Source organism: Orbicella franksi, chromosome 5 (assembly GCF_964199315.1).
Source record: "Orbicella franksi chromosome 5, jaOrbFran1.1, whole genome shotgun sequence".
In the NCBI taxonomy this organism is placed as follows: Eukaryota; Metazoa; Cnidaria; class Anthozoa; order Scleractinia; family Merulinidae; genus Orbicella; species Orbicella franksi.
The window spans coordinates 28,651,708-28,712,655 of NC_138149.1; the positions used below are offsets into that span (position 1 = coordinate 28,651,708).

At 39.2% G+C, this 60,948-nt stretch overlaps 3 protein-coding genes across 5 annotated transcripts; 1 reads left to right on the forward strand and 2 right to left on the reverse strand.

The window, feature by feature from the left end:
• Positions 1 to 19,721: 19,721 nt before the first annotated feature.
• LOC145487991 (uncharacterized) lies at positions 19,722 to 30,869 on the reverse strand. 2 transcript variants are annotated; one of them, XM_081466755.1, is made up of 5 exons: positions 29,729 to 30,869; positions 26,237 to 26,293; positions 26,068 to 26,085; positions 24,900 to 24,950; positions 19,722 to 23,441 (listed from the first exon to the last, which is right to left on the reverse strand). In XM_081466755.1, exons 1-5 carry the CDS (start codon positions 29,856 to 29,858, stop codon positions 22,981 to 22,983), a joined length of 717 nt encoding a protein of 238 aa, XP_081322881.1. In that variant the 5' UTR covers positions 29,859 to 30,869; the 3' UTR covers positions 19,722 to 22,980. The 2 variants fall into 2 exon arrangements, with proteins under 2 accessions (XP_081322881.1, XP_081322880.1); XM_081466754.1 differs by lacking the exons at positions 26,068 to 26,085; positions 29,729 to 30,869 and adding exons at positions 27,228 to 27,286; positions 29,599 to 29,725.
• A 1,382-nt stretch (positions 30,870 to 32,251) lies between these two features.
• LOC145487708 (uncharacterized) lies at positions 32,252 to 44,235 on the reverse strand. Of its 2 annotated transcripts, none has more exons than XM_081466531.1 (4): positions 42,849 to 44,235; positions 37,941 to 38,136; positions 35,607 to 35,716; positions 32,252 to 35,093 (listed from the first exon to the last, which is right to left on the reverse strand). In XM_081466531.1, the coding sequence occupies exons 1-4, from the start codon at positions 42,864 to 42,866 to the stop codon at positions 34,815 to 34,817; spliced, it is 603 nt and encodes a 200-aa protein (XP_081322657.1). In that variant the 5' UTR covers positions 42,867 to 44,235; the 3' UTR covers positions 32,252 to 34,814. The 2 variants fall into 2 exon arrangements, with proteins under 2 accessions (XP_081322657.1, XP_081322656.1); XM_081466530.1 differs by lacking the exon at positions 42,849 to 44,235 and adding an exon at positions 40,287 to 40,834.
• A 3-nt stretch (positions 44,236 to 44,238) lies between these two features.
• LOC145487707 (galanin receptor type 1-like) lies at positions 44,239 to 46,243 on the forward strand. Its single transcript, XM_081466528.1, has one exon. The coding sequence runs from the start codon at positions 44,313 to 44,315 to the stop codon at positions 45,255 to 45,257; it is 945 nt and encodes a 314-aa protein (XP_081322654.1). The 5' UTR covers positions 44,239 to 44,312; the 3' UTR covers positions 45,258 to 46,243.
• The last annotated feature ends 14,705 nt before the right edge of the window (positions 46,244 to 60,948 follow it).

A 60,948-nucleotide genomic window follows, 5' to 3' on the forward strand; every position in this document is an offset into this window, starting at 1 on the left:
CATAAAAAGAAAAAGACACCGACAAAAATATACACACAGACCTACACCTAAACGAGGACATCTGTACAGACAAAGACAGAAAGACACAGACTGAAGTATACCTATAGACGGAGATGGGGATTGGGAGATCGAACAGGACAGAGTTATAAACTTGACAGAGAGACACAGAGACAGAGAGACAGAAAGAGACAGAGAGACAGAGGGACAGACAGAAAGACAGGCCGGCAGACATAAATACAGACGGACAGACAGATAGACAGAAGGACAAACAGTTTAGTGACCGCAACAGCGGGAAATACGCAGGAAAGCAAAGGAGGAAGCGTTTTTCCTCCTTCTTTTATATCTCCCTGAAAAGGCTTTCACGTGCTGACACTCTAGAACCAGAACTAACATTCTGTTATGTTAACAATGGTCTTGTATAGGCCAGACTCTACGAGAGCGAACCACTGACACGACTAAGCAAGGCAAAAGAAAGGTGAATATGATTTGTAAAAAATACTAGAGACAGTGTTTCACGGGGATGTCCCAACACCGAGAAGAGAGTTGAAAACACGACGCGTAGCGGAGTATTTTTGACGATATTCGAGGTGTTTGAATAGCCGATGAAACACTGTCTCGAGTGTTTGATATATCTTCTCAATCGAAACAAAAACTAAGGAGTAAACGGAGAAGTAAAATCGTCAAAATCTAAGCTAATAAAGATTGGGTATTCAACCGTCCTTCAAGGTTGTTCCTGATTTTCTTTCTTTTAACTTGAGGAATTTTTAACGAGTTGGAGAAAACTTGTTAAGACATAGAGAGGGTCGACTGAAGAAGAGATGAAAATGGCCCACGTCATCTGGATCACATCTGAGAAGAAAGCACCAAACAGAGTCCGGAGGCGGAGCATTGTTGCATGACGCCCTTTGCTCCACTAGGAGCCTAAAGGATTAAGTCAGTAAGTGAACAGATTACTCACTTGTGCCAAGGTCTGTTTTAAATCCAGTAAACGAAAGGTTGAAGGCTTCCTTGTGTTCGTCCCACTCAACTTTCAGGAATCTATCCTCTTCATTCAATCTCTTAAACGATTCGAGTCTGTATGTATTTTCCTTTGCACTACACCGGAGCAAGGCGCACTGTAAGATGAGCATACGGGCCTGAAGCAAGAAAGGTGAATCAGTGTTTAAAGAATACGCAGGCGATTCTTTTTGGGACAAGCCAATCTTTAATATTCAACAAAATGTCGATTGTATAACCTATCTGACAACTTGCGAAAACTGAGAAAAAATAGGTTTATGCTTCAAATACTTCAACATGATTGTGCAACAGCTCGGGAGCAAAGGTATTTGATCACATTATGAGTCTGAGTGGAGCATGATTTTTGACAAAGTTACGCATAGTCCGTTGTGAAAAATAATATTCCTGTTTGCCTTTTTGCTGCATTTCCAAGCAAATTTTGGAACAATACAAAGTAAACTATCAATTAACACGTCTCCAGCTCTATCACTAAACAGTAAATGGCTGATCCGTCATTGAGAAAAGTAGTAAGTGTTTCTTCATTTCACGTTTTTCTCTGCTTGCCACGCGATAAGTTTTGTGACGAAACATACTCACGTTATTTCATCGTTTTTCTATCGTTTTAAACTATTACACTGTACTTTACTGAAATATTTGATTCAATCTGAAAGGAAAGAGCAGCGTCACCGATAGCGCAGCGCATCTCGAAAAAGTGTAGGTTGTATTTCTTTGTCTTTATTTTGCGATCCGATACTTCATTCTCAGACTGAGATCTAAGAGTCGTCGTAATCCGTCTCAATCCTCCTCTATGTTAACCATCCGCAATTCGTTTTGGCTGAATACTGCCTGTCTGCTGTTTTTATATTCATTTAAGTTGATATTTTTGAATATGTTTTTTCCTCCTGAAAAGGCCTTCAAATAGTGTGCCGACAGCCAAGGTTCTTACAAGAAAACTCCTGCAGTTGTAGTTCAGTTGTAGAACCACTTAAAAGCCGGCGACTGAATCCGTTAAGAAACAAAAATACTGCAAAGTTCACTTTGAGACGACTATCCATAACTGTCATTTGGTGGGTACAGAATTTAAAACAACTTAATTCCTCAACAGACTTACCAATATTGATAGTCTAGCCATAATCCTCGTCGATTGCTAAGTTGAGCCACACAACTTGATTTGATGTCTTTATAGCCAAATAAAAGTGCTGAGCATTTCGAAACTGTTCAAAGGGACTTTCCCTGTTCTGAATACAGCCATTAGGCGTAATCTTTCAGTCCTCAGTAAGTTTCCAATCAGCCGGGGTTTAAGGCTGCCTCGCCTTGTAAGAAGACTGATTTTGAAATGAAGCTTCCTCACAAAGTTCTATACTTTATTTAAAATTACTCAAAAGCCGGGGTGTGCCATGATATTCGTTAAGCGCAATTTTATGTTGACAATTTCTATTTAGAGAGTAAATCAATTTGAAGTAAATTCACAGGTGATTTACCTTTTGGCTAGTAGGGGCTTTAAAAGTCGATTTTTAAGCACTACACACAAATTTGATTGACCCATTCGAGCCCATAATTCACCGTTTGGCGTCATTGCGCGCTCTATTTCGGGTCAGAGTATTTTGGAAATTATCCTTTTTGTTAAGATCGAAAGCGTAGATCATTGAACTCAAACCTAAGTGGACTCCTACGTAAGAATCAATTTTCAACCACAACAAACAAATTAAATTTGTCCATAAGAGCCCAACACGATTGACGTCATTGTTTGAAGATGTACCAAAGATTTTTGCAAATTGTCAGTTAAATATCTTGAGTCAATGCCAAAGAGAATCTTTCAAAGTTATTTTAAATAGGCTCTAGTAACTAAAACTTGAAGAAAATAAAATGTTTATATTGCGTGACTGAGAACTGGGCCACGAACGAACTAACTTTAAGATACTCAGCTGTGAATGACCCGAATAATTGATAACCAGCCAAGCAATACTGAGAGTAAATCGAGCTCAGTCAAAAGCGACGGAAATCGGTTGTAAAACGGTCATTATCGCCGTTTAGGCTAGGATTAATATGACCGTTTAACGTTTTCAAGCGACGACAATGATATTAGTAGACCGTTTCTATTATATTACTACGAATTGGCTTATGCATTATCAAATTCTTAGTGCAATAATTACGTTGTCGAAAGTCAAACCGGAAGTTTCCGGAGAGATTTTCTATGACTCTTTTACTTAGTTTCAGAAATACCGAAAAACATCTGATATCAGCTTCTCTTATTAAACTATTGTAATAAAACTGGCTCGTTTCAGTTCTAGGTTTTGTGGCTTGTAGCAACAACATAGTGTGCATTATTTATAGTGCATTTGTCTCAGTTGACTAATGATCCGGAGAAAGAGCGCTAAGTTATTCGGTCACAGCTTTTGAAATATATGCAAGTCGATAAAATTATTTAGCGGCTGTCGTGGTGAAGCAGTGTTTACCAGAGAACTTCCTGTCTCTTTCCTCCTGGCGGTGAAGTATATTTAAGTGAACAAACATGCGATCTTTCGGTAAAGGCTCCGTTACCAGTTCACGTAACACTGATACTTAAGCATGTAAAAAGGTTTTGGATCATATCTTTTTAATAGGCCCTTTGCAGCTGGGGTCACGTGACCAAATTTTTCCTAAAAAATTTTTGTATTATGGGCTATAACTAAAAGAATGCCAGAAATGGAAAGAGCGCATCGAAAATACCAAAATGGCCAAGTTTGAGGCCCCAGGAAAAAACGAGTAAGTTTATACCATAGTTTGAACTTTCGGAAAATTTAGAGGATTCGTATGGAAAATGTTGCTGGAGAGCAAGGTCTTGCTCTCCAGCAACATGTTTCCATACAAATCTTCTTATTCTTTCAAAAATTCAGACCATCATAAAATCTCATTCTCTGATGATGGGGGCCTCAAACTTGGCCATTTTGATATTTTCGACATGCTTTTTCCATTTCTGGCATTCGTTAAGTTATAGGCCATAATTTTATGAAAAGTAGGTCACGTGATGGCTTAGCTGCAAAGGGCCTATTCAAACATCACGGCCAAGCCGCAAAGAGGGTTCTTCCGCATCCGGTGTCAAGCCGGATAAAGCAATCGGCTGTGCATACTTTGTGTGTACACTATTTGTGTATACTGCTAATTAATCGCCCTCCAAGATACTACGGTATGTATGCCTATGATTTTGAGAGTTTGTTCAATTTCTAAGCGGGACATGATGACTGAACGTGCAATAAGCAAGCAACCTGTCAGTATCCTCCATCAGTTCTATTTTGAATAGGCAATGAACCTAGTATGAGATGCCTCACCTCATGGCAAGGAAACAGCTAAGAAAAACACTCAGTTTGAGTTGACTTAGAAGTCGGGCTGGGTGTTAAACGAATGCGCTGCCTTCTCGTGTCTGCGAAATGTTTTTTCATCTTTTTTTGTTTAAATGCTTTTTTACTCCTTGCGGGCTTTTACGAATTCACGGACAATCTGAGACATTTTGCTGAGTTGCACTTTTAGCCCTCTCGGGGATAACCCGGTTGTCAGTGATATAACATCCTGTCCCGTCACTCAGCTAATAAAGGCAGGGGTTTTCACCGCGGAAAACGCCGATCTTATGTAAAAAAACGTTTGACAAAATTCCGGCACGCTCAATTTATCGGCGAGAATAGTGTTAAGAGCATGTCCACCAGAGGACCAGGCAGAGGTGATACATGCCATCTCACCGATTTCAGTGAAACTTGGCCAGATTGAAGGGCATACCCAATAACTCAAAAAGCCAAAACGGTTTCAAAATTACAATTTTCCGGGGGGAGTTACACCACCCCCCTACTTTTTTCACATAAATTTCTTTAAATACTACACTAAATGAGGGTAAAAGTAGGGGGCTCTTAAACCTGAGCAATTCATCCAATTCAATTGTGGTTATACATGAGTGTAGATTAGTCCTACATGAGTTATGTACGGGAGTTTCATGTAATTTGATTGATTACCTGTCAATCAATGTAAGCTAATAACTACCCATGTAAAATGGCATAGCAAAGTATGGTGATTTTGAGGCCAAATATCTCCTGTGGCCAAGTCCCTCCCAAAGAGATATCTATACCACGGTTCATTTCCACCTTTGGTCTGTACGAATTATCAAAAAAATTTTTGGGACCTGCCATTTTTTGTTCGCAGATCGAGCTCAAACCCTGCACATCTTGCACAAGATTTTAGTTTAATGACTGACATCGTAAAAGTTCCTGCACAAACCGCACCCGTAGATTAGCCATAACCCCAAGATGGAAGCTCAAATATTGAAAAACAACGTAAAGACAATAAAGTTTGAAGTTCCAGTGAAGCTCTAATCGGTATAAAAACAAAGACAACCAAGTGCGGTTTCAGAACACTGATACAGCGGCTGTTGCGAGCCTTCAAATGCATTTAAAAGTCTTTAGATAACAAATTTTCACTTGTTATACCTTCTCGTCTTCCTAATTCACTCTTCTTAAACTTGAGATTTTCTCTTGATAACATTATCGCTTCGCCGGAACACTCCATGACATTCAACTTCGTACACCATATCGAAACGATACGAAGTAGTGCTTAGTAGCCAAGCTTTGAAATGTGGAGAGGAGTCTGGGCATCACAACGCGTAATAGAGGGGCTACGACAAAACACTGACCCCTGGTCAACTGACCCCCTACTTAACCCCCTTACCGATCCCCTCTAAAATTCACTGGAAATAATAATTAAAGAAAAATATACATTAAGGCCGACTTACCCAAGGAAAAAACTATTTTTCAATACCGCACAGTGTTATTACGCATACATAACGTGTATGAGCCGAGCGATAATTTTCACGTGCGTTATATCGTTTGCAGGTTCACTGAGAGACTTGAGAACATCACAGCATAAAACGAAAAAAAATGTTAGCATTTCCCAAAAACATTTGCGTTTCTGACTGGCAAAAAAATTGATCGAAAGGGGGAAATAAATTACTATTCCTACTGTAAACATTTTCACTGATGCGCCGAGGTTTCTTGCTTTGTTTACTTTTTGGCGCAAAGATAATTATCTGGCGTCACGAAATATCCCAGTTCATGTTTCACCGAGGTTTTTGAATAGTAAGTTCAAGAACAATTTCATGACCCTGAACTTGGAAAAAAGAAATTAACCCGACATTCCCTGAAAAAATTCAGAAAACTATTCCTCCAATAAGCCGAGACAGAAAATTACGGACATTCATAGTTACTGTCCATTTTCAGCTTAAATAAAACACTTCCTCGCCTTGTTTATTTCAAAGTACCTTTCCTTTTTCTTTTTAACAGCATTTCTTAACGACTATTATTAAATATATTTTTGTGAAATTGTTCTTGAACTTATTGTTTAAAAACTTCAGCGAAACATGAACTGTGATGTTTCGTGCGCCAAATGATTACGTCTACACTGAAAAGTAAACAACTTTGTCTGCGATTGTAAGTGGGACCTTCGCACAACAAAGTTATTTTCTTCGTGACCTTTACGTTGTGAAAACAATGTCTAATCTTTCCTGTTCCTTTGCCTCGCACTGTGACTCTCACTGCGATATTTTATCCCAAGGAAACGAGCTTCTTTCTCTGAGCTCTTGCTAGAGATATAAGTGCTCATCTTCGACAAATCTCTGTATCTCAAACAAGTGTCTCTTCTGAGAAAGAACAAATTCTTGCACGCGTGGGGTTGTTTGATGAAGGCGGCCGTGACTTCACAATTTGTCCAAAACACCGGGATCAGTTAGGCGTCAAGTTCAAGGCCTCGATAAAATGTCAGCATCCACTCCATGGAAATCGTAAGCGTAAGAGGGAGAGGGGTGTTAACCTGCGAATGGCAAAGGAAATCAAGAATAAATGGAATGTTGTTGTCCCCGTTGGAGCAGGTAAACTGCTTTGTCTCTTTATCTTCGAATCCAGCTAAAGTACGAATTCCTACCTTGATTTGTTTCCAAGAATTATAAGCTCGATTACCAGTCAGTGTTCCAGAAAGCGGAGAAAATCTGGCCTTACAAATAAATGATGTCATATTCTATGTACACAGGTATTTGTAGAATTTGTCGTGGGAAACATCAAGCTACCATGAAATTCGTAGCAAATGCTTCACCGCCCCAGGAGCAGAGAGAGGAACAAAGTTCAGCAGACCTACCCATGGAGAAGGCTGACAGCACCATTGTTGATCCACAAGCGCACGTGCGATTCTTGTTACCACCGGAAGAACCATCAGGTGAGGTATTACACATGTGTACTCAGTTATCTATTAGTTTGTTATGGTAACACAAGAGTATTTTATACGTAGATACGGTTCCAAGAGATTTTCGAGTCGATTTTTGAAAGAGAGTTTTGAAGAGGCAGATGAGGAATACATGCCTTTGGTTACACAGCTCATTAACTGCAGAAGAGATGAGTATATGCCCAATTAGCGTTAAAATGTTTAGTATTTGAGAATTATAATGCACTGTTGATCCTTTTTGATAAAATTATTAGCATTGTAAATAATTATCATTATTAGTTCTTCTAGTTTAGCTGCGACTGCTATCACTTTTAAAGCAACATTTATCCATTGGATTATCCAACTACTCGTCTGTGTGAAGTTTTTCTCCTGCTGTAGTCGTTCAAAGATCTTGATGGTACGTAGTATCCCTCTAAAGTAAATAGGTGTCCTCTTGTGTGTTGTGATGCCCAGACTCCTCTCCACATTTCAAAGCTTGGCTACTAAGCACTACTTCGTATCGTTTCGATATGGTGTACGAAGTTGAATGTCATGGAGTGTTCCGGCGAAGCGATAATGTTATCAAGAGAAAATCTCAAGTTTAAGAAGAGTGAATTAGGAAGACGAGAAGGTATAACAAGTGAAAATTTGTTATCTAAAGACTTTTAAATGCATTTGAAGGCTCGCAACAGCCGCTGTATCAGTGTTCTGAAACCGCACTTGGTTGTCTTTGTTTTTATACCGATTAGAGCTTCACTGGAACTTCAAACTTTATTGTCTTTACGTTGCTTTTCAATATTTGAGCTTCCATCTTGGGGTTATGGCTAATCTACGGGTGCGGTTTGTGCAGGAACTTTTACGATGTCAGTCATTAAACTAAAATCTTGTGCAAGATGTGCAGGGTTTGAGCTCGATCTGCGAACAAAAAATGGCAGGTCCCAAAAATTTTTTTGATAATTCGTACAGACCAAAGGTGGAAATGAACCGTGGTATAGGTATCTCTTTGGGAGGGACTTGGCCACAGGAGATATTTGGCCTCAAAATCACCATACTTTGCTATGCCATTTTACATGGGTAGTTATTAGCTTACATTGATTGACAGGTAATCAATCAAATTACATGAAACTCCCGTACATAACTCATGTAGGACTAATCTACACTCATGTATAACCACAATTGAATTGGATGAATTGCTCAGGTTTAAGAGCCCCCTACTTTTACCCTCATTTAGTGTAGTATTTAAAGAAATTTATGTGAAAAAAGTAGGGGGGTGGTGTAACTCCCCCCGGAAAATTGTAATTTTGAAACCGTTTTGGCTTTTTGAGTTATTGGGTATGCCCTTCAATCTGGCCAAGTTTCACTGAAATCGGTGAGATGGCATGTATCACCTCTGCCTGGTCCTCTGGTGGACATGCTCTTAATTTCTCACCATTTGACTTGATCAGGCTTTGAGATGGTTAGTATCTCTAGGCAAAATGTTTACCCTGTAAACCAAACGGTTCTCTGTATATTTGTTCAGAACATTTTAAGTGCAAAAAAAGTGTGAGATGAAGAGAATACTTCAGGACATTCGGGCTAATTTCTTCTGCCCATCCTTATTGCGTACGCAAATTCACACGCCACGTCATAATAATAATAATAATAATAATAATAATAATAATAATAATAATTAACTTTATTTATTGAGGGTAGCACGCAACAGTAATCACTGAAAAACCAGTGGCCCTCATGTAAATATTTACAGAATAAAAAGATGACGTGTTAAAAATTAAAAATATAGAAAGATTCACAAATATGCAACGATAATATAAAAAAAAACTAAGATATGAGAAGCACTAAAATATAAAAAAAAGCAAAGCATTAGATCAAGTCTAACAATTAAAACAAGAAAATTAAAAATTTAGATGATAAAATGATCTAATTCCTTGTCATGCATGAAGCGCGCGCCAAGTGACAAAATGAACAATGATAGGGCCTGAATTTAACGATCTTTGTCGTTCGGTGACCTCTATTTTTCTCTTGATGGATCCTTTTCTCTACCAATTTTCTACGTTTAGCGAAAAAATAAGAAAATCTATCGATTAGAAGCTTGAATTTTTTGCAAAATGCACCACCGAGTTCCGTTCTTTTTAACATTTCATGTAAACGTTGGCAACATTTGGAATTATTAACACAAAGGATTCACTTATACAAAATATTGCCAGGATAGTTTGTCTCCGTTGATTCATCTTTGATATTTTAATCTTAAAACACTGGAGACCATGTTGATTTACGCTTGCCAATTTTTCAAAATCAGACTAGTTTTCAACACGCTTTATCTCTGAAACGAAGCCAGTAATCCCCAATGGTTTTGTCATTTCTGAAGCAAGTAATTCATTACCTGTCCGCAGTAGAAGTTTGAAGAAAATCTATCGAGTAAAACATTTTCGTGTGAACGTCATTAATTAAGTTCTCGAAAGTATCGATAAACGTTGGTGTTCGCTGACAATTCCGAAGTACCAATAATTCGGAAGAGAGCCGTAATGGCAACGTGATTGTCTTTTGGGTACTAAAATACTTTTTTTAAAAAAGTTCTGTTCAAGTAAACATACCTTGCGCTTTATGTTGCAGTCTGGTTTTTATGGCCGACAAATACTCAGTAGGTAGGTTTACATTTACGTTTAACTTACGTTCATCTTACGAGCCTACTCGTCTGTTTGGGTTTGATGGGAGACGCTGTGGGGCCCAGAGCAAAGCACAGAGCAAGCCAACAGCTTTTGGCGAAAAGAACGGGATCTTAATGATTCACTCCGACTACCCAAATAGGCTGTTTAGTTACGTTCCTAGCTCTGGATACAGAGGGGAGTTAGCCAGAAGCATTTCACTATTCTCACTCCCCGTACGCTCGTCTCTCTCGCCTCTCTCTATTCCCGTGCATCAACAGCCCATGGGAGTGGGTTCGTTATGCAAATTATGTACTGGTTGGATACATGCAGGCTGATTTTATTGTGTTTATTCTTCAACCGTAAATCCTCGAATTGGCGCCCTCCCTCGAATCTCTGAGCGCGCCTCCTATCGGCCAAAATTTAAAATAAATAAGCGCCCCACTGATTAAGCGTCCCCCTCGAATAAGCACCCCCCATCTTCTCCTAAAGTTGGAATAAGCACCCCGGGCGCCGATTCGAGGATTTACGGCATTCGTGTAAAAGGGTTCCCGATATTTCGTTTCGCGCTTCTTTGGTCCTTTGCCACCGGCTGTCGTCGCAGTGACCCTATTCACCAATAAACAATTGGATTATGAGCTCGAGATTTCTATTTAAGAGTATAATAACAATGAATATAACACTATTCAACAAATACTATTTAACGCTACCTGCGCCCTCGTCAACCAATCCCGAGCTCATAATCTTACTGTTTAGTGTAAATCTACTAGTAGTTAAAAAATTTATTTTAATCCTCTTCACCGATACTTCGAAAACGGAAGAAATGGCTGCCATTTTGTTAGCAACCGCACCGCTAAGCTACTCTACACATTTAGAATAGATAGCGAGTAGAGTAGCCAATCAGAGAACGGATTTCGTGATATAACGCTAGTAGAGCTTATACCTCTGATTTCTTTTATTATGCTCTGTCCCTTGCAACTGATTTTTCTTCTCTTCTGATCGTTTCTGTTTCTTTGTATTGGGCGCCTCGTGTTATTAGCTTTTCCCAGACAGTAATGGTTTTAAAAGAGGGAAAGAACCCTGCGTCCAGCAGACTCAATCTCGAACGCTAGTTTAAATGGCTTTGTGGTTTATGTGGCAAATCGGGAAAAAAAATTAGAAAGTTTTAGGGAGAGTTACTTAATTTCCGTATATTTCTGAGTGCTTTTTGCTTTAAATGGATTTGTTATTTGCGAGCCATTCGGGACCATTCAGGACCAGTTGGGACCATTCGAGACCATTCGGGATCATCATTCTACTCATTCGGTTTCGGCTACTTCTCCATAACCTGTTCTAGTATAGGGCGTTTGGAAGTGAGGGTTCGCGACGGGAACAAACAGCTATTAAGACAAAAATCACAAGTGCCTGGATTAATCTCATGTCATGATGTTTTTTATCATAGTATTACAAATGTGTTTGAGGGGAATTACAAAGAGTTTTCTACCCAGTTTTACACCTTTAATTACATCTTTTAAATGTAATCCGATTGTTTTATAATACATAAAAATCTTAATATCCCTAGCTTGCCATGTAGAGAGCAAGACATAGAGAAAAATAAAAGGTAGCGGCTTTTGAATTTTCAATATCAACATATATGAGTGAATTATACCTTAAAGATGATTTCAAGTATAGAGTTACTACCATACGGAAAATGATAAAAAATATATTAAATAATGGAAAAAATATTGAAAATAAATAAATGAATAAATAGAAAAAATAATATACGGTTTTGAGTTCACGATATAGTTTACGATATATAATGGTAATTGAACTGAGTGGAGTGCAATTTGGTCTGAATTCATACGCGTGATTTCAAAATCGAACGAGCGCGCAGCGCGAGTTCGATTTGAAATCACAAGTATGATTTCAGATCAAAATTGCACGACATGAAGTTCAATTGCCACTTTATTAGATCCATTTTGAAATCGCACAATTTTATCGCCTTAATTTTTAGACTTTTGGTGTATTGTTCCAGTAGCCGGTTTGTTAAAAAAAAAGCGGAACCGGAAACGCCTTTACGTCTCATTTAGTATGCAAAACGATGTCATGTGACGAAAACTCATCCGAGCATGACAAAGAAACAAGCGGTTTTGAAGTCAGAACGAAAATAGTCTGCTTCAGGTATAAAAGTTCAATTCTCGTCGGTTGAATCAATGATGGAAGGGTCTTTCTTTCTTCTGCGGTTGAGGCTGAGACTTTTCATTGTCTTTGGAGAAGGAATTTGAAGGTGCATCCTGCGTAATTCTGCGATGGATTTCTTTTGAGTTGTGAAACTCCCTCGAGTGCACGATACCCAGTGGATGGTACGTTTTTTTTCTTTCATACCGTTTAATGGCATGATTTTAAGGGAGTCCAGCTCGTTATCATCTCCGTTTCTTTTTGTGACCTCGGCGAAGGACTCAATACTCAGGACCTTGTCAAGTTCTTGCGGCGCCATTTGTTTCAAGATATTTCCAAGATGGCGGGACTAACACCAGCTTCGTAAGACGTTCATTCATTCACTGTTTTGTGGAGCGGGGCGTATTTTGACTATGTTTATTCACAGCGACAGAGTTGAGCTCTTTTGTTGCTTCGTTTGAAACTACCAGAAACCTGGAAACATCTACCTTCTTGAGATGGCCCTGAATTTGTTGTTGAGTGGTTTTCATTTGTTTATGTTTTACTGGACTCGGTATCATACGGATTTTGAGCAGATGTTGAAGAAAAATCGCCAAAATATTCGTCAAAATGGACACTGAAAGTTGGAAACTTCCATTAAAGTTGGTGTTCAGCCTGAAGGAGCTGATAATCGTCATTTAGAAACTGTAATTAATTACATTCGTCAAGTTTTTTGGAAAAAACACACAATAACAACAGAGTTTTGGCAATACAAGTTGCTAAATTATCCACACAATGGCTTTTTGCCTTTCATTTTCCTGAAATTTTATTGTTTACTTTAAACTAATATTGAAATCTGATTTGTTGTTTTGTTTTACTGTCCCATTCTCAATGGCTGAGAAAAAGATGCGATTTAGAGCAAAAAATAGTGCGATTCGTGAATAAATCGCACCATTGAGAGCCAATCAAATTGCAAGGATAGCCAGTGATTTCAAAATGGATTTAATAAATACTTAAAAACTATCGGATGTTTCATATACACCTACAAGATCAGGTAAAATATAAAACGTTCTCCGCTTAAAGGTATTATAAAAACACAAGCTTTCGACTTTCGGGCGGGCGAAACGATATGAAGGCGCTAAAAATTCTAAAAGATGGTGTTGTATTATTTTGTACGTGTTAAGTCATTCAGAGAATTAACATACAAATTCCAAACTGTAGTATAAAAAAACTATAAACTAGGACAATTATTACAACCAGCAAATGTAGGGGAAAAAAAAAATGTCTTGATCATCACCTTTTGTGTAAGACACCGTCCGCACTACGCGGGAGGAATTTGAACCGACGCAGCTTTATTTCAACGGTTAGGCCTACTGTCCACGCTAATCCGTCACGAAAAAAAGAGCTTTTCGAAAACGCTCTTCAAACTGTAGAAATTTGAAAACGTGGCTTTGCGTGTGGACAGAAAACGTTTTGAAAACGGAGATTTTTTGAAAACGATGACAGCACGTTATTCGTGATATTTCTCTGTCCGAGGTTTACTCAACCACAAATCCAAAATGACCGGTGATTGTTGCATTTTCAAATTCCTTCGGCGTGGTGTAAACGAAAACATTCGATGCGTTTTCAGAGTGATAACTCCGTTTTAAAATTCCTTCGTTGTAATGTGAACGGGGCCTACAATGAAGGCCTGCCAGGGGGATACACAGTTTCCATTGATCCCTTAAGAAGAAACCCCATTTTTTTTCTTTGTTCCCTTTTAATTAGTTCATGAATTGTTTAGTAAAATGTTTTGTCAACTTTCCAGTTTATAGTAGAAATATCTCTTGGTTTCTCAAATTAATCCAAACGCTATCCCTCATTCTTTGTGAAATAACTATCGTTCCCCCCTTGGAATGGCGGCCTTGCAACGGTCAGTTGATAGCTGTCATTTTGACCCAGGCCTTCCAGTCTTGTTTCCAGCTCTTCCTCTTGCCTAAATACACGCCACCAGAACAGCTGCATCTCATTACCTTGTGACTGGTTCCAAAAATCAGCATTTCGTAATGCTCAGTGGTTTTGTTGTGATCTATGATGTACTTTAGCTTGATGGTTTTCTTCTCGAACTCGTATGTATTGTCAACGGGATCCACAGTTGATGAATTCTGTAATTGAACAATAAGGCCTGGTTTTTGCTACGACATAAGCACAAACACAAACACAAGCATTGTTACAACAGTCCTGAGGACGAGCACAACACAAGCACATGCAGAACAAACATTTTTGTTCTTCTTGTGCTTGCACTTATTATGTCAACGCGCTGCTTTAAGCATAAGCATAAACATAAACATCGCCCGCCATCTTTTTTTACGTATCGAAGAGAAATGGAACTTAAGATTAAGGCAATTATCCATTCTGCTCATGCGTACTTTCTCATGTTGGCGTCCTCACTAAGGTTATGCTTACGCTTGTGCTTGTGCTTGTGCTTGTGTTGGGCTTAAGAATTTAAGAACTCAGAACTCACAACTTATTGTCTAAAACATGCAGGGTATCACTTAAAATACTTGGATGACCGCGACATGTAGAGGCTCCAGCTGGCGCAATTCTAGTTGCCCAGCAACGCTTCAGACATGTGGCATCAGTCGCGCGACAACCAAAGACACGTCTGGGAAGAAAATTAAATTAAGTTCTGTCACGGTATTAAAAATCATGCTACTGTAGTAGAAACCCTCTTAAATTCAAAGATTACAGTACTATTCTACTAAAAGGAAACCTCTACTTCTGCGGTAAACTGCTATTGAAACTGGTGAAATATTTTAATAATACGAATTTAATAGGAAAAGCATTTTAAGTGTTAATTTTTAAGTTGCCATTTTCGATCAAAATTGCCACAATTCAAAACACCGGCCCATTCTTCCTCGCAAAGAAGTAAAAGCCTTACCCGCGGGAAAATTCAACACTTAATCAGTTAAATTTGTATCAAATATTTTCGTAACACTGGAACGATAGAATAGTTTTCCTTTATTTTATGAAATCTCCAATTTGAATATTTTTTTAAGCAGGAATTAAATAAAACTAACAACGACATTTTGTTTCGGCAGTGAAGGATTTCTTTACAGTGTAATTTAGTTAGCCTGTCTATGTTTTAACGAACTTTTGGTGGCTCTCTCCATCACTGGCTATGCTTTGCCCCAAGAGTCACTCTTCTTAGATTTCACGGTAAATAAAAGGTATTCACTTTGTGAGGGCTTCGGGAATGACTGTGGTTTTGTAGAAAACCGCAAACAAACAAACAAACAAACAAACAAACAAGGAAAACAAGGAAACAACAACAAAAACCAGAACAAGGACTAAAAAGAAACGACAGCAACAGCAACAAGATTAAGATGGTGACATTTGAAATTTTTATCGAAAGCGGGGTGATATGCAGTATGAACCGACAAAGATTACGTAAAATCTTTGCAAGTATTCGAGAGGCTTACCTTCACCAGGAGCTTTCTCTGACCCTCAGCCAGGATGTGATCAGGCATTCCGGCGGGACGTAAACTGAAGTGAAAGTTATCTCCTGTCTTTTTTCTTTGCAAGATAAATTCTGTGTACAAAGATTAACGTAAACGTTGAAAAAACGGTAGGAAACTGCGGAAACCCAGTGCAAAACAAAGTCCCGGAGGTGAAACGGTTGGGACGGGGTGAGGTCTGCCACACGCAAGCGGAAAGGATATTTGTCGAAAACTGCGCAGAAATACCATTAATTACTACTTGGTAGCAAATATTATTTTCAGTAGCATGCATATGATTGAGCTCATTACTACTCTTTGAAGATACTAACCGGGAATCTTTTATTGAGTCATTGGCTCAGTCGGTCGATCGGTCACTTATTCAATCAGTCAGTCAGTCAGTCAGTCAGTCAATGAGTAAGCAAGGGAAGAAATGGGTGAGTGAATTTATGAGTAATTGAATAAATGTTTGATTTTCGAAGACGTGAGGGTTGATTAACATCTTAAAGTTACTTTTAATTGAAATATATAGAAAGCCTTGTTGCACTTTGAACGGCACCCGAGATTGCTCTCCGAATGCACTGGGTTGGTCGGGCAATGGGAAACAAAATATTTCATGGTGATGGCCATATGTCGAACAAGACTGGCTTAGAGAGTTTATCTTCCTCTCGGGCACCACTCTGCAATTACACACAAATGCAAAATGTTCTGCGGTACGTACTTGTGCCCTGTTCCTCTTGCCTCCCGGTAAATGACAATCTGAATTCGTTGCCATTCTCAGTAACCAAAAGGAATCGCCTGGATCTGTTTCGCCGCGCAAACGGTTCTAAAGTAACTGTCCATGTCATTGGTTTGCATGATACATTGCACCACGTAAAGAACTGGAAACTCACAGTCAGCAGAAGCTGTTCAGGATGAAGAAGAAAACATAAAGTTCGGACGAGCATTTCATTCCCAAGCCAACATTTCCAAATTTCAGTTCGATCCTGAAATGCACGAGCATTCCTGAACGAGTTCTTGAGAACTCCTTGGCGCTTCTTGGGTAAACAAATAACATATTTACATTTTATTGTATCATCCTATCCACCCCACCCGTCACGCATTTCACCTTTACTCTCCCCTCGCTCTCCACGTAAGCAAGCATTTGTCATTACCTAAGATCAGGCGCCTGATGAATCAGATGAGACTGACGTGTCTCCAGAGCCACCGTTTTCCTCGTACCAGCGCCCCACCGGCTTACAGGGACAGGCGCCTTTGGGAGCAAGAATGGCTTTCAATTGCCAATGCTCTAGTTTTATTACAAGGGCCCAGGCTGCTAACCACTTAAGCTGGTCTCGTACTCTAAGTTACATTTTATCCTGGAAAAAGGATTTCAAGTCCACGTCTGCTTATTGGCTCAATATGGGTCATCTCTCACAAGTAACGTAATGTAGGTGGTGAAAGATAGTTGGCTTAAATGGAGATGGAGGGGAGAGTGAGGGTAAAATGCGTGAAATACATTAAAAACCTATCGCTGCAATATTTCCTAGGAAACGAAAATGTCAAGTGTGGTCACACGTATTCGTTTTTTGCGTGACAAGTGTCACGCCTACAATGCCATGTTTTATTTTATTTATTTATCTTTTAAAATACGGTTAAAATTGAACTTTACAGTCTTGAAGGTCTACATCCAAAATCTATGGGTTGTTTTGAAACTTCTAGATCTGCGCGGTTTAGTAAGTCATTTCTGAGTTGCTTTTTACCTCTGTTTCAAAACGAGTTCTGGTGCAATTCCCTTCATACGGAAACGAGATTTTCTTTGTTCAAGATTTCATATGAAAGGAAGTGAACCATGTCATGACACGTTTTGAAACAGAATTAAAAAGTAACTCGGAAATGGCCTATTCAAGTTTGGGAGGGAGCTCTTAAACATCCAGACTACCCATCTTAAAAGTGACACGAGTGATTATTTTCCAAGCCGGCACTATCTAGGGTTAGATAAATTATGCTCGAAAATTTGAGCATTATACTTTTGAGCGTCACTCCTATAATCATTGCTTCATGCTCGAAATTATGCTCGTGCCCTAGCATTATGATCAAAGATAAAGGGTGAATTTTGCGCAAAAAAAAAAAGGACAAAATAGGGGCTAACATATTATTTAATGTCCTTGTTTTAAATAACAACAACGCCTTTGAAATAAGAATGCTCTCATACGGAGCAACAAGAGCTAAATGTCAGCAGTCTCTTCAGTTCGGTTCATGACAAGTGAAAACTGCCTGGGGAGCCAGGCATAAAGTAAGGTAGCCAGGCCTTCAAACAGAAAACTGGGCCTTCAACAAAGCCAAATAAGTGCATAAAGCAGCCAAAAGCCCACAATTGACATTTTTAAACACATTATTTTGACGCTTTTATTAGCAGGATAATTTTATCAACTTTTACGCTCCCAAACATGGCTATTATGCCGGCATCATGCTCGATGCTCGCGCCATAGTATTATGCGCGAAATTATGCCAGATAATTTATCTAACCCTAGTGCTACCGCAAAGTTCAAAGAAAATTGACAGGCTATGGCGTGTAAAGGCCTAATCGTCTTCTTGTTTACCGCCAGTATGTCCTTTGGTGTTATTCAAGAGCTTGGTCGGAGTAGGTACTGAATATTTACGTCAGTTGTGAAATAGCAACTTGTCTAGATCTGCAAAATAACTACACCTTACCTAGCCAAAATGATGATGATTCATGACGGAAATTCCCCTCATAATTTCGGGAATTTCCCTTCACGGTGAGTCTTTCGTAAGGTTCAATTTTTTTTTTTTCTGGAATAATTCGCTTTAAATTATTGTTACAGTTCCGATATCTTGGACGCATGCAGAACTCTTCGCTGAATTTTTCTGTAGTTGCAATAAACAAATTCATTATATGACTGAGAAAATAACTTCAAATAACTTCATGGAGATTTATTGAGAGTGTTTCAATTTACGGTTAATTTTTAATTTGCACTACAGTCCAAATTAACGCGCTCGCGTTCGTACTATTCTCAGTCATATTATAAATGAGTAATCGTATTAATCTCGGGCAATTACGCCACTACTCGTGATATTTGAAAATTCATTTTGAAATGTCATTTTGAGGAATTTTAAAACAATACTCGCTAAGGCATTCACCTATACAAATAAATGAACAACTAAGTATCGATGTATTAGCATTGCTTAACTAATGACCGATACCGCAAACTTAGAAACAAACATAACAATGTACAGGCAAATCACAGAACGCAAATATTTTGTTTGCAATTGTCCTGCATTGCTCAACCCTTTGATGCAAAATTTTATGACGAATTTGTATTATTTATAAAGGAAAAGAAACCTACCCCGACCAGCCGTATGGTATCCATGTTTTGGTGAATACACAGAAGTGTCGTAGAACCAAATCAGTGAGTTGTTGGCCCGAAGGATAGTACCAAATCGAAATCGAAAATGAAATTGAAGTAAAGATAGTGATAATGGGTATTTGATATACTTTAACATGCTTAAATGCACATGGGAAAAGTTAAGTTAATTAAATTCGTATTCATTTGCCTATTTTGACTTTATTTACGTCATTTGGTTTTCTAATGTGCATTTTGGCATATTAAAGATATCAAACTATTTTCGCGGTAAATTCCCCGTTTATTAAAATGAAACTGAAAGTGGATGTTAAGAGAAAACTGACTTATATTGGATTTTACTGGTTGTTAATACAAATCTAATGACAGTGAATACAATTTTAGGCAGATTTATTTCTACGCCGTGAAGCATTCCCTCCACACTAATCTCTCGTTCGTGGTTTATTTACTTTTAGATAATTGATAATATTTATGCTGTATACTAAACTCTGAGAAACGATTTAGCTGGATATATTATACAAATACGTATTTCTTCCATGTTTATTGAAGTTTACTTAAATCTGTGAATCAGGACAAACAACAAAACTTCAACGAACCCTATTTCCGTTGGCATTTACGTTGCTTTCATTTAGGAAACAATCACTAGCTAACATTACATCCGAAAACGTGATTTTAGCTGGCGTGCCTCCTGAGAAGCAATATCCTTAAAGGTAAAAATTTACTTTAGGTTGTATCGAGGTCACACATTTAGGCACAATGAGGAGTTTTCGGAAACTTATTAAAATCTTGCTGACCTTTACATTTCTAACACCTTCAAGGTCCTTTGTTCTCAATCCGTGAGTTTAAATTAAAATTCCTTCCCTGAATGACTTTGGGTCCGGGCCTGAGATGTATGATAACACAGGGTGTTCACTGTATCCTCAAATTTGGAGACAACTGAGAATTCCTAAGTGGATTGACTACATTTTTACCACGGTAACTAGCACAAAGCAATCTTAGGCACTTTCGTGGGAGCCCATGGCTATCTAGGAAGCAAGTATAAGTGTACAGGGAACAGTTCTAAGCGGTTAATTAGATGGCAGAGGCATCTTCGAAGATTCAGGTTTCTTTTTACAGTGCGTTTCCTATACGAAAAATTTATGCAGTAGACACATGTCAATTTAGTATTTTGCGCAGTATGTTAAACGTTTTTTATTGTTGCGTTTATGCCTGAGGTACTTTTCTTTCTTCACCTAGGATAATTAAGAAATTTGTATCTGTCCACAGACTCTTCATGGAGCCCACGCCATTCCGAACTTTTTGCGTTGGAATCAGTTCCGGTCCCGGGATCATTTGCGGCACAATTTGGGATCATTTGCGGTTCGGGGATCATTTGCGGGCCTGTACATATACCGGAATATGTGTGCACGTTTGTAAAATGAGTGTTTAGAAGACGTGATTTATTTCTGATAACTAACACATGAGTAAAAAATTTACCCCGTCGATTAGTGGGGTCACGAAAGTGTATCTCACTTGATTATAGTACTGGCTGGGAACCAGAATTCCATTACTGATGTTATGGGTACATGTCTGTGATCGAGTAAATATATTCCAGAGATAAATGAGTGAACATATGCACGGAACTCATTTTGGTTGCAAACTGCACTCTCCGTCCCTGAAATCCGAAATAATTCTAGGCTGGAATTACCACACATCTTAATAAATTTAGCGCTGAATAAGGTCATTCAATTAATGAGTTGAGGAATACCAATTTATTTGAACGCCTGGATGATAAGTATCTCTCACAAGCACGAGTGTTGTTTACATCCGGTGACTTGTGGAGACTTTGATATTGCAACTGGGAGTAGAGATGGCGCTTCCCTGGTCCCAGAGGTTTTTCTTGATTTTTCTTCTTTTCGCGAAACGGCGAACACGAGTCGCGAAGCGGCGAGAAAGAAAAACCTCTGGTTACCTTGGACTTGAATCTCACTTTCATGCAGATGCCAGCTGTCAAACGCGTCAAATTGATAATTACAAAAGGGACCAATGGCAACTTAGCAATCACGTGCTTATCAGCCGCTAATGATTTCCACTCGGGTGGTGGAGAGTAGTATCACTTGACCTACTTGGCCGGGGTCAACGCGCGTGTTTGCAGGAATTGATGTTTTCATCCGCAACGATCGCGAAGGTTCTGTCTTGTTAAACATTACTACGGAGCATGTTTCTCCACTTACTCGTTTTGTAAGAAGGACTCGGGACTTCCAAATGGAAAGGCCTAAGCTTCTTGTTTTCGCTGCTCAAACTGGCCACTGAAATGCCACGGTTTTGCAGTTCGCGGATATGAGAGTACACGAGAGACTTAGAGGACACACAATCAATATTGTGGCAAGACGAGGGTATGAATAACCTGACAGGTACAGGTATTTGCAGACATCAGGGAGCAACTGAAATATAATTGATTTTCCATGTCCGGTTGGCAGTATGGCAAACAACACATCCTTGCGATTTATGACTGCGAGCAAGGATTTCTTTTGATGTTCGGTGAGACTTTCAATCTCTGGAAAACGCTCCTCGAGTACCGAAGTCAAAATTTCTTCGAAGACACTGTCAGAAACATAATCCATGTCGAACACAGGCGAATCTTGAACGTGTATAAACTGAGAACTGAAGTATTTTGCAAACAAATTCCTTCCCTGGTAGAGAGGCAAAATTTACCTCAAGAAGTGCAATGACAGATATCCCCACCGTCCCCTCGGTATTACCAATCAAACGAACCAATCATATTGATTTGCGTGCTTGTAAAAATATCAACCAATCCAAGCGCGAAGGTCAGATCCTGACCCTGGCGTCTGCATGAAAGTGAGACTCAAGTCCAAAGTAACCAGAGGTTTTTCTTTCTCGCCGCTTCGCGACTCGTGTTTTCACCGCTTCGCGGCTCTCTCGCAGCTCTCTCATGCGGAGAAAAATCAAGAAAAACCTCTGGGACCAGGGTATAGTAAGATGGCGCTTTTGTCAGAGCACTCGCTTCTCACCAATAGCTACCAATGTGACCCGGGTTCGATTCCCAGGCCCAGCGTCATATGTGGGCTGAGTTTGTGGTTGATTCTCGTCCTTGCTTCGAGAGTTTTTTCAGCGGGTTCTCCGGTTTTACTCCCTCCACAAGAAAAAAAGAAAAAACACTTCTAAATTCCAATTCGATCGGGAATCCGAGGGCCAACAAGAACAAATAATGTGGCTGAAATCAAACATCCGGTGACAATTCTCAGAGACTACCTCCTATGTACCCATTGTTTGATTGTACAATTTATACATGCTACATATTTCAATTGTAGATACATTTTTGTTACTATTCCTTATTTGTAAATAATTTTAATTTTTTTTGGTGTTGTTGTTGTGCCACCAGTTAGTTGTGAAAACTAAATACACTGCCACATTAATAAAGCTTTTACTTACTTCACTTACTTTACTTGTGGGACTTTGGAAATATATAATAACTGTAAAGTTAATATTTTTAAATATTTCTATTGATATCGATACATGCCTTCAAAAGTTTGTAAAATGAGCGCACGACAGCCGTAAGAAACAAATTTTACCGTGACAAATTGACGGGCTTATCCAAGTGTATCTCATTTGGTTATAGTACTGGCTGGGAACCAGGCCCGGGTTGTTCGAAAGCCGGTTAACGGTAACCCAGGATTAAATGTTCACTGAAGTGTTATTTTTTCTTGTTTAAAAATGTTTTTCACCTCTAACGTTTGGTTTAGTTTGAGATTACTACAGATCAAAACTGTAGGACAAACGATATAAACAGAACACCTCACCAAAAAGTTACAAAACTGAAATCAAAATTCTCGCTAATCCTGGGTGAGCTTAATCGGGCTTTGAACAACCCATTTATTTACTGACGTCGCCTGATTAGAGTTATTTATGGATACCTCCTGTATTTGGCATACAGTGCAGTAATTAGCATTCCTCAACACGTTACTTACTTCATTCAACAAACCTCAAGAAATGCATATGCTCCCAATGTTACATGTATTTTAAAAGATCCCAGCCTACAATTTCTTTTGGATTTCAGTGGCATGGGGTGTAGTTTGCAACCAAAACAAGTTCCAACCTTTTTTTCACTCACTGAGGTGTTCAATTCCGAATCCATCTATTGGCCGGTGCCCACTACATCTATGGTACATGTTTTCGTTTCTCGCCCGCAGATCTAAAAAGCACATCAGTAATACGTTTTTGCTCATGTGAAATATTGGCTATTGGGAGAGCAAACTTTGTGGGTCCTTCAAACCGAGTCAAACCACCAAATTCATCTGACAATCTCCTATAACTACATTTAAAGTTTTCTTCTAATATAGTGGTTTTGGTCAGCAGCAAACGGTAGTGTAGTACAGCCCACAAGTAAACAACTGTTGTAGGAAGCCATTGGAACGTGTTCATGAGAACAACATCAGTCTCAGAGTCGTAAAGGAAAATTTCAAATCCACTTCTAAAGACTTGGATTATGGGGAACAGAGTCCTTTGATAACTGTAATGGTGCTTATAAGCAAAGAAAAATGTTATAGCAGTAGCAATGGCTTGGGAAAATCCTAATCCCATGTCACTTGAATCCTGCTTCCCTTCAATCAATGAACAACCTACAAAATGAATACAAACAAAAATGTCTGAAACTGGTCGGCTTAAGTGTTTTGCTTTCTTTTTCCTTGAGTGGCTGGTGATGGCTGATGTTAAGGAGCAAGTTTAGATATATTTCTAGCTTCTAGAATTCACGGCTATATAGTCGTAAAGAAAGTCAGCACGATAATTTGAAAAAATTTCAAGATACTACAATGCAAGCCATGTATTTTGCTACATCAACCTAAAGATTAATCTAGGGGGTACTCTGGATGTTTTTCGGTAGGGGTGTGCCGCTGTAAATCTGATACCCTTAGCCTATACCAGACTGTGGTCAGCTACGACCCTATTCTAGACTAGTTGCGAAAAATTCCCACCCTATCCCACACTTGCTAGTCTCCAGGAGGTTAACCCTTGAGCTACAAAGTCTTTTCGCTTCAAGTTGTTTCAATACAACTCGAAGTTGATACTTATTTTTGATTACTTCTTGATGTGAAACCCACGCGCAATGTTCAAGCTCTTACTAATTGAACCCTACCCTTCACAGCGGCACATACCTATATACCTTAAATATGGGAGTATCCTCCCCCTCCCCCCCCCTCCTCGATTAAACAAAGTGGCTATGAACCACGAGGCCACTGAACTGAGTTTCATTTTATACATTGCCCACTATCATTAGGTATCACAGACGTGAGTGTTGCAAGGATGTTTAGGATATATGTTGAGCCAAGAGAAAAGAGTATATAAAGGCCACAAATTTTCCAGCAGCCAGTGACTTTCACAAAATTAATGCTCAAAACCCAACCCCCTCCAGGACTTTTGACCAGTCCCTGATCATTTATTTATCTTTGGAGGATAGATTTGTGCAAAAATGTCGACTTGTTCTACAAATGGCAGTGGTATGGCCGTATTTATTTGGATGTACACAGGAACATGTCATCGATTCACATACAATATGGATCAATGTTGCAGTTTCTGAACTGGACATGAAGTATCAACTTCATCTCCTTAACTTCGGAGCCATTAGAATGCATGTATATGTGTCACTCATTCATTGAGGAGAGTGGAGAAATTGGAATGTGAACGTAACCTTAACTTAAAGTGCTTTCAAAACCTTGAAACAGGAAATACAAGGGATGTTGAGATTCCCATATTTTGTCATTTTTTCATGAAAGCAAACACTTTTCCTAATGTTGATAATATCCACCAATGCATGCACTGCCTATTTTGGAACATACAAGGTACTAGTTCATTTGTATGTAATAAATGAATAATGATAATAATAATGATGATGATGATGATGATGATGATGATGATGATGATGATGATGATGAAGATGAAAAAAATAAACAGTTTATTACAGCGCATCCACTGGGTGTCTCTTCGCCTGTAAACTCTAAATTACAATTTATCTAATACTAGAAGTTATATAAAAAGCGTAAGTTACAATTATGCCTAATGATAACTGTTTTTATCCTTACCAGCATCAAGCATGTCTTTGTCCTGGTCAAAAACAGGTTGAGCAAGAACAGCTGAAAAAAAAAAAAATCAAAGGCTCTTAGAGCTAAGTGGCCTAAACCATTACATGAAATACGTTAAGCTGCATGATGCAAGACGCAACACAATGACAATTTAATCAAATCTAGAACGTGCAAGCAATCCCCTGCCCTTGTGTTACAGTTATAATCTTACAGTCAAAAAAATGAAGAGTTGATTAACTTCTCACAACAAAGATCATGAGTGAAAATGTGCCCCCGCCAGGAGTCAAGCTCAGATCTTCTAATCACCAGAGCTTAAAACTAGGCCACTGAGACAACCACACTAAGATGGCTTTGATTTTGGCTTTATAGTGGAAAGCTCACATGAAGACACCTAGTGACACATTTTATGCAGTTACGATCAAATAACTTTACCCATTCATTCAGTGATTCACAGTCCACTCCCCTGAACACTGATCATAATTAACTGGCATAATTAATTTTGATGTGAAGTGTATATGAAATAATTCACATTTAAACTGCAGTCGTAGATAAAAGTGAAGAATGATCATCGCAGTAAATTTTCCAATTTAAGCAGCTGGAAAGAAGAAGCCTGAAAAAAAAATGAAAAAAAAAAAATTAGGGCTTTAATGGGATTCAAACCCGTGACCTCCGCGATACCGGTGTGACGCTCTACCAACTGAGCTATGAAGCCACACATTGGGAGCGAGGTCAATTAATTGAGTTCATGTCTTCCCGTGAGGAGTGAAATGATGTGAAGTATATATGAAATAATTCATATTTGAACTGTGGTTGTAGATGAAAGTGAAGAATGATCATCGCAGTAAATTTTCCAATTTAAGCAATTAGAAAGAAGAAGCCTGAAAATGTGTGGCTTCATAGCTCAGTTGGTAGAGCATCGCACTGGTATCGCAGAGGTCATGGGTTCGAATCCCACTGGAGCCCCGATTTTTTTCAGGCTTCTTCCTTCCAACTGCTTAAATTGGAAAATTTACTGTGATGATCATTCTTCACTTTCATAATTAATTTTGTGCAGCACAAAGTTAATTGCTGGGTAGTCTGTGTAAGCATCTGTGTAAGCATCTGTAAAATTGTACCTTATAGTAACACTACATATGACTTATAAACCTGGTGAAGGAAATTCACTTACCAGTTACTCCTGATGATGCTGAAAAAAAAATTAAAAAGTATTATTTATAAGATTTGGAAGCTCAAGGGCATATTTCTTCTGTTATGATTATCTTCAAACTGTACAAAATGAAGAAACATGTATGTCCAAAATATCAATCTCTTGCACTTTTCAATTTAGCGAAACTCACTTGCATTATTTGGAACTACCATCATGTCCATCTCTCCATGCCAAGCACAAGGGTGACCTACATGTCAATAAATGTTCTCATTAGCAGAGAGGTATCACAAACCTGGGTTTAAAACAAACACCTACTATGTACATATTACTGTAAAGAACAGGCAATATGGGTCAAATGGGAATGAACCACCAAGCTGCTATAACTTAGATTGGGTGGGCCGGGTCTTTTTGTACAATAATTTAAGGGCCCATGGACAGACATTTTTGGATTCATTGCTAAGGACACCTGTGGCTATTTGATTTTAATAATTTTTCTCCTTTAGGTACAGTCGAATCTTTTGCTCAGTCCAAAAAGCAAAAGTGAAATCACTGAGTCATGTGTGCCCATAACCACACAGCAAATAATGAAAAAGTCTAAAATTTTCAATATTACATAATTATGTTATCAGAAAATCATCCATGGTTTCTTTATCTTTGTCCATTGTTGCATCTTAGTAAACACGGGTGTCATTTCATTATGAAAATATACTTTTTTGGAGAGATTTAAAATATTCATTTCTCCATAACATTTTTTAAAATCTTAAAAATGATTCAAACAAATGCATACTTAGTTACTGATATATTTCCCCCCCAGGGGGAGAAGGGAGGTGGTGTACTCCCAGAAAAATTTGGTGGGGTTGTGCGGCATGCTTCCCAAAACCCTTACCCTATTAATGACCAAAATCTGCGATTTTCCCTACCCTACTTATGGCCAGGCCAAAAATTGGATACCCTATTTATGACTGTTGTGGCTGACACAGTTCCCCTAAACATAATTTTTGAAGGGGTTTTGTTTATGGTCTCATTAATAATGATGAAAAAGTAGCTTCTCCTAAACAACATACCCAATTCAAGACTAGAGTATGAAGACCATACCCTATTTAAGACCAAAATGGGTAAAATTGTTACCCTGTTTATGACCAAAACAGCTGAAAAACCATACCCTTCGGGGCTGTACATACCTGTTGTTGAAAAACAGGAAATCAAATTAGAGACCACTTGGTATAGGACTTTCTGCAAACTGGAAGACAATTTTGTTAATGGATATGCAATTCAGCTAACGAGAGATCTGTGCTGCGGCAACCACTTGAATGTGCTAGATGTACATGCACGATTATGAGTAATTTTGCATAAGAAACTGCTTCCCTTGGAGTCAAGTAATCTAGCAGGTTAATTTATCAGATAAGAATTCAAATGTGTCAGGTTCATGTAATTTTTTTTTCTTTAATCAAATTTTATAGTTTCCTTTTTTCACCTTATTTTACAAGTCTAAGAAAGTGCTTGAAGGGATAATCTTTGCACATCTTATCTGTACTTGTAAGTAAGTAGGCACTCATGAATTTTTGGTTTTTTGAGTGGTGCTTAAGGTGATTCCTCACACTTGCATTGCGCATCCTTACTGCGCATAATTTATGGCGTCATTCGCGCACGCTTGTGCACGTGCACATTGAAAACATGGTGGATTTGCCTTGATATTGAGTTCTGTCAGTTGAAAAATGACTATAGCTCACTAACGAGCTCGGGCACCCCAAATTTTTTTTCCAGTCATTTTAATCAACTAATCATTAGCTTTGCGTGAGAAAAGACTGATCTTATCTGTACTTGTAAGTAAGTAGGCACTCATGAATTTTTGGTTTTTCGAGTGGTGCTTAAGGTGATTCCTCACACTTGCATTGCGCATCCTTACTGCGCATAATTTATGGCGTCATTCGCGCACGCTTGTGCACGTGCACATTGAAAACATGGTGGATTTGCCTTGATATTGAGTTCTGTCAGTTGAAAAATGACTATAGCTCACTAACGAGCTCGGGCACCCCAAATTTTTTTTCCAGTCATTTTAATCAACTAATCATTAGCTTTGCGTGAGAAAAGACTGATCTTATCTGTACTTGTAAGTAAGTAGGCACTCATGAATTTTTGGTTTTTCGAGTGGTGCTTAAGGTGATTCCTCACACTTGCATTGCGCATCCTTACTGCGCATAATTTATGGCGTCATTCGCGCACGCTTGTGCACGTGCACATTGAAAACATGGTGGATTTGCCTTGATATTGAGTTCTGTCAGTTGAAAAATGACTATAGCTCACTAACGAGCTCGGGCACCCCAAATTTTTTTTCCAGTCATTTTAATCAACTAATCATTAGCTTTGCGTGAGAAAACACTGATCTGATTTGTGTTGTTGAAAATTGAATAAATAGGGAAAATAGCAGCTGCACTGTAGTCTTTTCTATTTTGCAGTTTGATAGCAGTGGCAAGCAATTTGGTTCCAATATTTTAACAAGGGTTCAGCTGTCTGTGTCCAACACAAGACTAGTATTGACTGTAGTTTGAGGCCTGTTTTTATGAGTCTGGGCTCACAAAGAGTTAACAATAACTTGGAATGCATTCTTGTAATAAGCATTAAATAATGCTAAAATGGGACATTTTCAATGCATCACTGCTCCTTAACGAGCATGGGCACCCCCTCTTTTTTATTTTATAATTAAAGTTCTCATATGATAAATATTCAGTGGACAAAGTTTGAACAAAAATCTATTGACAGTTTTATTTCAGGGAAATTACCTTAAGTGGACCCTTTGCATGACATTTTCAGGTCACCATGTCAATCAAGTCAAGTGTCGAACTGAAGTGCTACTGCAGTCTGCAGTCCCACAGTCGATGAATAAGAAATGAACTAAGTGTTGAACTGAAGTACTACTGCAGTCTGCAGTCTCGCAGTCGATGAATAAGAAATGAACTAAGTGTTGAACTGAAGTACTACTGCAGTCTGCAGTCTCGCAGTCGATGAATAAGAAATGAACTAAGTGTTGAACTGAAGTACTACTACAGTCTGCAGTCTCGCAGTCGATGAATAAGAAATGAACTAAGTGTTGAACTGAAGTACTACTGCAGTCTGCAGTCCCACAGTCAATGAATAAGAAATGAACTAAGTGTTGAACTGAAGTGCTACTGCAGTCTGCAGTCCCACAGTCAATGAATAAGAAATGAAAATGAAATGTGTAATTTGCACTGGTGTTACACTTTTTGCACTGGTATTACACTTGAACTGCACTGCTCTCAGCCAATCAGAATTGAGTAATTTTTTCATGTATACTATTAAGCTTATTATTCTTCTTGATAGACGTCGATCTATGTGCTAATTAAGTTTATATTTAATGGGGAAACGACGAAAAATAACTCAACATGTTCATGACACATAGCGTATAGTAATTTCCTTCAACACAGCATCCGTAACACAGCGTAACAAGATGTTTAGCTATGTTTGCGACCCTGATAAACTCAGTAAGCTTGTTTGCAGTTTAGTATAAGTTTTGAGCTGCCAGCGTTAACCCACCGAATCCAAAACATACCCGGTCTGTGAACCACCTATATCTGAACACAACTTCGCTCACTGGAATTGACGTAGGACAGCAACCTTCTATTTTCGTGAGGTAAAGTTTTTCAATACCAAGCCATTTACTCACGACTTCCACGGGCTCCATCACTGCCATCCACCGTTCGACGCCACAGATGGCCACCACTATGTGGCCACAGATGTAGAGTGTCACTTCCAAAAAAGAGCGCGATCCGTATAAACAGAAGCATATCACCCATCAAAGAGCAACCTCGTCCCCAAGGACTTCTCCACTTTTTAAAATGGTCTCCCGACGAGCCGCCATTTTGAAAATCGTCGAGGAAAGCACCCTGGGGACGAGGTTGCAGTACGGAAATGGACGAAGTCGTTTTCAACAGAGCGGAACATGACGTGACAGTGAGAATATAAGAGAGGGTCTCCCAGGGGGGTCTTTGTTCCCTTGTTCCGTTCAAAAATTACCCTATGTTCCCATATTTCCACACATTTTCGTTATTTGTTCCCCTTTGTAATTTTTCGAATTTTGTTCCCCTGTTCCCAAAAAATGGCTAACGTTCCCTTGTTCCCTTCGATATTTTGCCAATGTTCCCTTGTTCCCCAAAACCCCTGGGAGACCCTCATAAGAGACTAGTCTGCAATGCAGGCGTTTTTCACGAGGAAACACAAAATAATCAATGCAGTTAGAGTGTTTGGACGAGGCCGGAAAGAGGCGGGGGAGCGAGAAAAAACAAAACAAACGTATTTTCCCTTCTCTTCCCCTCTTTCAGAGTGTCATCCCCTCCCTCCCATGGCCGCTTTTAACTCGCTCCAGCCCTCTCGCGCTTTCTCATCCAAGATGTTGTGGGAACTGTTTTGGGTGGATTTAGGCACAACCATTCCCCAAAGCCTTCACGTGTGGTCAAGAAAGCCCGCTTGATTAACTGAAAGTGCCCTCGTGTTTTCCCCACAGTCAACAGTCGCCATTACTACAGATGGGTCTTGCGTTTTTCTCCTATATCCAGGACCAGGACCCAAGCTGCTGGGGTGTGCCGTGGAAAAATTTCCATTTTCACAATAACTGTCCAATTTCTCGCGCACTGATTGGCTCATTTTTATCATCAATAAGAGTATAGACGGGTGAAATTTTAATTCATGCAAGCTTTCACGTTCAATTTTCAGCTGTCAAACTGTCAACTCTTTAACCAATGGGATTTTAGGGACTTTTTAAAGTAGCCAATCAAAAAGCGAGAAAAGCTATTGACGATGTTCGCGTCATTTTGGTTACTGCGGAACCACTCGCCGCACAGCCACTTTGACAATGTTTTGACGCAATTTATCATCAATAAGAGGACAGACGCATAAAAAACTGACGTCAATTTGTTAAATAACCCCATACATTTATTACGCACGCAGAATGATTAACTATGCATGCGCTCTATTGTCTTTGAAGACAATAGCATCTCCCTAAGGTATTGAATATATACATTGATAATTACTACTTACTGTATGAATAAAAGAAGATTTTATTGCGCGCTGTAGTTCCATTCTTCTCTCTTTTTCTCCCCCATATTACCCACGCTCCTTACGCATTTTTTTCCCCTTGTTTTTTTCTTGTGCCCCCGCCGGTCTCGAACCACTTACCTTTCGCATACCTCTCGCTTACCAGTCTCTCATCTATACCACTACACTACGAGGAAAATCATTTTTATTTTACTTGACTCGTTAACATTCCAAGAAATTTACATTACAAATTTACATTCACTTAATCATCTGTTTAAGCATATTTCACGCTGCACGAAAACATGCATTGGTTTTTTTTTTAATCAACTGGGTCCCTGGTGAATTTCTTCTTCCTAGCGTTCACTTGAAAACTTACTCGATGCTACACTTGAAGAGTAGGCTCACGGTATCGTTTACGTCAAAGCCCTTTTCACCCTGCAAAGACGTCTTCGTAATCTCGGCGGTTGTTGAATGCTCTATCTCTAAAGTCTACGACGTCTTAAAGACTCTTTGCCCTCGTCCTGTGCCAGTGGGGATGCCTGCCTTTACTTTATACCAGCTGTTCACGAAAGGAATTCAGTCGATACATACTGATGCAGCGAACATTGAACCTGCTCGCTTTTTCTGTAACATGGGGTCGAGAAGGATGGATACAACAAACTTCAGGAATTTCATCGCTAGATGACTGTTCGTGTTCCCTCAGCGTTGAAAGAAACAAAACTCAAATGTAAGGCTACGGCTTTTCGCAAACACGAGACCACACAACCGAGGTAAAGAAGTGGATTATTGCACTGGATTTTCTCTAATTTACAGAATCAAAATACTCGCTGACCTTAACAACATGTTATGGCTAACCGCAAGCTGCCTTTGCTTAGGCCTAAATCACGATTTTTAAAGCATTTTTAAACTGGCGCACAGGCCTAATTCGATATTTTTAAAAGCAGTTTAAGCTTACGCTCAATTTAAAAATACTGTAAATGCGCCAAAAAAAAGGTGATATTTCGCATTTGTTTTTTCCGATGATTTAGTCCAGCAGCAAGTCAGAATGTCTCTATGCTTTGCTTTGTCGGAAATTATGCCATTTCTGAGAACTCGAACGCCATGCATGCTTTCCGGGAACCCAGTTTCTACATCCATTGAAACCTAGCTTTTTCCGTTGACAAAAGTTTTATTGGCGAAAAAAGAATCGATGAAAAATTAATTTTCACGCACACTTCTTAGCATTTACTAATACGGTTACTACCTTACACTACTTACGATACATTACTATACACTTAATTACTGGTCCCATGGAAACATTTAGTTTTGTTTTCCCGTAAATATCGATCGATGTTTCCCGGAGACGAATAGTGGTCCCTTGGGAAACATTTAGTTTTGTTTACCCGGCTGATCTCGATGTTCGGCCCTCGACTTCGTCCCGGGAAACATCGATACTCTCGGGAAAACAAAACTTACTGTTTCCCAATGGACCAGTAATTTTAGTGTTTTGTTATATGTTTGTTTGGTTTACCAGCGGATCAGTCTAACTGTAAAATGTAAAATGAACGAAAACAAAGATGTTGTTGTTGTTATATAGCTGGAGTTTAGTGTAAAGTAATAAGTCAAGAAGAAGTGAAAGAAATCTCTGCTTAGTTGGAGAGCAATTTGGTAATTTTTGCCCATCCGGGTGACATTGCCACGTGACCATAAATCAAACAACGCTCAAGGGCGTGCGTTAGATTCAGCTTAACTCCAGCTATATAAGAAAGCTACTTACACTACTTACAATACAATACAGCTACTTACACTACTTACAATACAATACAGCCACTTACACTACTTACAATACAATACAGCTACTTATACTTCCTGCTACATTAATATAGCACTCACACTACTTACAATTACACCAATACAGTTAATTTCACTACTATTAATACAATACGATTACTCACAATACGCTACTTACAAATTAAACAATTAGTTACCTTACTTTAAATTACTTGTTTGCTTACTTTCTTGCTCTCTTACAGTGTAGAACGTTCGCGCCCACATACAGATTTTTGTTAAAATCTCGCCATGAATTAAGGTAAAGATCAACTTTGGACAAAACAAATGGGGGTCGCCGTGCTCGTTTTTGAGGTAAGGTGCATTAAATTCTATTACGTAAACTTAAGCTTTTGCAGCTGATGTCGTTCTTTGAGGTAGAGCAGGCCTTGAAAAGAATACATACTACTAGTCTTGCCTGCCCACAGGAAATGAAATGATCTATGAAAAGAAAAGAGTGGATCACTGACCACTTAAGAGAGTAAACTGCGGATGAAGTTAACGGAACCTGTACCAAGCACTAAACTTTCTTATATTTCTTCCTTCGCGCGAACGCTTGATGTATGACGTGGCGTGATGTTACGACCTGAATTAAGAGAGCATGCATGCACTGCCTCTTAGAGCGGTTTTCCTCTCAGGCCCCATCCACACGTATCCAGATACTTTTGAATCCGCAACTTTTTCTTTCCGGATTCAAAAATTTTCCCGTCCACAAGTAGCAAAAATACCCGGATTCGCTGCCGAATTCGCTAGATGCGTGTGGACGGAAGCCGTATCCGGAAAGAAAAAGTTGCGGATTCAAAAATATCCGGATACGTGTGGGCGGGGCCTGAGTGTCGAAAAGTAATTGGTTTTGTACTTTCCACGAAACACGATTGGCTGAAAAACTGGCGCCATTTTTTCATCCAATCAAAAGTGAAACCAAAACCAATGGTGACTCGTGCGCACACGTTTTCCCGCGCTTTGTGTCAGCTCCATGTAATTACCTCGAGTTTGATTGGTTCGCTGTACTGTCTATGTCCTTTGTAATTGGCTAGAGTGATAACTTTGGTTTTGGTTTTACGACACTCAATTGAAAACCGCTCTAAAAAGCGCAGTTACAGTACCAATAAAAGTCCAACCTCCGAAACGATCAAGAATTGCCCTCATATGACCTTACCAAAAAAAAAAGTGTTCAAATGTTGTCATTTACAGTGATCAATGCGATTAGCTACACCTCGCTAGTTCACAAGCATGCTACTTAAACTGAATGAAACAAATATATCAACTGAACATAATAGGCTTAAAAATCGCTGGCGGGAGGCACACCAGTTGGCTATTTACAGGCATGACCGATTAGTTGAACTAGGGTCTACTTAGTAACAAGTTCAACTTAGTGGTCAGAGCGGGACTTGGACTAGCAACCTCCGGATTTCGAGTCCAGCGCCTTAACCACTCGGCCACTCCTTACCGTCACCATTCAAACAAATTGTTACAAGGAATTGAAAGAATGCTGCGTCATCGATGATGTTTATAACTGCGCACGTCACGCGATTCACTGTTGCGTCATTCTTAATAGAGAAACTGTCCCAGGGGTAGGGGGGGGGGGTGGAAACTCCCATATAAAAAGGTCGGGGAAGCTCGTCGTCTCGCTTAGAAGGATAAATCAATGATTCTGGTCTCACTAAGGGTATTTATCACGAAACGCCACTACTTTTAGCTCTCAAAGTATCTTAAGGGAGCACTAGAAAAAATAATAATTAAAACGGTCTTTTTTTCCAATTTGAGGCTCGATTTCCGGCGGTCTTTCCCTGCCTGAACAGTGGCTGGCTATCGAACCTGTTCCGTTTTAAGTGGCACCTTTTAGGGCCTGCAAGGAGTTAAATAAAGCTCGAACCGCGCACGCCCAGATTGTTCTCCTCTAGGGGTTTAATTCAAATTTTCCGACGAGCATCTCCGACCTTTTGATATGGTATTCCTCTTCCCGGGGAATCTGTAATGCTGATCCAGGCTTGTGAGTCTTTCCAGTTCTTCCACTTGTCTAAAATCACTTTCCCGGATCTGCTGGTTTTGACTACCGCGCGAGGCCTGGACTGAAACACCAGTATTTCATAAAATTCTTCAATAACATTTGAGTTGTCGCTGTATTGTAGTGTGACCTTTCTCTTCTCCAACTTGCAGTTATCCTCAACCACATCCGCCCTTGATGAATTCTGTGAATAAACGATAAGATTCTGAGAACATTCACACAAATCAGGTTATGCCCACGCTCTGGTCTCCATTATTTTTAATGAGCTATTTTTAGGAAGTGAAGTGCGAAATAAAGGCGGCGACTTTTGAGAGCTTTGGAAATAAAGAAAGATGGTAAATGTTTAAATACTTCAAAGACGCGTGAATGAAACATAGACCCTTTGCATAAATGACCCCCAAACTTGAATAACAATACTTTATACACCTTAGCGTCGTACTGATGTTTCCAGACAAAGGATTTTTCGCATGAATGTGAGGTTTAGGATGTATAAGTTTGTTAATCAAATTTAGACGTCATTTATGCGAAGAGTCTATGAAACAATTTTTTTCAAACTCATTAATAGTTCATCAGGTTTAAACAAAAGAAAATGACAATCTTGACCATTATAGCAAGAGACTAAACTAAATTCATCTTTTTGTTTGTTTTTCCACTTTAAGAATAATGTTAAATATTTGAAAGCATTCCAGAAGTTTACCTTAATCACTAACTTTCCATCATCCGCACACAGGATGTAGTTTGGAATTCCAGCCGAGTGTAAAGTGAATTCCACGTTAGAGACTGTACGTTTCTTCCTCCAGATAAATTCTGTACGGAAAAACATACAGAGGCGTTAAAACCGTACGCAAATTTTCCCATTGAGGGGGAACACAGTTGGGACTCAAACCTGTGAAAATGATGGGGGCTCCTTGAAATTTGAAAAGGACAACTCTAAAGGGTAACGGAATCCATTTTTCGGGCGTGGCTAGAAGTTCATCTTTCGCCCGTTTATCAATGCGGAATCTTTAATTTTATGCTCTGGTTAAGAACATGAAGAAAAAGCATGTCATTTCGCGCCAAAGAATACTTAAGGAATGAGAGCTACTTGGAGGAGCGAGGTGAAATGCTATATTACTTACAAAAAATTTCGAAAGTTAAAATTGCCGACGTCTTATTCCGGACGTTTAATTCTCGGACACTTATCTCATTTCAGACAAATTTCGGATAAAAATTTCGGACAAAAATTTCGGTCAAAAATTTTGGACACTTTGCTGAAACATGTAGCCGGACGTGTCACAAAATCCCCGGTTTAGACTGCCTGCAATGCAAGCTACTAAAATATAGCTAAAGTAAATTTACGCCTGCAAAACACGAATTAAACTGAAACAACATTAATGAAAATGAAGGTTTTACTGCACCCTCAAGGTTTTACAAATACACCGACGAGAAAATAACACAAATTCTATCAAGCCGTTGCGTACGTCACGTTATGCAGTGTTCCAAATAGGGCTCGCTCTATTAAGCCCAGCATAAAGGTATCTAAGTTAGAGATTTGGAGCTACCTCAAAGTTTTATACGTAATATATCAAACACGAAAGACCGTGTTTGACCACATTTCCAAACACCGAGAAGAGAGTTGAAAATACGACGCGCAGCAGAGTATTTTTGACGAACTTCGAGGTGTTTGGAAATGTGGTCAAGCACTGTCTTGAGTGTTTCATATATCTTCTCAATCGAAACTAAAACTAAGGAGAAAACGGAGAAATAAAATCGTAAAAATCTATGCTGATTAAGATCAGATTTCCAAACACTGTCACGGTCATGACTTCCTTTGTTTAAACGTAATGAATTATTAATGAGTTTGAGAATGTACTGTAAATATTTCTTAAATTTTCGGACTCTAAGAATTCCGGACGGTTTTATTTTCGGACACTTTTTTTTGTCCGACATTAAAATAGTCTTAATTGTTTTTTCTTATAATGCATTATTGATATCAGATTACAACAGAAACGAAGTTGTTATCCCTGCTATAGGAAAATCTTTGTTTCTTTACAATATTTGCCTTATTAACTTAGGGTAATTCCTCACATTTGCATTGCGCATCCTTACTGCGATTAATTGTCCTAAGGAATTTGAGCCCCATGAATTGAATAATTTTGGGTGACGCGGGTTTAACCCATTGACTCCTGGAGCTTTTTGCCAAAAACGCATTTTTGGACATTTGGAGATTTTCAGGCTGGATATGGGCCAAGTAGCTCCAATCTACTCAAAAAGGCATTTGCAACATGACAGCATGCCTTTCTTTCCACTAGCATAACGTTTTACGGCATTTCCGCACAGGCATGCGCAGAAATCAAAATTTTGAAAAAGTGACCTAAGTCTTCAGGCTTTTCGATTTTTTTTTTTTTTTTCACCTTTCCTTTTTCCCCTTTTCTTTTCTTTTTGCTGCAGTGATTGACCTTCTACTGGGCTTGCTTCCAGTTTAAAACATTCTGAGAAAGCATCATCGAGACAGGGAATTTTTGCCATGGAGTAGCCACGTGTAGGAGCAGGAAATTTTGCTCTGAGTTTTTCACTCAACTTTTTGAGCATTTTTGTGCATATCTCAGGCTCCATTGGACCGATCACTCTGATCTGGGTATCATTGGAAAGATCTTTTCCTTCTGCAGAAGTTGAGCATAGATGATGCCAATTTTGGCCAAGGGTGATGACGTCAAAAGTGGAAGAAAGGCCAAGGCTCGTCACGGCCGGATACGGCCGGCACAGGAGTCAATGGGTTAAAACTCAAAATTTTACATAGAATATATGAGCTCAGCGATTTTGCCATCCAGAAACTTTGCAGGTTTTGAAAGCCAATTTCTCCCTAAATATTACACCCAAGAGCCAAAAATTACACCAACTACTAACTTTCACAAGTTCTTTAATTGTTTGTTGTCAATTCGTGTCTAGCGTGATGGCTTCTCTGCGCAAAGTCGTATGTTAATGAGGAAAAATAAAAACAGCAAAGACTTCCTATAGCTACACGACAAAAGTCAGCTACCGCTATGCTTACTTGTACCCAGTTCACCCTGCCGTCCAGTGAATGACAGACTGAATCTGTTGTTCCCTTCCTCGGTCATCTGGAGAAATCGTCTGCCTCTGTTTTGGCGCGCAAAGGATTCCAAAGTAACGTCAACAGTGTTCTGTTTGCTTGATGCATTTAAATCGCACCAAGCGAAACAATGTAGGCCCACGGTGAAAAAAAGAAGCTGCCAAAGACAACAAAAGGAGAGTAGGAGAAGAGTATTAATCGTCAGTAACACCGAGAACAAGACCGAAGTTAAATTGAGTTATCAGCCGACGCTGGAGGCTGTTAGCTGTTAGCTGCTACCTGACGGGATCTGTGAACACGTGATTTTCTGTGGCGGAGGTGCCATTTTATTCGCCCGCGAAGGAATTTAGTCGACTCGTCACCAAATCCCTCGCGGCTTCGCCACTCGCGTTCATGGCTTCTCCACCAAAACAAAAGCAACTGCGGGCTATGACATCCCCGGCTCCAGTTACGCAGGGGGAGGCTGCAAATTTTAGATCTTCGCCAAGATCCCAAGATCCCATTTTAAGCTTTCCCATGTCAAGTTTTCATTCTTCGCTACCCTGGTTATAATCTTTTCTCCATGTTCATGGAAAGACCAAAAAACTGGGTCGTTATCATTCTAGGGACATTTCAGTGACACGCTTTTATCAGTTCCCAATGGCAGCACCCGTGCCTTCAGCATATTTGTTACCTGTAGGTCTTATAAAAACTGCGGGCTCAGGTTCAGTTTTGAGGTCCCTCTTGTTATATCCCTGAGGCGGTCAGATGTTTCCATGGTAACTACATAAATCAGTGTTGACCTGTGTGTTGTAATGTTTGGATCTATGGGGGCTCCCCTAGTTGACCCTGATAATTTATGCGAGCCACCCCAGTAGACGCTCGGCCAAGTGCCATTCGGCAGAAACTTGTCTTTATGTGACTGGACTAGTTCAAGTTTATCGTTGAGTTTATTGTAGTTCGTTGCTGAAGCTTACAACACTGTGCAAATGTTCAAGACATTTTCACGATTCTCGATCGTCTTTTTGGTTGAGTTGTGAGGCTGTTAAAGCCAAAAGTGAAATGAGTACATCCGAACAACAGCTCAACGCATTACCTTACCTTCCGGAAATGTTCCACTTGACTGAACCTGAAAGTCCACTCTTATTTACTGCTCAACCGGAATATCCGGATTTGTTTTGTAAATGAAAAACAACATCTGCCAAAATAACCAAAAAAGGAACTCCTACGATATGTTACAAACGTTGCTGAATTTGAGTGAACTTTCTGGATATTTCGATGCTTAGATATTTTCGGATATTTTGTGGTAGAGATATTCTAGAAAAATCGGAAGGACTTGTATCAGCTTCCCGGAATCATCAGAAAGCCGAATTATTTAACGGTATGGAAGGGAATTTTCAAGTTGCTAAGGAAGTGTGGATGTCCGAAACTAAACCATTATTTCCTACGAAAGATTGCACTGTCGAACTCATTCCCTTAGAAAACGTCAGTTAGTTGATAATAACTCGGTTTTCTTGTGAACTCCTTAGTCAACGATCACGGTCTAAGAAACTCCGTCCCGGAAGTCATTCGGATTAGCGATTCCGCCGTTCGTGAACAGTATGCATTTAATTTCAGATTGAATAATATGCGAATGTAAGCACCGCTACCACGGCCGAGCTAGACTAAAATTCTAACCGAGGTAATATCACAAAAAAATTGCTACCTTAATATTTATTCGTTTATCTTTCAATGCATAACCTGTGACGGAAACTTGGAAAAAATTCCAAATTTTTACCGAGTGAAGTGCAAGTGCATCGGTTCACTTGTTACTAGCTGTGGCCCAAATGACTGCAAAATAATCTTGCATGCAAGGCATTTCAACTGGAGTGTTAGAATCTGCATTTCAATCACAGAACAAGAAATTATGTCTGCATTTACAGGCCTTCATTTCGGTCGTGAACTCATTGAAGCGTTGCAGAAGTTAAACGTTTAGCTGGGCTGAGAATGGAGCAACGAATTCTAAATCACCTCTATCCGCGCAAATTTTAGATATGGGAGACCTAGTAAAGGTGTGCATCTTGAAGTATCTTGAGCGTTTCAATAATAAAAACGTTGCTCATGAACAGTGAGTTGCACGCACGCAGTGAGTAAAGACCAAATGGTTAAACCGCTGTCAAATGCAACTCTCCGTGCTAACTGCGGTGGAATAGTCTTCCAGAGTAGTTCACACAGGCAGAGCAGTCGAATGTACCTACACCTGATTGCGGTACGGAAAACTTTTGTCAAAAATTGTCCTCCATTCGTCACATGCATGGTCAATCTATTCATCAATCTGAACCAACTCACCGCAAGCCCGAAGGTATCCATATTTTAAAGACTTCGTCGATTCTGAAAAACGATGGCAGGCATCAACCAAGTTACTTGCCATTGGAGTGAAATGTACTTTGTTGATCAAGTGAGAAACGGTGGCTCAGCAACGGCCATGAGGGAAAACCCTCTTACTCATTTCTGAACAAAACGATTCGCCAACTCGTCAAACTTGAAAATGCCTTTCATCTGACAGGTCGCTGAAGTTAAGTTTGACGTCACAAGCCATACACAATTAACATGTCTTTTATTCATCTTAGTTCTCCGCGTGGAATGAAAACAGTGATGAAAGGAAAACCGAAATTAATTCAGTAACTTTTTGTAGCTTGATTCAAACAGCCGTGCGATCGGAGGAGAGTGCTAAAGACAGTTGAAGAGATCAGCTATGTACTGCTTGCTTTAACAACGTTTGTCTTGAGCTGTGATTTGATTATACCCTCATTGGCTCAGTGTTTAAAAATGTAACTGTGATTATTTGTAGACACTACAAACTAATCACCAAACAAATACTGTTTTCCGCACAATCCCATCTCGTGGGAGGTAGGCTTCTTCCGTATAAGGCTCTAAATCCAGAAGATCGATTTGTTCAGACGTCTTACTGTAAATTCAAAACAAAGTCTAGGTGCATGTGTCACGAGACACACAATGAGCTGTTTTTTTTCCGGAAACTGGAAATTTCCTTGTGGAATATACATGAAAACAAGTAGGACCTCGCAAGAAATTATAAAAAGGAGATGTAACGGAACTGGAAAAAGCGGAGTTATCAAATTGATAGAGGAAATGTAGGGAGTCAGTTTATTCTAATAAAGGAGCAATTATGAAAATTTCGTTCGGCGTGAATTAGTAATATTTGTTTATGCCCGAGTTGAATGGCAGCTTGCTAGTAAAACCATGCGATACTTTTATTAGGTGAATCTCGATAAAATTAAGCTCCCGCTGTGTCCGGTTAGATTTCTGTAGAAGTACATACTCCTCCAAATTGTTGTACGTCGTAATAAATACCGAAAACAAAGGCTTAAAATGTTGAGATGACCTTGTCAACGTTATGCATCGGGAGAACCCATACAGACTTATTTGTTGTCTAAGAAGCACAATACATTCAGATAATAAAACCCGCAGATCTTGTTCCATACATTTTTAGTCAAAGTGGCAACAAAACCTCACGGAAATGAAGAAAAGCTCTATTTTCATCATTTCGATTGTCTAGTAGAAATTTGTGCATCTTTATAAAATTCATTCAAACACGCCTAATTTTTGACTTTTATGCATTGACCATCGAGGTAGGTTTGTTGGTTGTTTCCGGCTGTTCTCGCGAAAAATTATTCTGAGCAAAAACAATGGACTCCACCAATTCAATTGTTTTACAGATCATTGCACACTATCAGTACAAGCCCTTATCAGGTCATAACCGTGAAATAACACTACAGTTGATAATTAATTTTTGAAACATTAGAACCAGCTAACATATATGGAGCTAAGGAGTCACATATCTAAATAAATATATGGATAAAAACTGGCGTGTCTTTATTTGTGCTACGCCTCAAGCAATGTTCATCTGTTAAAATTGCTCAGCAGTCTGCAGCAGTCGTAAACGGAGCGTTTAACACTTCATTTCCGACTGATGAAGGGTTTTTTTCCCGAAACGCCTGTAAAAGTACCGTTAAGCACTTTTTGTAAACTCATAAACGAAAGCAATTTTATTCAATTCAAGGTGCTACACAGCAACAACTTGTTTTTATTTCTAAATGTAATATTCATCTGTTGTTGCTTTTATTACTAACCTTTTGGCAGCTGACTGTGTCGGCAATGCCCGATTTTGCGGTATTTTTGTGAAAATAGCTTTGCCACTTTTACCTCAGTTAAAAAGTTATTAATGTCTGTCGGCGAAACAAACGGTGACGCCTTCTGGTTTTTCTGGCTCACGCGACTTATGTTAAAAGCCGCGGTGCTTTTTACCAAATACCTTTCTTTCTCTTTTAGCTCAGCAAGCCGAACTGCAGCGGCAGAAGAGTGCGGCGCAATTCAAAACTGCGGGCTTGGTTTTTGAAATTTGTAATTTCTTGTCGTCAAAAGGTTTAATATATGAGCTTAGATCTGACTTTCATTTATATATCAGAAGAAAGTTTCAACCACACGAAAAATAATATTCAGTTGAAGAAGTTTAAGCAGAGAGAAGCCATAATGCATTTAATAAGTAAAACAAGAGTCATATTGATTCCAGGATAGTAGACAGCGCTCCAAACAGCTGCTCTCAAAGGTCTTGTTGATCTCAAGCCACTTATCCGCTCTCACTTGCCCCATTTAGTCTCGTCAATTTATTGAATTTTGACCACAGCATGAACGTGGTCGAAAATTTTCATTTACGGTTTGACGGTGAGAGTACGTCGAGACTCAAGAGTGAAATTCCTTTAACCGCAGGTTGAGGCAAGTTTGAGGAAAATTATCCTCAAGCTCTCATATCTCAGTTTTTGTCGATCCTTGTTCTCGTTTTATCAGCAGTTATATTTACTGAAATTAACTTGAAAATATAACAACCCTTACCATGTGATACACCGCCATTGTTCTTGTTTTGAGCAGCTTCAATTCCAATTTTAGGATCGGAATACGTCAAAGCAGGGAAGTCCCGAAAAATCGTCGATGCTGAAAGCTTTGGTCAAACTTTGCTCTCTTCAGTAGCGCGTCTACCACTGAGTTAAATCTTCAAAAAAAGCCAGATTTAACCCCTAGAAGCGTTTTGTTGATCTTGTTTTCAGGTTCTTATCAACAAAGAAAACTTTTCTCACTATTTGGACATGTTACACGCTCGTTGCAAATTAAACAGTGTATGACATCAGATTTCCCCCTTCCAAGCGTCTTATGGAGACTGCTGCATTCAGTTATTAATACATTATTTAACATTTCGGCATCTGATATCGACAACGTTTGTGAATCACTACAATCTCGGATCAAACTGATTTCAGCTAATCAAAGTCAAGGAAAATGAGTAATATGACCATATATCTTCTTTCCATGCAAATTGGTTTGAGCTGAGCATTTCCTCAACGCCTGGCATCAGCCAACGCTTTTATTTTATTGATATCCCATGTCTACAAATTAGACACTAATTACGTATATGTTTAATTAAAATCCTTTTGGGTTAACCCATTAAATTTCCGCATCACCCTGCACAATCTCCTCTCTGGGCCCAATTATTCCACACTACGCCGAAGAAATTTGAAACCGGTGTTTTCACCATGAAAACGCTTCCAATATATTTTTGATCAATACTGTGGCGGAGAAATTTGAAAACGCAACAATCACCGCTCATTTTGGATTTTGCGTTTGAGGAAAACTCGGACAGGAAAATCACATGACTATCGATTTCGAACGTCGTTTTCGAAAAGCTCTGTTTTCAAAATGTTTTCCATAAACACTAAAACGAAAAGCCGGCGTTTTCAATTCCATCCGGTTTGAGGAGCGTTTTCGGAAAACTTCGCTTTGATGACGGATTACTGTTGACGGTAGGCCTAACCGGATAAATAAAGCTGCGTTTTCAAATTCCTCCAGCGTAGTGTAGACGCACGGGGCCTATAAAAGGTGCACCAAAGAGAGTTTGAATACAAAGAAGGGCAATTGCTGCGTGCGTTATGGTCGGTTCTTTTGATGCCCCCAGTTGCACTTGTCTGTATATTTAACTTAAAAAATTACCAGTTAATTAATCGATTGCTGAGACAGGAAAAGCATTTTAAGATGGAGATGAAACTAAACCGAAATTATCACTTCAAGGCAGCCAATGCAATTAGGATGTCCATGTGAGAATGAAACGATTTTTAGAACATAGAATGTTGAAAAGCTCGATCGATTTAATTGTTAATCTGATCCACCGTCAGCAGCCATCTAAAAAGAGTGAAATATGACTCCAAACATTTTTTCTTGTAAACCTGTTGCTTAAAATAGCACAAACTGGGATGCACAAGTTATTTTAAAACGAGCTTATGATAGAAGTTTAAACCGTACCAAGCAATTATGCTGCAAAACCTATCTTTAACATTTAACCAAACTGAAGTCCCTTCTGAAGAAAGAGATGAAATGGCTGCCTCAATGGAAAATGTCCCTTTGATGATCAGTTACATGATACTGAGTCTCGTTGGCGTCGTCGGAAATTCGCTCGTGATAACATTAGTGCGGAGAAACCGCAATTTGCGTTCGACCACGAACATTCTTCTTGCATTTGTGGCAGTAGCAGATTTGATCTCGCTGATTTGTTTCGTTCCTTTCGCGTTCTTCCTCGTGTTCCCGCTTCCTGGAGGGGTTCTCGGTTCCGTGTTTTGCTGGTTTTTCGCTCGAGGAAACGTACCGAGCGTAACCATCGCTGTCTCCATCACTACACTCGCCTTATTGGCTATCGAGCGATTCCATGCTCTTGTGAAACCATTGAACAACAAGCTGCGTATAGCCAGGGAAAACATTATCTACTGGGTCTTTGGCATTTCGATTTACGCGGTCGCTCTGATCGTTCCACTTTTCATCTTCACTGTCTTCGACAAACGGAAGAAAACTTGCTTTCATGACTTTGGAAGAAATGGCCGGCGCATCTACTTTTCAGTATTTGGGTTCGGAGTGGCTTTAGCCCTGGCAGTGATATGCTTCTGTTATTGCCAGATTATTAAAGGATTTTACTTCGGCTGTCAGAAAATTTGCGTCAGCGAAGAGCTGCAGCGCAAGCGGAAGGTAGTCAGGTTACTGCTTATCGTGACATTGGCTTTCATCGTTTGCTTCACTCCTCGAGCAATTTATTTCTTGTTTTACCACTCCAACAAGGGTTTGCTTCACAAGACATCTCTATTTCTGTTACACTGCAACTCAGCCATGAATCCTGTTATTCTTGGATTTCAAAGTGAGAGATATCGTTGTGGGTTCAAGGAAATAATTGCAGAATTCATGGCTAAAACTAAAAGACTCGTATGTTGATTATAACTTTTTAGTTTTTGCTATTGTGAAGTACGTATACCCTCTTATCAGTAGGTATGTGATTTGTATGTGTATATGTATGTGTTATATTGAACTGTATGTTACTGTGGAATATTCGGTCAAAACATCATTGAAAAGGAACCTTATATTAGATTCTCGAAAGCTAAAAGTAGTTAAATAATTTTATTTTACTGACTTAAACAAAGAGAACGATTCGCATTTGCAATAGATTGTCCGTAAGGCACGTTTTAAATTACAGATAAACAGCATTAATGGAGGGGCAGCTGCTTCGAACGCTGAATTACTCTCACCTTCGCTACACAAGCCTTTGGTTAGAACACAGCGCGACGTGAGTTATAGTCTGCAGTACGTAGCTAACTAGCTTGTAATAAAAGATGGTAAGCGAAATAAAGAGATTTTAGATTTGATTCTGGATCTTAAGGAAGGGTTTCATGTTTTTTTTTTCCGGTAGAGAATTAATTGATGACGACAATGCAAACCTAAGTGATCGATATCACATGTAAATGATGCTTGAAATTGGACGCGGAATTGCTCCTGGTTAACTTGAACTTTAATTAAAAGCGCTGATGTGCGGGATAGAATGAAGTGGAAGGATTCGATTACTGACTCCCGGAGTGGATACATAGTAATTATTCAACGTATTCGAATGGTAAACCATAAAATATCTCACTTTTCACTAGTATTTTCTCGGTATACACATGGTCCAGTTCAGACGTCGTGCTTCTGCCGTGCCGAACTCAATTGCAATTTGGTTCGAGTATGACACGGCAGAAAAACAACTCTGATTCAGACGTCGTGCCAGAGTCGAATCAAATTTAGAATTTACTGATGCCTCGCAAAATTCTCCTCCTAACTCTCCGTGGGAGCGCAATCCCGCCAAAATATATTAATATAATTTATGAATTTTGTTTGGCGCGACAGAGGCACGACGTTTGAATCGCTGCCGTGCCAGAGTTGTGTAGCACGGCCCCGGGGGGGGGGGGGGGGGTATTTTGGGAATTTCTGGGTGGGGGTGTGCCGCTGGGACCCTGGACCCTTAGCCTATGCCATAGCTAGTTCAGCTGAATTTTGCTACCCTATACTAGAGTAAACTCCCCAAATCCCCCCATCTATCGACACTGTTGAGGCTGATTTGCGTAAATTTAAACTTGCCGATTTGATTTTTTTACATTTTTGAGTGACAATTCCTGGTTTCCTAAGTCTAGATAAAATCTTCAGCCAACTAGTCAGTTTTGTGACAAATTATACCCTATTCTAGACCCAAACTCCCTAATTTATATACCCCATCCTAGAGTAAACTGCTTGAAAACCATACCCTTCACAGCGGCACATACCTATATAGCCCATATATGACAGTGCCCCCCCCCCCCGGAGCACGGCAGAGCTTGTCGAACTTAATTGCTTGCCAAACGTAATTCAAAAGTTTGATTCAGACGCCGTGCTTCTCCCATGCTTTCGTCGAACTTAATTCCTGAATTAATTTCGGCACGGCAGAAGCACGACGTCTGAACTGGGTCTTGGGCTGAGTGTTTGTACCAAGAAAATACAACTGACAAGTGGGATATTAAGCAAAAAAACTGGATAATGCAATTCAAGAGTTTTCATTGGGTTAGCCATCATAGTTTATGAGTCATGATATCATGCTTCACTAACATGCTAAGCGTGCGCGTAATTTTATATATTTATTATTATTATTATTATTATTATTATTATTATTATCATTTTTCTTCTTAGGTTTCTATATTTTGGGGGCGTTTTTAATAATACGATTATTCTACTCGCGCTTGTTGGATATGATATGATTATAGCTAACTCATATCCAACGCCCGCTCGTAGAATAATTGCTAGGTATTCCACGAGAAAGTGTTTTATAACTATTTTATACCAGGCCATAATCCAATCCCTAAACTCAGCCTTCCCCGCGCGCTAGAGGTTGAACCCAGGCACAAGAAGAGAGAGCTCAGGATTCAACAACACGAAATTTGATTCCCTTCTCAATAATTACGCAAATGGAAGCCATTTCGGGCTCATTGTGGCCATGCATTTGAGGCGTGCACTAATGTTAGAGGTCTGAAAGACGGTCTCGATCTCTGGTTCAGTTCTGAAATAAAATACCAAAAATCTCAGATTTTGTTTTGAAACTTTCAACACCTTCAGGTAAGAGTTTCAAGGAAAGTTGCACACACTCCCACCACAAATAACGAGAAGAAACCCGGAAAATAATCGAGAACAACCATGATCCGCTTTTGATCATTAGTTGATGTAATGGAGTCACTGAGTTCAAAAGAGTATGAGATTAAACATAATGGGCAAACAAAGATATAACAGCAATTTCTATGAAATCTCTTGTTTCTGTAGACTTGATTTCATGGATATCTAAGCTACATGCAGGGAAACAGAAGTGAACTATTCAAGTGCGAGTATATCGCCCTTTGGGTGGCGTGTATATTCAACCCATTTAGGACAAGTTCAATTATAATAAAGCTACTTTATAGGAATTTCCCTGAAAAACTTTTCGCATTTGTTGTCAATATTCAACAGGAACAGAAACTGATTTCTTCGCTGGACGTCGTGCTTGCGTACGTTTGGAAGGATTTTATCGAACTCATATGTTTGAGAAATGTGACAAATGCATAAGAGGACTGACATGCAGAGATGGCTACGTTTCTTTAAAATCTTGTTATTTGTGGGAATGGCGGAACAAGACACAGAAAGATCGTTACAGACATTTCATGGCGAATCTCCTGGCATTTGCGCCAGCATTAGGTGCTTCCAGCGTTCAGTTCCAACGCCTCACAGATGTCCAAGAGAAGCCGAGTCTTGCAAGGGTGGTTTGGATTCCCCGTGTGAAAATGGTTACAAAGTTCCACTCTGTCATGTTTGCAGCTCAGGATCTATAAGCAATTACAAACGTGCATACGATGTCCTTCAAAGAATTGGATGGTGGAACAACTGTCTATAATTGCAGCTATTGCAATTATAATAACTGTGGTTTTATTGTGGACAAGCAACAGAGAGAAAAGGAAGAGAGAAAAACACGCCCTCATGGAACCTAAGATCGTAATCGGCTTCTATCAGGTTACCCAGGGGTTACTTTAAGCTTTCTCCTACGTAAAATGGCTAGGTTCCTTGCAAGCAATCGCCAAATATTCAGAAATACTACAGATAGATGTTCTTCAGATTGCGTCGATGGGATGCCTTTTCACGGGGTTGCAAGTGAATGCTTTTGGAAGTTTCTTTGCTATTATGGCGATAAATGCCGCCGTCATTGGTATTTCCGTTGCCGTTTATGAAGTACGTCAAGCGATAACCTTGCAGAATCGACACCTTCAGAACGATAATAAGTTAAGAAAAATCTCCGAAATAAAAGAGCTCGTGTTCAGGAATCTGTTCTTCTTGTACGTGACTTACTCAGTACGTGTGCCCGGACAGTCAGTGTCCTACCAATAGCCTACCAGACGCTAGCTTTGCCGTGATGATAAAGCACAGGTACATGAAAACGGATTACAACATAAAATGCCTAGGTACAAAGTACAATAACTGGCTTATTTTGGCCTATATCTCTGTTGCTTACATCATTGCCCTCCCGGTCTGCTCGTTCATTGCCCTTCGGAGGAAGTAAAGAGTACTGGTAGCTGTTATGGAGGCCGAGAATATTCAGGCGCCGGGCTCTGGAATGGAAATGACCTCAGGATTGCGATTTCTTTTCGAAAACTACGAACATCGCGCGTGGTATTGGGAATTAGTTTAAACGTCTTCTTACATCTGGGCTGATTCTTGTAGGACAAGAGAGCAGGTCCTACACTGGTTTGGAGTGGGTCGTTGCTGGGGTGTACGGAATGCTATTTTCATGTTACGAAGAACAAATTAATGGCGACGTCCCTTGCCGTCACTACTGTCAACCTTGGGCTAGAGCCGGGAGTAGAATACCGGCCGAAAACATATCAGCCTCTATCAACACAGACATGGACGCGGTTTTATTCAAGATTTTGATAATTGGAGCAAATTCTTTTGTTATTGTCCTCCTTGTAGGTAAGACTAATACTAATAACATTTGGATGGAACCGGACCGGCAAACAACCATACGGCCTTGTTGTTCAGAGCTGGCATTGGTCGGGGAGGAGGGTAGGTGATGAGTGGCATGATCGGCATCAAGGTCATCAAATTGTGTTGGGTCTGCGCAGTATTTGATTGCAACATTTCTGTAATCTTTCTGGCTCATCGTTATTATTGTTAGTACAGGGGAATCGCAATCTTTGGTTGTGGATCTTAAAGGAAGAATTTCGGCCCACCATACATCATTTAATTTCATGTAAGAGCCTGGACTGTTTTTAAACTTTATTTTTTTCACCCAACCTAGAGTAATCAAACTTGGCAGATTTTCCTACAATATGCCAGGAGGCATCTTAGTGCATCGATTGTTTGGCCATGTGAAGTGCCCTTTTTATGGCAATCATCTTATTGAGGTTGTCTCAACAAAATTTAGCTATATTTCAAACTTAAAATTCTGTTTTTGGATTTCACCAAAAAAATATTCCAAAATCTTTATAGATGTTCTAAAGATTTTTCTGAAAACATTTCAGAAGCTTTCAGATATTTAATTTCTGTAAAAAAAAAAAATTATTTCAAGATGACGGATTCAAGTTAGGGTGTAATTTTTCAAGGTTTTGGAATTAATATGCATCCATATACAACGAATTAGTTCTTTGATCCTTGTGTACTGAAGAATTAAATTCTCGCTTGCAGAACAGTTTAGTCGTTTTTCAATTATTAACATCATCATCATTATTATTACTATTATTATTATTATTGCAATTTCTAGGCTTTTCTAACATATTAAGAAGCATTCAAAATAAAAGTATTGTATGTTCGGTGCGAATGTTTTAATCTTCAAGAAACAGCGCGAAGCACTAGAGTTGAGATTTCTGAAAGCAGTCTTTTTCTTTAATTCCTTCAGAAAAAATGTCTATTTTCTGTGTAATGCATCATGACTGGTTTAAGATGTCGTTATGTCAAATTCTTTGGTTTCTCGTTTATTTCAGCTCATTAAGCAGTGTTCCTATATGGCTACTAAAAAATGGCGCAGAAATCCCCATTGGTCCTTGTTATGCTTTCTGGCTTTGCTTCCCCCTCTCAACGATTTGCAGGAAGCATTACGCGGATTTGCAGCAACAAACGTTCTTAAGAGTCCCTGTCCAAAAATATGAAAAATAACTCGGCAAGGGCCCAAAATTCGATTTCGCTCATATTTGTATGGTAGATAAGCTAGGGCATGACAAAAGCTACTGGGTAGTTTTTTTTGGCAAAATATCCTTTTATTTCAAACGAAAACGCAAATTACCAAATTCCGTTAAAATTGTCATTTGACGCACCATTTTATTAAACAAGTTCGAGAGCGTCGCATGCAAAACCGCCTATATCTTTCGTCTTTAAAACACTCAAATAATTTTGTGCAATGTTTAAATGTTTACTGGCTTAATTTTGGGGAATGTTGCGTTGTCTTTTCGGGTGCAAAATAATTAAATTTCGAAGCCATGTATTTCATTCACCTAAAAGTACTTCGTAAATCTTCGTAAATATAATTAATTTTCACCGTGTGCGAAACCTTCATATCAGTGGACTAAGCTTCTGGTGGTTGAATTGCAGAAGGATGGTCTACAGATTCCTGTAAAAATTTCTTTGGGCAAATGATTGTGAGCGACGCGAGAGCTGTTCAAAGTACTTTAAAAATGCAAATATTTGACCTTCCGTCTTCAAATTTCAATTTACGGGTTAGACATATATTTTGGCATGCGTCACATGTCTCAAGGTTCTCCCGAAAATTTAAAATAGAGGGAGAATAACTTTGAGTAAGCGGCGGACAATTCCGATAAAAAGACGTGGAGCGGTTTATCGGAGCCACGCGGAGGAAGAGGGACCGACCGCTACCTTTCACTGGGGGGTCCGGGAGCCTCCCCGAAAAAATTTTGAAATTGTGGTTCTAAAAAGTGCATTTCAGTGTATTTTAAGCAATCATCGTTTTAAGTTCTTTTGTTAAGAAAAGCAATTTCACTGAGAAAAACATACAAGTAATGTATTGCGTTAGTTGAACAGTTTAATCATCGTCATCCATATCAAATTCGAAAAAAATATCAAAAACATCAAAAACGTTCTCATTTTGTGGTCAATCACGCGTGTAAAACAGATGAGAAACCCAAACGAGAAAAGATTTTGCTGGCATTGAAGGTACTAGATTGAGTTTTGACATTTATTTTGTTAAAAGACAAGTTTAGAGTGGCTTTAACACAGTGCTAGGGGTAGAATTTATTGAACGTGATGAATTTGTGTTTGGTAACCGTTGCAAGCGCAAGCCCGTAATACTTTGTGGAGTTTCCCGCGGATTTACGGACTATCATCGACTTTTTGAACCTTTGTGGTAGTTTCGGTTTTTCGTTCATGATTTCAAAAGTGATGAAATTAATACAATCAAACTTAACCTTGACATATTTTGCAAATGATTCGCTTTATAATGAAGCCTTGAAATAGTGCAGTATTCATTCATACTTCCCTGCTCGATAAGCTCGTCAGTTTTATATCTCACTTTCAATATTTACACAAACATCTTACAGCTGCCGAGTTTAAAGACTGTGTAAGATCTTACAAAGTTTGTTTCTGTTGTTGAAAGAAATCTTTTATTATTATTTTTTTAAAATACATTACAGTTATTTGTTCTCGAAAATCCTCCATGTGCGAGCCAAGCATATACGCGTAATTAAATTACGCTTATATTCACTGGAGATAAAATAACTAATTTTAATTATATTTTGAAAGAAAACATTTTATGACCTTCGTTTGTGCCATCTCTATTTTCTTTTCACTTTGTCCCAGGTACTAAACAACGACTGCTGGGTTTTTTGCTTCATTTTCAGAGGAAAAACTGAGCTTTAACTTAACCCCGGATGTCAAATATTTTCAGTGCTGCTGTCACGGCTCCGTGCCCACGTCACGTTTTTGGCGGCAATTCTCATGGCCCGAATGATTTCAGATTTCCCGTATCTTGCGTATTCTATTGGGGACAAAATACTTGAAAATGATTGGTCTTTTCGATCTCCTTGGCAACAAAAGGGACCTTAAGCAATGACGACGGCGGCGCCAGGGACGACGTCTGGTAAATACTAGATTTCAGTTTTACTTTCGAATTTCGTAGCTATCGCAATCTGTTCAGCACGCCAATATCTAAAACGAACAAGACCGTAGTACTGTAAATATGAGATTTTTCTTGTATAGATCTTCTGTAATAAAGGGTACAATAACCATTGTTCTGCTCATTAAACCTTTTGTTTGATGACCTTTTCATCCTTTTTCATCCGATTTCTTCCCTGGACAATAGGGAGCTTTAGCAACGACGACGTCGCCGAGGACGACGCCGAGGACGACGCTAAGTTAAAAATGAATTTATGTTTTACAAGCGAAATTCGCGATTGTCTGGATCTGTTCGGTATGCCAATGGCTCTAAAAACGTGCTTAAGCTGAATATGCAACGAAGGCGTTCATTTCCGAATGAAAATACAGAAAATTAGCTGTCGTCGTCCACGTTCCGTAGACGACGCAGAGCTGGGTCATTTCATGTTGTTATTTTGCAGAGGACGGCAAAGAAATGTGCAAAGATTTATAACGCACGTGCACAGCTACTGCTTTGCTCATTAAACCTTTTGTTTAGTGACATTGTCGTTGCTGTCGTCGTCGTGGTTTGTTTAAGCTCCCTATTATCTGTTCCTAGAAGCTCAGCGTTTTCCTCGAGCTGCGCTCTCGGAAAACTGTTTACCTCGCGCGGAACAAATAATGTCCGCGGTCAAATATTCGAGCAGTTTCGAGCTAGATGGAGGCTATTGTTTATATAAAGCAAAGTTCTCTATTTAACTTCATTACAGATGACACTGCATTGAACTTAGTCAGTGGTAATCTACACAAGTCAGATATCTGTATCCAGCAACGTTCACATCTCGCCGCCATGAATAATTCGCAAGGCCTGTTGAAAAGATATTGCGTTTTGTATGTCGTGGCTTTGAGTTATTCTTTCAATCGCTTCCTCTGAATTGAAATAAACAAAGAAAACTAACTTGTATACATTGCCAAAAACATATGTAGCTATGACTGAAATTGTTCAATGAAATTGTTCAATCCAAAGCTAAATTCGACTCTCTCAGAATAAGACTCTGAACTGAGACAAAAATAATATCTTACCTACCGTATCTTTCTCCACTAATACTTCTTCTTGTGATTCTAGACAGAGGTTCAGCTTTAACCTTGGTTCTGCCGTCAAAAAAACATAAAGTTCTGGGTGTTTTAGCTTCAAAAAAATCACAATTTCTCAAACCCTCGAATGCCTCGATTGTTTGAACATCGCGATAACTCAAACAATCGAGGACTGTAATCCACTCCCGATTTCTCGAGCCACCCAATTTCAAAAGAGTCCCTTTTCCCTACCCTTCGAGGCTCGAAAAATCTGGATTTCCCTGTATGAATACGTGTCCGTGTCGATACATTTCTTTTGGCTTTTGAAAAATTTCATCCCTCCAGTGCTATGTACCCAGGAAAACATCAAATTGTGCCCGAGTGAGCCGTGGGACCAATGTAATAGGGATAAAGAAAGATGGCGGAAACTGGTTACATTTCAACTCGTTTTAATGATCTGAAGAGCGTGTTACGCTAACTGTACAAGCTCACATTACAAAAGCGAAGTTTAAATCATTCCCTAATTTTGTAAGTCAAAAATCCATAACTACGACTAAAATGCCACTCCAAACCATTTACAATAGATAGTACTGAAGGAATAGTGCTCAAATCTGTAACATGGTGATCGAAATCTTTTCTAATATCAAGTCAAAAATCAGCCTTGGCCATCAAGTCAGACGGGAATGATTTAAACTTCACAATTAAAGAATCTTTATAAAAGCTTAAACAAGCCAGGACAGAAGAACATAAATCAAAGTACAAGAGAAATTCAGCAACTTAACTGACTTAAAGTTTTTTCCTCTGGTTTTGCTTATTCTCAAAACCTTGGGCCTAAGATTGAAGCGGAAAACGAAATTCATTGCTAATCGCTAGTGTTGATTATTCTTGCACCTGGTTAGAAAAAAGCGATTTTCATCATTTGACGATTTTAAAGCATCATTTTCCACTTTAACTCGAGAAAATCAAACGATTATTTTAAAAAAATGTTAATAAACATGTGAATTGAAAGCAAATGTTTGTTTCTCAACGAGTTTTGAAGTAATCCTATCTTGGGTAAACATTGAAAGAAAAACGCTGTCCAAAAAAAATTTTACAGAAAATGTCGTTCCAGAATCATATAGAGAGTTGTATAAAACGTTTATGGATCAATTTACAACACTTCTGGCCAAAATGTTGAAAGGGTGAATAACGCTATCCACCGAATAAACTGCTATCGAGTAGACAACATAGTTTGTTTTGTCAACAAACTTATCCGCTGGATCGTGATTTGTCCGTTACGTAGATAGCTTTACCCGCCCTTTTAACAACTGAGCCTCGCTGATTGAAAATCAATCATGATAATAAATTAACCGAGTTTTGCGTTAACACTAAACGTGCCATCACCATGACATAAATAACCGCTCTTGGGTCTTGTGGTGAGAAAGAAACGCAGACGTTTTCTTTGTCACTGCAAGAAACTGCTGGAGGTGATTACGATATATACAAAGCCAGCCATATAGTTTTTTCTAAACTGAATACTCCACTCGAAAAATTAATTCATAAGAAACTACATCCGGGACCCGAGTGGCGTATTTTCCATATCTTCCCTAAGGAGGATATTGATGAGGCTTTTTCACGGTTTTTTGTCCAATAATAATAATAATAATAATAATAATCGAATATTTCCTCAGGATAACCCTTCAGTACAAAGTATTGTTATCAACGGGGTCCTGCTAAGAATTAAAAACTAATAAACAAGAATTATTAAGATGTATAAAATAAGATACATATTAAAAACCGTTAAAAATACAATAGAAATTATAAGTAATAATCATCTAAGGCTTTCCTAAATAAAACTCTAGAATTAATGTTTCTTAAACTTAAAGGCAATAAATTAAAAATCGAGGCACCTAAAAAATTAATAAAAGTTACGGCGCGCAAAATCCAGTCTGGCTTTCAGTCCAAACAGCCAGTTTGTCTATCTAATAAAAGGAAACGTACTTTCTCGTGTTTAAAACAATTTTTTTACTACTCGAATATGAAATTCATATCTTTGCGCCGTCGCTTAATATCTTCGTTCTAGAGCACTATAAAATTGACCACCTCTCAGACAATTACACTATCAGTCAGTCGGTCAGTCAGTCAGTCAGCGACTGACTGACTGAAGCGACAAGCAACGAGCCTTTAAACATTCCTGACCCTACTAAACAAGCAAACGAGGTAAGCTCCCTCATCCATACACGAACCATGCCATTCTCAGCATTTGATCACTTCACCGACACATTCTCTTTTTATGACCCTAAGCTGCTCTTTTTTCTATTTTGGTCTTCTTGAGGGTAAATAAGCACCTGGCGCCGGTCAACCTTCAGCTACACAATTATTCCTTAACAAATGTAGCAACGCTTAGTTTTCAGAAATTACTTCAGTATCAGATCATGCGAATTTGTTCCGTAAAATTGTTTCTCACAAACCGAAGAACATTCACACCTTCAAGTAATACATCAAACACAAAAGACCGTGTTTGACCACATTTCCAATACCGAGAAGAGAGTTGAAAATATGACGCGCAGCGGAGTATTTTTGACGAAAGTTGAGGTGTTTGGAAATGGGATCAAACACTGTCTTGAGTGTTTCATACATCCGCTTGATCGAAAGCAAAAGCTAAGGAGAAAACGGAGAAATAAAATCGTAAAAATTTATGCTAATTAAGATCAGATATCCAAACACCGTCACGGTCATGATTTCCTTTGTTTAAACTTAATGAATTGTTAATGAGTTTGAGAAGCGAGATTTAAAAATCTGAAGGAAAAATCCAAAAAGAGCGTGACGGAAAAAACTGAAAAAGGCCAAATAAACGGTGCAAGATCTGAAATGAGCGCTGCAAGGTTATAACGCACGGTTGCTACTGTAAATAAGAATGATTTGCTCCTGGATTTTTCATTAAGACATTACAGGCCTGTCAGGCTTATAACCATTTTAGCTAGCTTATCGACTTCCAAACCAGTACTGAGTTGTGGATTCTGGCGAGGAGCTGCAACGGAAATCAGGATTTGCGTATTCGTAAACTCCGAAGTTATCCTCTGAGAAAAGTGCTCCATCTTGACCATTGAAGTCACAGGAGACGGGAAGGGTAGCCCAACTGTCAATATGAAATTCAAACGCTTCACCGTAAACTGTGAAAGCTGTACAGTTCTTGCATTCAATTCCCCTGATGTTGACCAACTCATACCATCCACAAGAGAAGAGTTTGTCAGGCACAGCCAGCAAATCCACGTTAGCCAGTGAAGTGCGCATATAATCTCGGTAATCCACGCCAGCAGTCGGGAAGTTACAAGTGGCTCGCCAATGAGTGCACGAGTCCCGGATGTACCTCATACGGAATAGTGACAAGCGATAGCTTCCCCATTTAGGCGCATCTTGGTTGATTGGCATGTCGTGCAGGTAGAATGCTTTGGACACAAACGCACCATTGTTTTTCAGAGCGTATGATTGGATCAAAGTCCACACGAAACCCGGCTCAGGACCAAAGCTGCAGTAGACTGGGAATGAGTTGTTGTCTCGGTCCAAAATTGTGTAGACCCCATTGATTGTCACGTTTTTGACCATCATGACGTCTTTGCATGTCCAGAGCGGAAATTGACATCTGTGGCCCGCAAAGCCTGCAGGACATGTGCAGTTGAATCTTCTTCGGCTAACGTCACATATCTCTCTGCAAGTGCCGCCATTTTCACAAGGAGCGGAGTCACAGCACTCGTTCTGACAGACTGCTTTGGAACAGGTTTGGTGAACAACACCCTAGGCGAACAACACAAGTAATCATTATTTTTCATTTGCTACCTTCTTTTTCGAAACATTCAAGTCCAAATTGAAACACTTTTCTTGAGAGAGCGTGAACCACTTTGTTTTATATTCAGTGGAAAACACATAGTAAAAAGCCTCTGGTAAAAGCTGTTCTATTTAACAATTTTATTTCGGAGATTATTAGTTCTCGACTTCCATGAGTTGACAAGAGATTATGATCCTTTTGTCTTGGAGTTGATCTCTCACCTCATAGAAATTGATAGCGTGCGGGTAGCCGTGCCTCGGGGAGTGCGTACGGCTACACCTAGGCTAAGAAATTGAGAGATAATTTTCTAATTGCTTTAGTAGTTTTCAAGCTGAAACTTCCTACAAATAGCAATTACCAACACGTTCTCTGCGTAGTAATTGATTCATGTTTACCCATGTTTACGCGCTCTCACTCTTTTTCAACAATGAATTTTTCAACTCACGAAACCGTAATTTTCCTTTTTTCAGTCTTCTCACGAGTTAAATTCTTCATTTTTTTTCTCCAAAATTTCAGAAAAACGAGAATTATAGTTTCATGTAGCGAACTTCCAATTACCATCTCTCTCCCTCTATTCCAATACGGGACGCTGTTATCATTTCAGCCTTGCCGATCTTAAGCAGTATGCAGGATACGTGTAACATTTCAATCAACCTAGGAAATGGCACTACGCCGGAAAAAAATTTGAAAACGCAGCGTTATTTCTGCGGTTAGGCCGACCGTCCACGCTAATCTGTCACGAAAACGGAGCTTTTAAACCGAAGGATTTGAAAACGCCGGCGTTTCGCTTTCGTGTGGACGGAAAACATTTTGAAAAGGGAGCTTTTCGAAAAGTAAATAAGTAAAGTAAAAGCTTTATTAATGTGTCAATGTATTTAGTTTTCACAACTAATTGGGGACACAACAACAAAAAAATTAAAATTATTTACCACGCCATCGAAAACGATGGCGTGACGTGACGCCATCGATGACGTGACGTGATGAGCATGACGCCATCGAAAACGATGGCGTCACGATAATCATGAGACTCATGACCAAGTTTTCCTCAAAAACAAATCCAAAATGATCGGCCGGTGATTGTTGCTTTTATAAACTCCTCTGGTGAAGTGTGGAGGGAAAAAATTGATGCGTTTTCAGAGTGAAACCTCCGTTTTCAAATCCTCCGGGGCAGTGTGGACAGTGTATTAGTTCAACACTGGTGTTTCTGTATCAAGTTAGGCTGTCTGACAGGTGTTGCATCTCTGACGCCAGGTGAATTTTCGATAATTACAGCCGGGTAATTGAGTATTAAGGTATCATGGTAGGTGGATTTTTACGAAAAATGCGAAATATCTTTTTTTGGCTGTTCAAATTGAGAAGACTGAGATAAATATTTTGCAAAAAGAATGGGGGAAAAGGCTTTTTTACTTTTTGAGTTAACGCAAAAAACTGTTTTTGAATATCATCAATCCCTTACAGTGCGTTGACACCTCTAATTAAAATTCACGGCCAGTTGTCACATGTATAGCGAATTGCGGTGTGATATTTCATTTGTGCATGCGAACTGTTCTCGATCTGGTTGTTTCATCGCAACATAGTTATCGCAAGTTGGCTTTCGTTCTTGTCAAGTTTTCTTTATGTCAGGATGAAAAATTCTTGCCCATTTTCGTCTTCGAAGAAGCCGAAGAGGCGAAAATCGGGTGGAACCCACAGGTTCGGCGTCGAACAAGATCTTTGGCACAACAAGTGCTAGTCGCACGAAATTGTTGTAGAACGGACGCGATTCCGGAACTTCCACAACGAGAGAGTCAAGCGCAGATGTAGGTGTAGACAATGTAGACCTCGAGATTTCCTCTTTTTCATGCTTTTTGGCTTCACGAGGCATGGTTTCAACAAATGTCTGGAGAACGAAGGAGCCTAAACTTAAGCAACATAATACCAATGCCGCCGACGAAATCTTATAGTAAAAGTAATCACGGCAGTTTAACTTGTAGTTTGTTGCTTCTCGGACGATTTCACTGCGACGGGTTTCCGCGCGAGAATATTAGTCGTCTGTTTATTTCAAGTTGTTATATCCCATTGTTGTGGTAAACTGACCCATGCCGACATCTGTCAGTGCGGGGGGGGGGGGGGGGGGATTTTTAACACCTATTCATACCAGTCTCATAAAAGGTTTTTTCATATTTTTCTCGATAAAATAAAACTGCATATATGGATGAACATTTTTAGTTCGTTTACGCGCGTCTTCCGATGGAATTGGCTGAAAATCGGCAGGTATGTTCTAAGATACTTCTAACGAAAAAGGGTGTCGGGCTTTGTTTAATCTCGCTTACGTTTCAAAGTTATGGCCTCTTTAGTAGAAGGAAACGTCCACATTGAAAATATCAAAGTTCAGGAGGGTGTAGAAAAAAAACCAAACCACATCTGGAAAGTCGCAGACAGCTTTTTTGAGGGCGATTTGTGAGAAAACATTTCCGATGTAAATCGCGCCGCTCCGATAATTCACGCGCGGAAGCGAACCAGTTTAAGCGAAGCAGTGTTTCTGGGTATTTCTTTTAATATCACTGCGACAATAACTTTTTAGAAGATATGATTGTATTCTAGAACTATTAAGCTTTCAGAAAATGTAAAGGTTAATGGGTCAGTTTTTTTTTAAAGCGCCAGCGTAAGAGCGCGATTTCCAAACACTGTCAATCCACCTACCATGATACCTTAGTTAATTACTCAATGCATATTACAGTTAATACTAACCATGTATTTATCTAGTCCCAAAATTCCTAGAAATATGTAGATATCCATTTTGAAGAAATATTGGTCGAGATTTTTCTGTTTTTTTGACTTGTTTTGTTTTGTTTTGTTTTTTTGTTTTGTTTTTATTTTTTTTTTCCGACAGCTTTATGGACCAAGCGGCTGACAAGGTCTATAACTCTGCAAGAAAATTAACGAGGCCAATATTCTCTAATACGGACCTAAAGAACTAGTTCAATAAAATGTTCACGATACCGTTATCGTGAACATTTTTTAATCGGCTGATCCATTCTAGCTTGGCAAACGCGCGCGCGAAAAGTAAGCATCTATTTACGTTTCTCACGTCGCTTTTGTAAGGTATTTAACTGAAATTCTCCGCAAAACATGAAGGAAAGAAGAAATTCTGCTTAACAACAGCAGAAACAAACTGTTTATTCTGTGCAATTAATTCGTGAGCAATGATCCATCCTTATGGTCCGCAGCCATGCAAAATTCGGACCACTAAGGGAATTCTCCTTTTCGCATACCAGTTCTGTCACATGACAAAAACTTTCTTACCTTCACATCGTAGTAATTCCTGACAAGTTCGTAATAGTTCACCCCTTTCTTTTCTCTCAGTGCCTCTGGTTCCACTTTAGTGCTGGCATCGTTCAGCTCACAGTTTTCAGTTGTGTTGACCTCGTTAAAGTTGAACGAGAGACACTGACAATTCTTCAAACAGACGTTGAAACATTGTTTCCAGTTCTGAAGTGAGCTCAACTTCTGAAAAACATAACCAACAAGAGAAAAATTCTTTTTCACGTTGGTATTAAGAGAGAGGGAAACTTTCTCGCACGTGCCACTTGTACAGTGACTGTTTGCAGTGTTAATCCTGATCAGTAGTAAGAAAAAAAGCAAGAGGAAACCGCGGATTATTTCCATTCC

Excerpts from the sequence above, each read along its gene's own strand:
- LOC145487707 (XM_081466528.1), top strand. The coding sequence starts at position 44,313 with ATGCTGCAAAACCTATCTTTAACATTTAACCAAACTGAAGTCCCTTCT.
- LOC145487991 (XM_081466755.1), bottom strand. The coding sequence starts at position 29,858 with ATGGGTGATATGCTTCTGTTTATACGGATCGCGCTCTTTTTTGGAAGT. Across the intron at positions 26,294-29,728 it reads TGATGGAGCCCGTGGAAGTC|GTCACCCTTGTGCTTGGCAT; the intron begins GTGAGTAAATGG and ends ATTGACATGTAG. Across the intron at positions 23,442-24,899 it reads CAAAGACATGCTTGATGCTG|GTTGTTCATTGATTGAAGGG; the intron begins GTAAGGATAAAA and ends TTCATTTTGTAG.
- LOC145487708 (XM_081466530.1), bottom strand. The coding sequence starts at position 40,307 with ATGGATACCTTCGGGCTTGCG. Across the intron at positions 38,137-40,286 it reads TGGATACCTTCGGGCTTGCG|CTTCTTTTTTTCACCGTGGG; the intron begins GTGAGTTGGTTC and ends TGTCTTTGGCAG. Across the intron at positions 35,094-35,606 it reads ATGGAAAGTTAGTGATTAAG|AATTCATCAAGGGCGGATGT; the intron begins GTAAACTTCTGG and ends GTTTATTCACAG.